Genomic DNA, 72,089 nt, shown 5'->3' on the forward strand with positions numbered 1-72,089 from the left:
TTCAGGTATTAGTGCATGATTATTCATGTACAGTTATTGCAAAGTGTTACTAATAAACTTTAAATAGGTTAATGGTGTTTTTATGGAAAATAATTTGGCTGAGATTGATTTAGTTTCATTCGCCTAGTAGCTCCAGTGCAAAATACTAAAAATTTTTAGAGGCCAATACTTGACTGATCGACAGTATTGGAGGTTAGTAGAAAATCATGTACATTTTAAAACATGTTGCACGGAACCATGTCACAAATCTTTTATTTGAGTATATTTCACGTATTACTCTTTAGACTCTTCCTCCATTAGAGAATATGAGTGTGAATGAGCATTATTGTAGCTTCCCAAACAAAAAAAACAACGACAAAAAAAATGGCCACAGGTGACATAATGATAAATGGCTCTGCAGAGTTATGAAGATATTGTCAAATAAAATTCTCATATATTAAATATTCATGCTCCTCCTTCAGTCATGAAGTTGTGATGTTAACATTGCCCTCGTGCTATGTTCATCATTTCTGCATCATAAGAATGGGCCTGTCTGGATTTGCTGCTTTGCACATTATTTGCATCTTGCATGCTCCATGAGGCTTAAGCATATAAAGCGAGAGATTCTTGTGCATTTGACTTGCACGTTAATGTCTCCAGCCTGTGCCAGGTTGATCGATTGCTTTGTTTGTCGCTCATAAAACCGTCTGTAATAAATTCGGCCCCCCCTCCAACCCTGTTCCATTTATTTAGGCATAATTATTTAGGCGTAATTATGCATTAATGGATGCATGGCTGGTTCTGATTGAATCAAGTGATCCATGCGTTTAGAGGGAGACGTACAGGGCGCAGCCCAGATGCTCACAATGGGGAGTGCTCTCATTAGTTCCTCGTGCCACAAAGGCCTCCGGTGACTCTCTTTTGTGTTTCTGTGGATGGGGGAGAAATGTTCACTCTTCTGGGAGCAACCTATCCTGAGGATGAAAGAAAAAAAAAAAAAGAAAAAAGAGTGCTCATGTTCATCCAGACAAATGCCTTTTATTGTCTGTATTTATTGAGCTCCCCTATCTTACGAATAATCCAGGCGTATTTATATGAAGAACAGAATCATTTGAGTAATGCTAATTACCTAGACTATTTAATGACTATTTCAGTCATTTTCAAAGCTTCAAACTCTGTCCGTGCATCATGTCGCTCCGAGGTGGTCAAAGTGTGCACGAGAGGGTCGTCTTTAGGCTCCTAAACCTTAAAAATGCAGTTTATTAAGTGCACACTCATTTAGTCGTCGATTATGCTTACAACTTCGAGAGGAGACTGCTGGCATAATTGAATGCTGTTTAAAAGAGCAGGAAGGAGCGGAGACGTGATGAGAAATGATACGCTCAAATGATATGCTCAAATGATACGCTCAACTTGCCCTAGGCCTCTATCGGAGATTGTCTGTCTTGTTTTTAATACAGGATGAGAGATTCTACCTCAGCCTTTTGTCTGAGCTTTAAACATGCATGTTCTATGAAGATTGCTTTAAAACTTAGTCACATACCACCCAAGTCTTATCAGATTATTTGGAAATACGGAAATACTCTGTATGCTTCTGGACCAGGATTATAAACCAGTGTGCACTCTGTGTGTGTGTGTGTGGACGGGGGGTGTTGGGGGAGATGCGGACAGCATGCAGGTAATAAAGTCATGATAAAGAAGTTGTTTTGATTAATACCAGAGTGATTCGTGGAGAGGGTGTTTGAGGATAACCTTTTGAATTATGTTTGTTTGTGGTTACACATTTTTTTTTTTTGATGTCTTGTCCCTCTGCTGCTTGACCTCTGAAATCTGTATGGACAAAACATAGACACAACAAACTAAGACTGATTGTGTGTGTGTGGGGGGGGGGGGGGGGGGGGGGGCTTTCACTCTGGTCCCTTGACTCCTTGCTTGTGTGAGCTTTAAACCCAGTGACCACAGCCACACATGGTCAATCTGCCACTGTCACTCTTTACAGCAGTCAGATGAATATTTGGGGCATGCTGGGAGTTCACACATGACTGGCCCTTTCCCAACAATCCCTGGGGCAAAGAAGAATCAAGATCTCGACTGATCCCTTAACGTATGACTTTTATTACACTTTAAACTGCAAAACGTTCGAATTCTTGATCCTGATTGGCCAGAAGGTGTTGATTCGTTTTCTATAGCACCAGCTCTGACAATAGTTCTAGCTGCAAGACAAATCACAGGTTTATATTAGTACGCTTATTCTAATACATTATCGTTTCTATAGTAACAAATTACACAGGGACTTGTATGGTGGATGCTATACATAAAGGGATTTTTTATATATGTTGATTTTTGATATGGTGACGTTTTCTGTGAGAATCATTTTTTGGAAGGAGTCTCCAGTGTCAGTGCTTTGTTACAGTCAGAGATAGAGCTGTTCCTTTAAGTTTTCCAAAACAGGAAAGTCTACAGGACAGAGGACTTCACATTTTGTTTTATAAATGGTAATGTTTTATAATACATACAAAAATTGTTAGCTTTGGCAAATTGCTGTGGTATAAGAGGAATGAAAGACTATGTGCTGTTGTTGGGAAATAAAAGAAAATGGGGTAGTAACAGTAACTTATTTTGTTATTGAAGAACATTTCATATATTTAATATGTTTATGTATTTAAAAACAGGTTAGTTTATGTTCTTACTATAAACAGTCATCCCACATCAGCCTGTCTTTTCTCTCTCTTGAAATAAATAAGACAAATTTACAGAGAAGGAGCAAAGTATGAAAAGACTTTCCTGAAATCTTACCTCTGACTGTTTCAAAGTGCTCACACCGGAGACTCCTTCCAAAAATGCTAAATAAAATATCTCACAGAAAACTTCACTGCATCTATTACACAGATTTTAAAATCTGTTTATGTGGAGCGTCCACCATAAAAGTCCCTGGTAATAAATTACCATAGACATGATAATGTATTAGAATGAGTGCATTAATATAAACCTTGTAGGTGGCGCTATTGTCAGAGCTTCTCTTATAGAAAATCAATCAACACCTTCTGAACAATCATAATGAAGAATTCAGCAGCACTGTGGTATCATTATTAATAATACATGCTACTAATATAATACATGCTAACAATAAAGTCCCGATAAGGTACATTTGTTTGTGTTAAAAAGATAATTGTTTGGCAAAAAAATGCAGAACATGTCTGTGTAAACATATAGATAAAAAGAACATAGCTGGATAGACGTAGATACACATACACAAACTGTCAGCGTGTTCACATCAATATTCAGGTGCTCTTGGGAAAGCTGCATTTTCAAGCATTTGGCAATTAGTTATATTGCGCAGCTTTTACAAATTCATGAGCAAATTTTATCGCATTAGTCGAGAGGTGCCAAGGACAGCATTTAAAGGATCCTTAATTATTAAAATGATGAACCGTTGTTGAGAGTCTCCTGCTTTTAAAAAATGCAGCATTAGGACGGGGAGTTCTTTAAAACCTTTTAACCACATCAACATGGATTATTTTTATATTAACAACTACTATGCTCAAACATTCAGTACTGTTGATCACTTATCCCCTTTGCTAATTCGAATGTCTCTAAATCACAGGCTTCAGAGTCCATTTGTATGGTTAATACTCTTTTGTGTTTGACCCAGGGGGATTTCTAAGCAGTGCTTTAGGGTTTGAGGGAAATTCATTTTGGCTGACATCATCATATTGCCTCGTCATGTCTTTCTTATCATTTCAAACGTGCTTTAAGAGATTTTCCTCCAAAATTCAGCAAACCAGATTCCCTTGCCAAATTGCATGCTTCATGCTTTTTTTTGGGCCAAAATGTCATAGAATTTTTTTTTTATTTTTTTTTTTAAGGTGCTTAAAGTAATTTTATTGACTGTCTTTCTTGTGTTATCAGAGCTGCACAGCCTGCCAGCTATCCTCCAAAAGCCTTGGGCTTTCGTGCAGATACACACAGGTACAATGGATACCCATCCAGACGGTCTCCAATCAAATAATTACGAGCCTTTGCCAAACCTAAGCGCCAGCTAATGAATGGAAATGAGCGATTTGTATGCGGCCTGCCCGAGAGGCTTTTTCAGTACTTACCTGATAAGTGCCGCAGTGCTGCCACTCCATGATGAACTTCATTCAGAGATGATGACATTGTTTGAATGGGTGACGCATGACTGGAATCCTTGTATTGGATTTCTGAATAGCTTCAACTGAAGGTGTTCATTAAGAGCACTTAGTGCTGATTTAATGGCTAAAAACATGTCGAACTTGTGCCACCAGGCATTAAATCGGACCTCCCTGCATGTCCTTAACTTTTTTGTCTGGTGTATCACTGTGAATTATAGTTATGCACATCTCGGGGATCATGAGTGTCTTCTTGGATGAATTTTGCTCTTGTTATTGAAGTATTCCATACACTGATGACCTTTTAATGCTACATTATGCACTGATTTCTTAGAAAACATCTAGGCATATCCACACTCAAAGCCTTGCAAGATCCTGCTTTGCATTGGACAACCTCTAAACCATGAAGTGTCATCGCCACCAATCTGACTAAAGCAGTACTTTATATAATAGGCATTAGCTCTCAGACTTGACCCTGATCAGACCGTGATTCAGGAAAAAAAGATCAGATAATAGTGGACAACAACAAGTTTACTGGATGTAGACTGGCACTACAATGTGTCCTTCAGTAGTCACTAAATACTTCTAGATACACAAACTATAAGCCTAAGAATTCTACATTAGTGTGTGTCTAAATTCAGTTCAGCTGCCTTTGAAAAGTTCAGGTGCCTTTTGTCTTAATTTATTGACTCAAAAGGCAAATTTCTGAGAGTTTTGGAGATAGCAGTGGGTTATTCCATCTCAAGTGGTCCAATAATTGCAAAGTTTTCATTTTTAATTAAGTGGTCCAATAATTGCATCTCAAGGGGTCCAATAATTGCAAATATTAAAAAAATAATAATTAAAAAAAAAAATTGTGTGTGTGTTTGATTACCTCTGTGCACTGGCATTGCAAAACCACCCTTTTTTTTTTTTTTTTTTTTTTCTGTTTGTTTGTTTGTTTGTTTTTCTTAATTGTGGCACACAACATATTTAGGTTATACAGCTGTTTATGAAAACCTCGATATCTTATCTCAGGATGGTCCTTGGAGTAAAAGCAGGCTTGGTGAGTAACGGAATACATGTAACAGTGTTACATAATCAGGATACAAAAAAAACTGGCAACTGTAATCCGTTACAGTGACGTAAAAAAAAAAAAACAGTAATCCAAATTATAGGTACATTTTGTAAAAATTGGGAATACTCTCAGAATTACATTTTTTTTCATTTAAAACCAAAGAAATGAATCTCTTCACATAACACAATATAGACAGCTGCTTCATTATAGTTCTGGTTCTCTCTTGCCAGTCGTGGCACGTAAGCAACCTCCTGGTGCATGCTCAAATAAGTTTTGCGCAAGGTAATTTTGTAGAAATTAACAAAGAATTTTCTCTGAAATGCTTTTGTTAGGGTAACCATACATCCTCTCTTTCCTGGACATGTCCACTTTTTCGGACCTTAAAAAAGCATCTGGCCAGGATTTCTAAATTTGAGAAAATTTCTGGGATTTGGCGTTCGGTTCATTATGATGTGCTTATGGTCTAATACTGCATCATGTGTGCACATATTTGCATTGCTTTAACCCATCTCTGTAATTCCTGCCTTTTTAAACACCAATTGGTCGATTATAAAAGTCTTACAGCAATTACTGTCCAAATTCCTGCCTCTCAATCATTAACCTACTTTCAGCGAACAAGTGAAGGTGAAGCGTTGTTGTGGATGGCATCAAACAGTTGCTTGACAATAGCAGCAAATGACAGCTGTCCTGAGTCGAAACAATGACTATGACCATATAAGGTAATTTTTAATTTCATGTTATCACGTTGCTTTGTATTTGAACGTATGGCCATTCACATGTATTTGAATGTATGGCCATTCAAATGTGTAAATGATGGCAGACGTTACACTCGTGGCATCTAATATTTTATTTTATTTCACAGATATTCAAAGAATGTAGGAAAAAAATTCAAATGGGTAGAGTTAAACAAATTTTATTTATATATGTTTATGTGATGCTAACAGTATATCTTTTTCAGTGTATTAAAGTCTGCATTCGTATTAACACTGTTTTAAACACTATTAAGAACCCCCCCCCCCCCCCCCCCCAAAAAAAATAATTAAATAAATAAATAAATAAATGGGTCCTCTTTTTTGGAAAACCAGATTATGGTCACCCTATCTTTTATTGACCACATCAGGAACAGTGATCTTTTATTTATTTGTTTGTTTGTTTACTTATAAATTTAATTAAAACAAATCAAAACAATGAACATGTTTTAAGCTCTAAATTAAGCTCTAAATAAAAGTATTTTAGACGATATTGCTTTTCTCTTGACTTTATTTACATATCTGACCTTGAAGTAATGCAAAAATAATCAGATTACATTAGTTTCATATTATGATACTTGGCTTACATTACTGATTACATTTTTTATAAAGTAATTTGTAACTGTAATGGAATAAATTTTTATAGTAACCCTCCCAACCCTGCATACGGTGTACATGAACATACAGTATATAAATATGTTTGCACATTCTTGTTCCTTAGACTTAGAATTTAGCTCCAGATGAAATGCTCAAGATTGCTCACAGTTCTACTTTTAGGGTAAAGAAAAAAGGGTTCAAGTCTCAGTCTTAATTATTAGGGGGTTCGTGAGTAAGTATAATGTGCAACCAGAACATTTCAGTTTTGAGACTTCTCTTATTTTATTTTTTTATTTTATTTATTTATTTATTTATTTTTGATGGGGACGAGAAAGTGCACTCCCCTCACTTTCAGGTTGAATATCTCTAATAGGGGACCAGATACCAACCTGAAATTTTCACAGAAATCAGTCCTCTATAGTAGCGTTCTTCTCTAAAAAAAAATTGTGAGTTTGAGGTTGGAGGTGAACTCTGCAGGAAAGCGGACCTCGAAGGCCAGATTTGAAGAACCAAACAGATCTATCATGTTGTTACAGGTGTACAGTTGGTATGCTTGAATAGATTTGATCCAAATATGGAATTACAGTGTTCAGTTTGATGTTTTACAAATGAACAGTGTCATAAACAGAGCTGTGGTGTTGTTTCTCCTGTGATAAAAGCAATAAGTGACTAGTGATCAGAAGTCACTTACTGCTTTTTTTATCACAGGAGAAACAACACCACAGCTCTCTTTATGACACTGTCATATGCAATGCCAATACACAGAGGTTATCACAAAAAACTAAAAACAGTCGAGCAACCTGCATTGGACCACTTGAGATGGAATTACCCCAGTAAACAACAGGTTTACAACCATATATTGCAACAGTACCAAGATACTGACAGCTGACTGCTACCTTGTAGAGTAATGTCTGCCTTGAAGCCTATAGGTAAAACTAAAAATTCCTACATCAAATATGATTAGAATTATTACAACTGTGGTTGAATCTGACTAAAAATACCATAATATTCACTATCGCTGTAGCTGAAAGTGCAAGGTGAGTGTATCACTTCTCATCACCCCTCCACTTCGTCCTGCTTCTTTATTCAACACTCAATTACACATTCAGTCTGCTCTCTAAGTTGAAAGCATTTTACTTAAAGAGTGTGCAATTGTATTGTTATATGGTTTTGGAGGCAATCCTCTCCTGCTTACTTTGACCAGCTCTGGGCTAAGTGAAGAACAATCGGGTTTTTTTTTTGTTTTGTTTTTTTTAACAGATTTTAGACATACCAATATTGCTTTCAGCTATTTGTGTTATAAAATCTTGGATAAAAACAACTACAAATAACTTTTGGACACAAACTGTTCTCTCTCATGCAATGCTTGTATTTTCAAAAGACTATTTATTCTCCTGATTGCCTGTTGCCCTGGAGCTGACACATGGGGATCATGGGATATGTAGGACAATGAAGGGTTATATTAATTTGAAAAAGATTCATTTCTGTTTGTTTTTTTTTTTTTTTTTTTTTTTTTAAATCCTCAATAAAGTTTCATATCCATGGATAGTAACCCTTGTTATAAAAGACCACAACGCTATGAAATTCTTGATTCTGACTGGTCAGAAGGTGTTGATTAGTTTTCTATAACAGCAAGTCTGACAGTAGTATTGGTGCTTAAAACCCATGCTGTTATTTAACAAAGAAAAATAGTTGATATGGTGAAGTTTTCTGTGCGGAGATAGTTAGTTAACATTTATGGAAGGTTCTCCAGTGTCAGCACTTTGTAACAGTAATTTGTTCACCTTCTGGTCATAGTAGTAAGAGAAGTCAGGTTTATCATCTGTGCCTAAGGCTGTGCAATATGGCAATGCGTAACATAGGATGACAGAAAAATGTCACAAAAGCCACTTTTCATCAGCTGATTTACGTCACTAAGGTCAAAGCTACGAGCAATGTGCTGTAACAAAAAAAAGAAAGAAAAGAAGAAGCATGGAGGAGTGTGACACACAGCAAACACCTGGCAACACTCTGACACAAAACAGGCATCAGCCCAAGTAAAAGCTGAGGAACTTGTACCTAAAAACCGAGGTTCTACTGTCGTTTGGATGTGGTTTGGGTATAACAAATTACACACTGACAGACAACAATCATTTGTAATGTATGTCGCAGAACAGTCATGAATGCATGCAGTTATTTTTTTTATAGATATATTGTGATTTATATTGTCTCAAGTTAGGAAATCATCCATATTGTGATATAAGATTTTGTCCAAATCACCCAGCCGTATCTGCACCTCATTAAAGTGGCTCACACTTTTCCCACAAATTTTCCAATTAGTTGTATGAGCAGTGTTAAAATGGTTGAGTTGCATTAAAATCCCAGGCCTGCACATGAGCCACTGCCAAGCCCTTTAAAAGGTGCATCGTTTATGAATCTGTTACTAAAGTTGTGTGTAAATTTTGAAGGCCAAACCAAACTAAAAATTCCTTCCAGATTTAAAAACGTTGTGACCTCCATGGATTGGACTCTTTGATTGGATTGAGATTTGGGGAATTTAGAGGCCAATCAAAACAACCTCAAAATAATTTTTGCAGTGAGGCAGGGCACATTATCCTGTTGAAATCCTGTTGAAATCCTGCCATTAGGGAACACTATTGCCATGAAGGGGTGTACTTGGTATGCAACAGTGTTTAGGTAGGTGGTGTGTGTCAAATAGCAGTGGACAGGGGTCATCATGGGCACTCTGACTGGTCTGCAGCACTGTAGCCCCATATGCAGCAAGCTGGGATGCACTGTGTGTTCTGACACCATTCTATCATAGCCAGCATTAACGTCTTCAGCAATTTGTGCTACTATAGCTCTTCTGTGGGCTCAGACCAGATGGGCTAGCCTTCACTCCTCACACACTTCAATGAACCTTGGGCACCCATGACTCTACCGCCAGTTCACCGGTTATCCTTCCTTAGATCTCTTTTGGTAGGTACTAACCACTGCACACCAGGAACACCCCTCAAGACCTGCTGTTTTAGAGATACTCTGACCCACTCTTCTAGCCATCACAATTTGGTCATAATCAAAGTCGCTCAGATCCTTACACTTGCCCATTTTTCCTGCTTCCAACACACCAACTTCGAGAACTGATTGTAATCACTTCACCTCTCAGTGGATTTAATATTATGTCTGATCGCTGTATGTAAATTTATACAAACTCAGGAGCTTGCATAGGGTACCAGTGATTTTTTTTTTTAAACTAACTGGATTGTCACAAATACCTAATTTCTTGTGTAAATGCTCCTGTGAATGGTTTACAAATAAATTCATTTATATTCACGTTGATAAATCAGGCCCAAGGTCTTTCATACTGAGTGGCTCAGTTCTAAGCTTGGATTGGATTCGGTCTGCTTTTGATTAGAAGAAAATGACTCATGCTTTGCATTTGTAACACACTTTTCAATATTCAACAGGCATTATTCAAATGAGAGGACTAATGAGACTTATAGGATACATTTCTGGGCAAAATAGTCTCCTGGAAATCAATGTGTACTACAGCCTGCCCTTCCATCACATGAATTATAATTCTAGTGCTAAAAAGAAGTTTAACAGCATGTCTGTTAATGTTGACTGAGTTGACATTCTCTTAGATTTCCTGCTCTCTCTGCGGTTTCATGTGCACGAGGAAGCTTGTGGTTCTTCTCTCACACTGTAGGCGCTATCTAAGTCACTTTCTGCATTTGTGTGTGTGTGTGTGTGTGCGTGTGTGTGTTTGGCACACTGGTCTGAACCATAGATGGGCAGTTAGATAAGTGCGGCGTGTTGACATGTGGATGAGCATCTCAAACACACACCCGGTTAGATAAGTCCCTCGTGTCAGCACTAAGTCACACATTTAACAGACAGAAACACACACACACACAGCTCAAGGCATGGGCATGATAATTTAACAACAAACAGACCAGCTGTTCTCTATGCTGAGGACAGACCAGGATGCACAGCAAGTTACGTTCATACCATCACCATCACGTTCATATCTATTTGCAATGTTCGCCTCACACCTCCAGGGTCGGGGGTTGATTCTCCCCGTGCTGCGGGGGTTTCCTCCGGGTACTCCGGTTTCCTCCGCCAGTCCAAAGACATGCATGGTAGGCGGATTGGCATGTCCAAGGTGTCCGAAGTGTATGAATGGGTGTGTGAATGCGTGTGCATGGAAGGAGTACCCCTGGCACACCCTGGGCACCCTTCAGTATCATACTGCTGAGCGGCTAATCCTTCCACCATGATGGTTCCTCTATGAAGTGGAACCTCGACCCGAAAAGAAGAAGAATACCCCTTGCGTTTACTTACACTGTGTGCACTAACGCTAAACTGGATCATAACAATATAAGTTTTAGATTACTGTGAATTAGCTTTTATTATAGAAACTGATTTTTTTTTTTTTTTTTTTAACACTGCAAACCTTTTTTAAGAGTCTATAAATTAAGTGTTAATTTACAAAAAAATAAAATAAAATTGCTGAATTAGCACATTAAAAAGTCAGTGAAGTTGAAGTCTCCCCTGGAAGAAGTAATGAAGACATGTGCTTTGAACAACAGCATGTCCACCTGAACATGGTGAAATTGTAATGCCTGCAAGGCTTCACCCAGATCTCTGAAGCCGTTAGTGCAACATTAAACTGCTGTCAGAGACTTTGTGGGGTGTGCAGTGGCATTTCTTTTTCTTTCTCGTCCTCTGTGACCTCCACTTCCCTTACATCTCTTACATCTGAGGAGCTGTCGACATCTGGAGAACATTTCCCCATCCTCAAGCCTTGTTAAACATAACTTGTGAGCCTTTTTTCATTCCTCCCATTTTTCAGTTTCCTCATGTACTTTTATCTGACAGACTGATGTCAAGGTAGAGCTTCTCTGAGCCTGTGTGACCCCGGGATACCCTTTTAACCGAAACACCTCACCATGCGCACACACACACACACACACCACACTGATGATACAGTTAGCAAAATCTGCCATTGCTTGAATCTGTCCCTAAGACAGGCCTTCACATGGTTGCTTCGATTTCATTGAGTTGGTTCAGAATGCATTTTCCTGAGTTGCTCCGAATGATTTAACCATTCTTACCTGCCAAGAATGCAACAGTAAAATGTGTGGAGAAATCTATATGTCATGGTTCACCTCATGAAGGTGTGCATACTTTCTCTCAAGTGCACTATTTTCCCCTCTCTGAGCTTTAAATCCTGAACAGAGTCAGTAAGTGTTCAGTTTACTGTCCCTCTCTGACCTCTTTTTTCTTCCTCCATCTCCTTGGAGACTGTTTTATGGCACCGGGTTACATTTGGACCCAAATGGGCCAGCTGTTGCGGCTATCATGGTTTTAATCTGCGCTGAAGTGGTTTTATTAAGCTTTCAATGTGAAGCTTGCGTGACTCTGTTGCTTATTTAACAGCCACTACCTTGAGATGTGCGCGTACATCACCCAGTGCATACACATGTGCACACACATTCACACACATGGTGTATGACTGTTAATAGTGCCTTAAGACATTTACAGATGAGGTTTGAGTGTTCTACAGCTACAGCTGCAGTGCAGTGTGTGTGTGTGTGTGTGTGTGCGCGTGTGTGTACTGTGCATCAGTCATCACATTTCAGCACAAAGTCGATTAAAGGAACCACTGAAGCTTGTGTTGGGGAATGAGGACGGCGTCTGAAGTTTCTCTGTTGGACCGGTTACATGTGTGCAGTGGTGAGTGCTGTAGTCTTGAAGAGAAACATTTCTTATTATACGGCTAGGGCAATCTTAACACAATACTACACACACCCTGTATGGTGGGCCGATTAAAAAACCAAAAAAATTCAACAGCAAAACAGGAAACACAAGAGCGAATTCAGAGGCATTCTGTAGCAATATTTTTTTTATTTATTTTTTTAAAGCAGTAACTAATTCAGAGACTTGACAGCAAGTCACAAAATGCGACAGCAAAATCAGAAAACACAAAAGCAAAACGTCTGGGTTACGCATGTAACCCTGTTCCCTGAGAACACTGTGGAACGCACCCTCACACGTGACAAGTCTGTGTGAAATCATGCCTGTTTATAGGGCTGCCATGGTCAGGTGACGTGGCAGTTTCGCGGGTCATGTGACTATAAAATGGCACCTGTGAACCACGTCATCAGCCTCTATTATCTGAAGCGAAGATGCAATTCACAGGCATACCCCAGTATGACAAAGCTAAGCAATGTCTCGTTCCCTTCTTAGGGAACAGGGTTACACCAGACGTTCCCTTTCAAAGGGAACTCAATGTTGCATGATCTTTATGCTGTGGGAACAAGAATACCCACTCCGTCATACTGAGGGTATGGCATATTCAAAAAGATCCGAGCTTGAGGGTCACTACAAGACACTCGAGCCCTGGGTGGAATGCATTTCCAAACTATAATATTGAATGAATGTGTGCGGCATAGACCACTTTGCCGCAGCACACACACTCTGTTAGGGTACGCCTTTGGATAAAAAGGAGGCAACCCCTCCAGAAATGAACTTTTATGCCCAGAACCGTAGAGAGACCGCGCACCCCATAAGTGATAGAGATTGCTTCCATTATCCCATTAGAGATGCGCTTCAACACAGCATCACCACTACTGTCGCTGCCAAAGCAGACCAGCAACTGCTCTGACTTACACCACTGGCCGGAGTGGTGGACGTAAGTACATAGAGCCATTACTGGAAATCAAAATTCAAGAGAAACGTCAGACACACAACAGCAAAAAAAAAAAAAAAAAACAACCAAAGCACATCCAAAAATTCAACAGAAAATTCAGCCTCAATCATGCAACAAAACCGAAAATGCAACAACATATCAGTAAATTAACAGCTAAACAAAAACTACACCAGCAAATTTGGAAACACATCAACCTAACCACAAAATTTAAATAGCTGGTCCTTACTGAATGTCTGGGTTACACATGTAAGCTTGTTCCCTGAGAAGGGAATGAGACGTTGCATGAGCTTCACGCTGTGGGAAGCGCCCTCGCTGCGCACCTGTATCTGCAGTCCATCTCATGTGCAATGGACCCAATGGCACGATGTTGGCTGCTGCTGCAATAAGCCCCATAACAATGTTCTTATATCTCTTCATAAATATGACCTAAAACAACATCAGATTCTCACACAAGTCCTAAAAGTAGATAAAGAGAACCCAATTGAACAAATGAGGCAAAATATTATAACTGGTCATTTATTTATTGAGGGAAATGATTCAATATTACATGTCTGTGAGTGGCAAAAGTATGTGAACATTTGCTTTCAGTATCTGGTGTGACCCACTTGTACAGCAATAACTCCAACTAAACATTTCCGGTAACTGTTGATCAGTCCTGCACATCGGCTTGGAGGAATTTTATCCCGTTCCTCAGTACAGAACAGCTTCAACTCTGGGATGTTGGTGGGTTTCCTCACATGAACTGCTCGCTTCAGGTCCTTCAGCAACATTTCTATTGGATTAAGATCAGGACTTTGACTTGGCCATTCCAAATCATTAACTTTATTCTTCTTTAACCGTTCTTTGATAGAACAACGTGTGTGATTCTTTTGTCTTAGATCATGGACAGATGTCCTGACATTTTCCTATAGAAATTGCTGGTATAATTCAGAATCCATTGTTCCATCAATGATGGTGAGTCGTCCTGGCCCAGATGCAGCAAAACAGGCCCACACCATGATACTACCACCACCATGTTTCACAGATGGGATAAGGTTCTTATGCTGGAATGCAATGTTTTCCTTTCTCCAAACATAACCCTTATGATTCAAAGCAAAAAGTTCTATTTTGGTCTTATCCACCCACAAAACATTTTTCCAGTTGCCTTCTGGATTGTCCATGTGATCTTTAGCAAACTGCAGATGGGTAGCAATGTTCTTTTTGGAGAGCAGTGACTTTCTCCTTGCAAACCTGGCATACTTTGATAGAATAGATCCCTGTTCTCTAAATTAAACAGGGCACTCACTCACACCTGATCGTCATCTCATTAATTGAAAACACCTGACTTGAATTTCACCTTCAATTTAACTGCTAATCCTACAGGTTCACATACTTTTCCCACTCACAGATATGTAATGTTGGATGATTTTCTTAATAAATACTTGACCAAGCATAATATGTTTGTCTCATTTGTTTAATTGAGTTCTCTTTGTCTACTTTTCGGACTTGTGTGAAAATCTGATCATGTTTTAGTTCATATTTATGCAGATATATAGAAAATTCTAAAGTGTTCACAAACTTTCAACACAGTATGTAAAATAACATCATATAAAGGCCCTTGATAGCAAACATAAGCATGAATCAAATGCATCAGTATATTCATTTAAACTCATATATTTTCTTACAGTCAGCATTTTAAAGCTCTCTGTTCTTTACATGATCTCTCAGATTGATGTGTGCTGCAGCCAATCAGCAACAAGCTTGTGATTGTCCATCCCCATTTTGAGTTAACATTGATGTGTTCTTGATTTCGCCATTGTCTTTTTACACTTTATGTGTTTGTTTGGTGTTGCTGTTGTGTTTCCGTATTTGCTGCTGTGTTTTTTTGTTTTTACTGTTGTGTTTTCTGCTTCCTTGTTGTGTGTTGTGTAATTTGCTGTTATGTTTCCAAATGTGTTGTTTTGTTGTTCGTTTTGCTGTTGCGTTTTCGGTCTTGTTCTTGCATTTTCTGATTTGCTGTTGTGCTTTTGGTCTGTTTGTGTCTTGCACTTGCAGACCACTGAAACACTGCCTTACTTAACCTGAGTGTTTCCTGTTGGATGCACCTGGATGAATCTGATTGTCTGTAGCTTTTTGCCACTAATCAGCACCCACTTGGTCAATTGGGCATGTTGAATCAGAAGTAGAGGCCAGAAAGAGTGTTCTCTGATTGGTTGGTCAGCTGAGCAAATGAGTGCAAATCAGAAATGAATTGGAGCGAATCGAACAAACAAAAACTGTCAGGAAAACACACATTTCTCAAATATTGCTCATCTGCTGGGTGGTATGGTGGCACAGCAGGTAGTGTTAAGGTTCGATCACGAGCACTGGTTACTGTCTGTGTAGAATCATATGTTCCTCTGGATTCTCCAGTTTCCTCCCGCCTCTCCAAAACATTCCAGTAAATGGACAGGTGACTCTCAATTGCCTTAGGTTTGAATGAGTGTGTTCATGGTGCTCTGCGATAGACTGGCATCCCAATTCAGGCTCCAAGTGTTCCTGGGATAGGCTCTGAATCCACTACAAAATTTGAAATACAGTTTGAACAATGAAATTCACTCAGACAGCCCTAAAACAGCAGCACATGACATCAAATGAATAGTTTGTACCAGAAGGCATTTTAGCACAGTCCTGGAAATTGTGTTAAATTTTCTCTCTTGGTCAGATCACACACTACTGGACAAATGATGGCAATAAAACAAATTGAATTTGACGAATTGTGCATGACTATGCCGGATTGTCCTGTTCGGACTCTGATATAGTCTTTAATGAGGGAGACAGAATGATGTGGGCTAGACTGCGGATATCCGAAATGGGTTGCGGCCAACCACGGCTCCACTCCAGAGACCTCATCAGCATGATCATTACCTTGAGAGCAGGCCTGTCTAACTGAAAATGACATGCCTAACCATTTTGCTTGATTACTAATACATTAAAAAAAACACAGTGTGTGTAATGACAGGTAGGTTTGTTAGACAAAACCATGGCAAAGTGGTGTAAAACAGCAATTAATGAATTAGCTCACATCTCTCTCACTCTTTCTTCAGAAACATACATGTACACTGACTATAACACACATATACCACCAAGCTTGTGTATCTCAAAACTTCTTTTTGTCTTCTCAGTAGACGGTACATGTAGAGCACTGATACCCAGTGAAACGATTAGTGAGGAGATAATAAACCTTCATGCATTTTTTTTTTTTTTTTTACTGAATTAGAATCTGAACACACTTTATTTACTTATACATTAAGAGCTCAGAGATGCACAGACATCTTTTGATATTTCTCTTGTCACTAGTCATTTATCATACAACATAAGTGTCACAGATTGACATACACACATTGAACAGTGCCAGAAATGAACATACAGATACAGATAAAGTTTACATTACAAGTGCATAGACCACACATACGTATACAGTATTTATAAGGTGCATAGTATGAACTGTGATCCTACAAGGTACATTTTTCGAGGTAGTGTGCAAATAGTATGTATTGTGTGCTCAGTGGGTTATTGTGGTCCTGAAAGGCCTGAACAAAGAAAACATCGATGGTCTTGTTTGATGAGGTTGATAGTTACTGTGGTGATGAGCTCTCTTTGTGTATATGGGTTGGTAGTGCCTACCCAGTGGTACCTTCTAAAACAGACGGGGTCATTAGGAATTTTCTGGCCCTATGTTGAGAGCTGGCATATTATGATCTTCTCAACAGTACAGATCAGTTCTTGTAATAGTGTCTTGGACTGAGATAGGATGAGGAGAACCATGCAATATATATATATATATATATATATATATATATATATATATATATATATATATATATATATATATATATATATATATATGAAATATTCACCACACATCAGTATTAACTCAAGAATATAAATATAAAGAAAAATATTTTTTCTTAAGCCCCGGATAATTCTCCACTTGGAGCGGTTCGTCACTACGTAACTGAACGTCAGTAAAAGACTACCGTCTGTAATTTTATATCTTCAGTGAACGGAGGTGAGACCAATTAGACAGGGTTTACAGGAAATTACGTGGAAACACTCGTGTATTATTGGCTGACGGCTCTCACTTCTGCCAAACGCTAGCTCACACAGTCAGTGTGAGGAAAAATGGAAATACGCAGATTTTTTAAACCAGTCAATGTGTTGAAACTGAAACAGTAACATCCTCTCACGCTGAGCAGGAAAACAAGGTGTGTAAATGTCTATACGAGTTCCAGTTTACATGAACATGATATGAGCAGAGCATAAGGAAAGATAATGTACTTTGCATGACACTGTAGCAGCTAAACCCATGCGATGATAGCTTAGCTGAGCGTCCCCTTGGCCCGTGACACGAAACTAGCCTAGTTAGAAAAGTTTTATATTTTATCAGTCCGGTAGTCGTACAAACAGTCACAACACCCGAGATAGTTTTTATAATAAATCCAACTTTTTCTGATCGTGTCATACATTGATGTGTGCTAAAATTACTGAGAACCCTGAGTTTTACTTTGTAGTGTATTTTTGTAGGTTTGATAGGTTTTGAAAGTAACATGAAAGTAAAGTAATTAGTAATCTGATTCCTTTTTACACGCAGTAATCAGTAATGTAATCACATTACAATTTTAAAGTAGTAATTTGTAATCTGTAGTGGATTACTTTTGAGTAATTTACCCAACACTGCTGATTATTCAGTTACTCATCTCCAAGCATATTATTCAGTAACTGTTATGGTTTTTTTTTGTTTGTTTGTTTGTTTGTTTTGTTTTGTTTTTTTGTTTGTTTGTTTTGGTTTTTTTTTTTGTTTTGTTTTTTTTCTAGTAACTACAGTGAAACTAAAAGAAAAGGTATGTAAGAAATGTTCAGTAGGTCTGGATCCACATACAGGTCCTGGTCCTGGGAGTTCAAGGGGTTAAATAAATCCCTCCATTTTTCATATAGTTCAAATGTCATAAGACCTTTATTCTCTGTAAGCAGTGTGGTCCACATCTAACACAGGCGTCATGACTCTTCACTTCTCTCCGCAGTCAACATGCTTTTAATGACATTTGACCTTTCCTATGCAGGTAATTTATTCCGCAGAGAGTTGCACTGTGTCAATTAAAGGCCAACAGAAAGACATGTTCACGTTCATGACTATATATATGTCCTATATATATATATATGAGCACAGCCTGTCTGCCTGCTTTAACAAACAGATGGTTTGAAGATTTTAGTGGCAGCCTTGTCAGAATGATATTAAAGATTTTAAAAAATGTGAAAGATGCAGTATCCACCAATTCACCCCTTCTCTTCAATAATATCATTGTTTCACTGCACAGCTTGGTGAAATTTTAACTCGGGACTATCAGAATCGTGCGACGTGAAAATATGTCCGAATTCCCTGAATGCTCTCGGGTAGTCATGAGTACAAGTAGTAAAATACTGGTTTACCTAAAATAAGGAACTACAAAAACCAGGCATATCTCATTTCATGCTAAAAATGTGTTTCCTCAGCACAAGACACAAGTGTTCCAGTGGTATACTTTTTCTGTGTAAATGCATGAGGGTGCACATACATTAATCTGTTGTGAATCTGAGTGCCAGCTTATCAGAAACTTAAATCTCATATCACTCTACACGATGCAGGTAGGTTTTTATAGCGTCATTATGTTGTGCCCTATGCAGGAAGTGAAGAGAGTAAATACGAAGCAATTTCTTGATTTGCAGGCAATACAATAAAACCAAATTCAAGACATTTGCTTGGCTGAAATACTGTAGAGACAAAATATGGGGCCATGGTTAATTTGCCAAGCCTAGTTACACTCTCCAGCAGGGAAATGTAATAATGGAGCTCGGGAGCAAAAGTGGCCCAGATAAAAAATATTATCACAATACTGTATATTAAAGTAATGTAAAGTTATACGTACCATAACATTATTGTACAAATTTACAACTGCCTTAGTAGCCAACTGGATAAAATGTGTAATGTAAAATGCACTGCTCTTAATGTATTTCTAATGTGCCTTCCAAATCAGTTTGGAAAAATCTTCCAATGGATTTCATGTCTAGTGATTTGGGGTAAAATAAAGAACCAAACCTTTAAACCCTTTGATATTTTCCTCACCAAACTGCCCTGGAGCTCATAATGTGTTGGTGTCCAACCTACGGTATATTAGATTTTCAATTTTATAGTCCCTAGTCTAAAAATGTGCACCTTAATATAATTTTACAGAAAGAGATTTTGAAAATAACAGGTACAACTGATGAGTCACGGCTATTCAGAGGTTTGTACAATGTGTTCATTTGCCAGCGAAACAGAACTAAACCTATTTCTGTCTTTTATTGTAAAAAAAAAAAAAAAAATGTCTAGCAGTATTAAGTCATAGGAAAGAGGTTGGAGTTCTGGTGTAACACTACTACATGGTTAACACTTAACTCTGCATCATACGTGTGACATAACCACATCATAAATGGTTATGGCATTAAGGGCATTCTTTCTGCACTCTATTCTCTCTGCATAAATTAATTGTTCCTTCATTTTCCTTATTTTTTGTTTAGTGAAGTGAAACCAAAGCATGGATACAAGACCAAGCCTACACCACCCTTATTCTTGTTGTCATGGTTACATTCCAACAAGGTTACAGGAATTGTGATTACATTTTTGACTAGTGGTCCGAAACTGCACCCTATTCACTATACGGTGTCCTGGGAATTTTGCAATTTGCAGCCATGTTTGAAAGCATAGTGGAACATATCAAGAGTACTTATGAAATCCCACAATGCACTGCAACGTGGTAAGTGTCCCTGTATGTACCCTGATGTTAATTTGATACTCAGGGCAGAAAAGACAAATACCAGATAGCTGCCATCTAAAAGGAAATTAATATTTTGGTCATTGTAGAATAAACCTTTTGTCATTCATGTACAGTTAAAGGCATATAGCTGTGGAATTTTTTTTTAAAAATGCGACCGGAACTCAAAGATTATAATACAAGAGTGAAATATTAGCTTAACATGAACACATTTTCTGAAATTTGTAAAAAGGTGAACAGTTTTACTTTAATATAGTTTCATCTACGTATAGACAAATTATACACCAATAATTGAATTACAATTATTTCGGTCATCTTATCATTTATGATGCTTTTAAAAGTATCAAGTCCTGTCATTAAAGCCTAACCAGAAACATCGAGCTGCAAATTTGTTCACTGTGTATATTGTATTGTTATCATGAAGTGCATATATACTAGGGATGTAACACAATGCTATTATCTGTATTTGTATCTGTTCAGTGTGCAGACTGTTCCTATCAGTTTCATGTTTAGATTTCAACTGGAAATGGGTGTGACCAATGCTGGATGTTTTTTTTTTTTTTTTTTTTTTTTTTTGGAGATGCCAGTCTTCAAGGGCGAAATGAATAAATGAAATAAATGAACGCATTGATATTGTTTGTACAGAAATATGGTATAAATATGTTTTGATTCTGGAACTCAGTGCAGCAGTGTTTATGTTGGGTTACTGGAGCAAACCACTGACAAAAACTAATAGTAAATCTCTGGTTTGTCTAATGTTAATGAACTTGATCTTCCATATGTAACATGAACAGAGTCTGATACCACTACTGTCTGATACTCTCTTCACTACTGTCTAATACTCTATGTACAACTGTCCAATACTCTATCTACTACTGTCTAATACTCTATCTACTACTGTCTAATGCTCTATCTACTACTGTCTAATACGCTATCTACTACTGTCTAATACTCTATCTACTACTGTCTAATACTCTATCTACTACTGTCTAATACTCTATCTACTACTGTCTAATACGCTATCTACTACTGTCTAATACGCTATCTACTACTGTCTAATACTCTATGTACAACTGTCTAATACTCTATCTACTACTGTCTAATACGCTATCTACTACTGTCTAATACGCTATCTACTACTGTCTAATACTCTATGTACAACTGTCTAATACTCTATCTACTACTGTCTAATACTCTATCTACTACTGTCTAATACGCTATCTACTACTGTCTAATACGCTATCTACTACTGTCTAATACTCTATCTACTACTGTCTAATACGCTATCTACTACTGTCTAATACTCTATGTACAACTGTCTAATACTCTATCTACTACTGTCTAATACTCTATCTACTACTGTCTAATACTCTATCTACTACTGTCTAATACGCTATCTACTACTGTCTAATACGCTATCTACTACTGTCTAATGCTCTATCTACTACTGTCTAATACTCTATCTACTACTGTCTAATACTCTATCTACTACTGTCTAATGCTCTATCTACTACTGTCTAATACGCTATCTACTACTGTCTAATACGCTATCTACTACTGTCTAATACGCTATCTACTACTGTCTAATGCTCTATCTACTACTGTCTAATACTCTATCTACTACTGTCTAATACTCTATCTACTACTGTCTAATACGCTATCTACTACTGTCTAATACTCTATCTACTACTGTCTAATACTCTATGTACAACTGTCCAATGCTACTCTCTAATACTCTATGTATCATCTGTTCAATTCAATGTTAACTTAAGTACACTTGGCACAAACTAGCATGCGCCAGGAGCTGTTCCAAATGATTTGACAGCTGTCATGCCAATTATGGATAATATTATTATGACACACTTACATCACTGGATGTAAAATGTCATGGCAGCATATGACATCTTCCATAACAATTTTATGAATTCCTTATATTGGTACCATTTCACAGTCCTGATATCTATCAGTGATTTTTTTTTTTTTTTACAAATACAGACATGACATGATATTGTGTGACATTACAATACACGACCACAGAAAGGACTGTCGCTATTAAGCATCTATTCAGCGTACTAGAATACCCTATGCTGAAAATTCCTTTTTTGTCAGGCCTGACATGGAGGAGTGAAGCACTGATGGGACATGATATAAGATCCCTTTAAATGTTGAAGGAAGAATAATGTGCCCCTTTGATATATATATATTTTTTAAAAATGCTCCATGGTGGTTGTATGCCACAATGCCTTATTCTCGCTAAAGGACTGTAGTGCAGGAAGTCCAGCTGAAAGGAGCCTTGCCGTCTTCAGAAATCCTGTAAGCATGTATTGTGTGTATGATAAATGTAGTATACGTGATCCTCCACCCGACCATCCAATACACCCCCCCCCAACCCCACCCCAACCCTCCCATGTAGACTTCGGTGTGTTCCATGTTTGCTGTATGAACATTTCTGAGTGACCTTCAGTGTGCCGAGCCAGCAGAAAATATGCATTTAAAACGAATTGCTGAAATAAATATCCAGGCATGCACGGAGATCGTTTCCTTTGTACTGAGCAAGGCACACACATGCATCACTGTCTTCATGTGTGTGCTGCATTCCTCTGGCCGTTTCATTTGCAAGGAAATTAACCATGTTCAGCACATGAGCAAACGCAGTTGGCGCAAACACAGCGACGCTCACAGCTGCTGAAACGACTTAGTCATGTCGTTAGCCAGCTTTTGTTCTGAAGGAGGCAAAAATGCAATAAATGAATAAATAAACAACAAAAAAAAACCCAACAACAAATAGTATTAATAGAAAATCAACACATATATGATGCATAAAAACTTTCATTTATTTATTTTTATTTATTCATTCATGTGTACATATACACACAAATATAAATAAATAAATGTCCACAAGCTTGCCATCAGTCATGGTGTCTGTCTTTGGCCTCTTATTGAGCTGATTCCAAGCGTTCACCCTTTCCTAATAGGCTTTGGGAATTGGGCTCGGCTACCTGATATAGATGAGACTGTTTATTTTTTTGGAGGAAAATGTAATAATGTCTGCCATTTTTATTGGCCACCGATCCCACCAGGGCTGAAATTGAGCACTTCAGGCTCTGCTCTGTAAGCCTTTTGCTTCATCCGGATTTCATTTTGCAGATGGGACATGTTTGCGATAATGAAATGCATGTTCGAGACAAAGACATCAGACCGAATATCAGACCTATGTGAGTACTGAGTGCTGTCTTGCATCTCTGGTCTACCTGTCATCGTTGCGTTTTGTCCTCTGCGTGCTTCACATGCTCTCATATCCATTTAATAATGGAGGAAACTCTTCCTCAATGTCAGACTAGTGACAACACTAGTGGTGGGTAGTATTCCTCCTGCGATTCGTCGGTGTACATGTGCCAGAAACAGGATTAATAACGTCATCAGTGGTGTGGTTTATAGTGAACCAGTGCATCATTGATCTTTAATGGGGCTTGCATGTCATCAGTGTAAACCTTAGTGATGTGTTTAGATATCCTGAGCTCCCACACCATGCATCAAATCAGGTTTTTTTGCATTTACTTAATTCCTGCTAGACCACACTGATAAATTGTCCCTTCTGCATGACATCCCATAATAAACAAGGCGTGTGCTTTCTCATTAATAAGTGGCATGCAGTGTATATAACACGTAGAGGAACATAAGAGTGTGTAAGAGTGCAGAGTGCTCAAACTTTTTTTCTTTCTTTCTTTCTTATTTTTTTTTTCCACCAGCGTAAACACCCGTTCCGCCACGCTGAACAGACAGGTGTGCAGCACTTGCTTGTTCAACACATTTCCTGTTTGGCGCGATCACACACTTTGATGAACATCACAGAGTCTCGCAATTTAAACACGGTTTACCAGCTTTGTGTGCGGGTTGATGGGTTCATGCGTGCATGTGGGTGTGACTGCACATGTGCATGCTGTTGGGTTTTGTTTTTTTTTTTCTTTCTCTCTCTCTCTCTTTTTTTTTCTCTTCTCACTGCTCTCTTTTCTGCAGGCTCATTTGCTTCTGTAGCCTAAGGGAATAGTCTGACTCCTGGGACTCTTGCCCATGCTGAATTTACAGTATGTACACCACTAGGACGTATATTATAGCTCTTCTCCGAAACCTTCATAACTCCATACGTTGCACTTAGGGCATCAATCTTAAGTTATACACGCAGCACTGTGGATCAACCTCTCTCAGGGGTGTTGATGATAATAATAAACATCCCTGTGTCAAACTGAGACAAACACAAATGCACATAGTCATCTAACATGATGAATCATATCAGTAACTTATATGTAAGTTGTATTTATTTTATTCTTGAGCGTACTGACTTTACTTATGTCCTTCTGTCAGATAAATCTTGAATAATAGTAAGGACACGTGGATAAATGCGCGTATGAATTGTCCTTGATCTGTGAAATTAGATGTTGTTTACGAGTCCTCAGGTCTCTAGTGTGTATAGCAGGATGTAAACAGCTGATTCTATTACAATTAAAGAGCTGTTTTTATTGCACTGTTAAAATCCTCTTTCTTGAACCATTTCTTACTAATAGAAGAACATGTACAGGACTATACTAAGTAACTTGACATCTGGCTGTAATCATTTAATCAGTGTGTTTTATTCCTCTTTTACCCCATACATTTTCAAAAAAAAAAAAATTACAGTTGTTTAATAATTAAAGAACTTTTCATTTATTTATCGTTACATTCAGTGTCGTGAAAAGTCCGAATTAGTTCCAGCAATCGATTATTTGTGTAATGATGTGTTAACAATATATATTTAAAATGTAATCCTTGGGCGTTTGCTCTGTTTTGAGAGGAATAAAACATTTTCGGATATGCGGCTATTGAAAAATAATCAATTTCGAGGTGGTCATAGTAACTCCTCTTCACGCTTGACTATAATACACCACCTTCTCGTTGACGACTTTCCTTTAACGGCACGCCTCCAAGGGTTTTATTCCTTACATGAAGCACTTTTGCTCATTGTACGTTGCTGTTAAAGGTTCTATGGAAAAACAGCTTTCATACACTATATGAGCAAACATTTGCACTTGTAATGAGCATGTGTGGTTTAACACAAGCATGCACCTAAGCACATCTGAGCACATGCGTGCGCGCACACACACACACACACACACACACACACACACACACACATACACACAGATGTTCAAGCTGCAGTAGAAAAAAAACAGCCTTGGGGCCTGTGAAAAGTGGTATTACTGTGAATCATTATAGTACACACACATACACAGTGATACACACACAGAGAGAACGGGGGTTGGGGGGGGGGCATGATAATAGTACAATGGTGTATTTATTCCTTATTAGAGGGTGTGGTCATATGAGGGACGAAAAGGCAGGTGTAAAGCAGAGTGTATGTATGTGTGTGTGTGTGTGTGTGTGTGTGTGTGTGTGTGTGTGTGTGTGTGTGTTGGGGGGGGGGGGTGTTTATTGGTGGCACTCCCACACACTCCTCTCACACACTGATAGCTGTGAATCAGAGAGCATTATACTATGTGTCCTCATTCCATCAGGAACACGGGAAAACAAAAAAAGATTTTAAAGAAACAAAAAGTGCATCTAGGGAAAAAAAAATTATATATCTGCCCCAGTATATTATACTTTACATTTTTAAATGCTTTGGAATACCAAGTAAAAGCTTTCTTTGCTCACCCAGTGTGTGTTTCTCTGTTAGAATGTATGAGTGTTCTTACACTTGGCCCAAATGCTCGAGTCCTCATTTGGGACTTGAATTTTTATCCTGTAACTGTTACATTGTGTCTCGCAATTGTGAGTCAGTGCGACTCTGTGCTTATGCTAATTAGTCTATCGTCTATTGTCTACCTCGAACCAAACACGGCAGTCAGACTATTCCTGCAGTATTTCCTGCTGAAAAGAATACTTCACGTAGGTTGCATTCCTTGTTTACACACTGCTTGCACATATGCGTGTATTGGTGTGACTCGATTATTGGACGTCAAGAGAGTCTGAAAGTAATAATAATAATAATAATAATTCCTTACATTTATATAGCGCTTTTTTCTAGACAATCAAAGTGCTTTACATAGTACAGGGGAGGGAATCTCATCAACCAGCACTAGTGTGTAGCATCCACCTGGATGATGCGACGGCAGCCATATTGCACCAGAACGCCCACCAAACACCAGCTATTAGTGGAGAGGAGAGAGTGATGTAGCCAATTCAGAGATGGGGATTATTAGGGGGCATGATAGATAAGGGCCAATGGGGGAATTTCGCCAGGACACCGGTGTTACACCCCTATAGTGTAATGACCTTTGAGTTATGAGTTCTGAAAGTAACGAGTTCTGACCTGAGAAAGTACTTCATGGTTATGAGGTAAAAAAAAAAATTAAAAGCAATTGTGTGATATTAACTCGTTAACTACTAGTTTTGACAAAGAAAAGTAGCAGTTATATGAAAATAATTTGTATTTACAGTCCCCTCCGACATTTTTGGAACAGCAAGACCAATTCACTTTTTTTTTTTTTTTTTTACACCAAAGACGTTTGTGTTCGAGATCAAAAGATGGATATGAGGCGAGAGTTAATGATTTCAGCTTTTATTTCCTGGTATTTACATCTACATCTGTTAAACACCACAAAACACAGAACCTTTTGTATCAGACCACCCAATTTTTAGGCAAGCAAAAGTATAGGAACAGATATGTCTTTAAGTAAATTAAAGTAAATATTTGGTTGCATATCCCTTGTTTGCAATAACTACATCAAGCCTGTGACTCACTGACATCACCAAATTGTTGATTCCTTCTTTTGTGATGCTTTTCCAGGCTTTTAATGCAGCCTCTTTCAGTTTTTGTTTGTTTCAGGGGGTTTCTCCCTTCAGTCTCCTCTACAGGAGGTAAAACGCGTGCTCAATTGGATTAAGATCAGGACCTTCCACTTTTCCCCCCTTGATAAAGTCCTTTGTTGAGTTGGCAGTGTGTTTTGGATCATTGTCTTGCTGCATGATGAAGTTCCTCCTGATTAATTTGGATGCATTTCTCTGTAAAATATCAGACAAAATGTTCCTGTAAACTTCTGAATTCATTCTGCTGCTTCCATCATGAGTTACATCATCAATAAAGATTAGTGAACCTGTTCCAGAAGCAGACATGCAAGCCCAAACCACTACCTCCATCATGCTTGTATGTTTTGGATCATGAGCAGATCCTTTCTTTCTCCACATTTTGGACTTTCTATCACTTTGGTAGAGGTTCATCTTGGTTCCAGAACTTTTGTGGCTCATATCTGTATTATTTATTTATTTATTTATTTATTTATTTATTTTTGCAAATTCCAATCTGACTCTCATTTATACTTCTGATGAGTGGTTTCCATCTTGTGATTGTGAAGGTTTTGGTGATGTCACCGACTGTTGTTTTGGGGGTTTTCTTCACAGTTCTCACAGTGTTTCTGTTATCAGCTATTGTTGTTTTCCTTGGCCGACCCATTCGGTGTCTGTTTCTCAGTACACCAGTGGTTTCTTTCATTTTCAGGACATTCCAACAAATTTATTGTTGTGTTGGCTATTGTGTAATGCCTCTTTTCTCAGCTTCAAAACGGCTTGCTTTTCTCCCATATACAGCTCTTTGATCTTCATGTTGGCTTATCCTTTTTAACAACAAATTCAGTCTTTACAGGTAAAACTGAAGGCTAAAACCCATAGTAGATGTTCAGAGCTATTTATTGTTTAAACAATCAATCTAACAGGACACACCTGGCTAACAAAAAACACCTGTTAGTCACATTTTCCAATATTGGGTGGTCTGATACAAATTGTGCTATGTTCCATGTCATTTAACACATCTACATATGAAATACCAGCAAATCAAAGCTGAATCAATATCTGAAATATCTGAATATCTGAAATGGCTTTGCCGTTCCAATAGTTTTGGAGGGGACTGTATGAGAATTTTTTAAAAGTCTCTATTGTGTGATATTACTTGAAATTGCAAATTTAAAAAAAAAAAATAATAATAATAAAAAAAGACATTTCTGACATATTGATTTGCACTTGTGAGGAAAAAAGTCACAGTTGCATGAAAATAATTCATAATAATAATATGAGAAATAAAAAGTAATAATACTACAACATATAGTGCAAATTATTAACTTGCAATTGAGAGAATAAAAATCACACAATTGCAGGATAGTAAACTGTGTGATTAAAAAAGTAGCAGTTCCATGAAAAATCTCGCAATTAAGAGATAAAAAGTCTCAACTGTGAATATTAACTGGCAATTCCAAAAAAAAAAAAAAAAGTCACAATTGTGAGATAAATCTGTGTAGTATTTTCTCAGGCAGGCAGAAGCGATCTTCCTTAGAGATGAGTGTATACTTAGAAGAAATAAAACATGCTGAGATGAAAAGGGTATAATGACAGATGGGGAAGAAGGCTTAAAAAAGGCTTAAAAAAGGCCTAAAAAATGTTTGTAGTAGATAGCAACCCAGTGAGCTTTCTCACCTCTTGCGCTCACCTCGGCCGCTCTCTGTGAAGCAAATCCAGCGTGTATTAGCCAGCAGGAAGTGCAATGCGCATGCATGTGTTTAACTGTGAATGTGGATGTGTGTTCCCATCCATGCTTGTTAGCCAGTGCAGACTCCACTCCCCTGTGCCTCTGTGTCTGACCGGGGAGGATTATCAAAAATTCACACTCTTATGTAGATTCATACTGTCTCCTTCAGACCGGTGGAGAGGCAGAGGAAAAGATGAGAGAGGCACAGGAGCGATGGAGGAGAGGCACAGGAGCTTGCCTGGAGCTGCACCCAAACATCAAGAGAGTCTGAAAGTAATGACCTGAGTTCTGTTCATCATCTCTCTCACTTTCTTTCTGTCTCTCTGCTCCCACAGCCGGCAGACCCTGCAGCCTTATGATGGACCCTCAGGCTATTCAACTCACACACACAAACACACACACACACATATATATATATACACTCACCGATCAGCCATAATATTAAAACCACCTACCTAATATTGTGTAGGTCCCCTTGTGCTGCCAAAACAGCTCTGACCCATCGAGGCATGGATTCCACAAGACCTCTGAAGGTATGCTGTGGTATCTGGCACTAAGATGTTAGCAGCAGATCCTTTAAGTCCTGTAAGTTGCAAGGTGGTGCCTCCATGGATCAGACTTGTTTGTCCAGCACAGGATTCAGTATTCATCAGACCAGGACATCTTTTTCCATTGCTCCATACTCCAGTTCTGATGCTCACGTGCCCATTGTAGGTGCTTTCAGTGGTGGACAGGGGTCAGCATGGGCACTCTGACCGGTCTGCGGCTTCACAGCCCCATACTCAGCAAGCTGGGATGCACTGTGTGTTCTGACACCTTTCTATCATAGCCAGCATTAACGTTTTCAGCAATTTGTGCTACTGTAGCTCTTCTGTGGGCTCGAACCAGATGGGCTAGCCTTCACTCCCAATGTGTATCAATGAGCCTTTGGCATTGGTTCACTGGTTGTCCTTCCTTGGACCACTTTTGGTGGGTATTAACCACTGTATACCGGGAACACCTCACAAGATCTTTTTGGAGATGCTCTGACCCAGTCGTCTAGCTATAACAATTTGGCCCTTGTCAAAGTCGCTCAGATCCTTACGCTTGCCCATTTTTCCTGCTTTCAACACATCAACTTCGAGAACTGACTGTTCACTTGCTGCCTAATATATCCCACCCACTTCAACTGTCAGCTGTCTATCTATCTATCTATCTATCTATCTATCTATATATATATATATATATATATATATATATATATATATATATATATATATATATATATATATATATATATATATATATGGACCATTCTAAGAATTAGCGCAAAACCATAAAACGCTTTTAAAAAGCATTTAAGTATTCAAATCTTAGATGTTTACTAAGATCCTTCTAATATCTATTGAAACCGACAATAAGATTTAATATATATATATATATATATATATATATATATATATATATATATATATATATATATATATATATATATATCATCATTATTGGGTACTTTCAATTGGAAGGTGGCTGTCCTGAACACTAACCCCTAAATTTCAACTTATGAAAATGATATTGAAATAATTTTTGCATTTTATTCTTTTGTTGGTTTTAAAAATATCTTTTTTTTTTTTTTTTTTTTTTTTGTTAAAGGTAAGTTCAAATAAAAATTATTTAATATTTTCTTTGTAAATCATGAAACTTTATTGAAAAAAATGTGTCCCGCATTTTCATGTCACTACCGAAACATGTATGCTTTAGTCCATTGGCTGAGACTGATTTGAAGCACACACCTACATTTTTTTATCAGGAAATATTCCTGTGTCCTTCTCTCTCATAGCTACATGGTGAGTAGATGAGGTCCCATCATTTTGAGGTAAATGTGTTCAAAAGTCTGAAAATCTGTGTGTAACTTTAAGGAACGTCACTACCAAACACTTTTTTTTTTTTTTTCTGCAATTAAGCAAACTTTTTTGGGGTGTTATTCTATTAAATGTAGTTTTTATGCATGTACAACTGTTCAGAACTGTGCTAGCTAACCATGTGCTGATTAGCATCTTTGAGCTAGGCTCAAAAGTATCTAACATTGTCACTACCAAAACAGTCACGACCAAAACATGTGTTGAAGTCTCAGCCAATGGACTAAAACATACACTGTTTCGGTAAAGACATGAAAATGAGGGACACATTGGACAGAAGTTTACACCAATTCTGTGGAATGGCCAATATATATATATATATATATATATGCAACAGTGAATTATACCAGGCAAAACATGGTATATGTTAAACTGGAAGCCCCCAGTTTTAAAAAGTCTAATCTGAATGCTTCCAGTCTTCTGGCTAGTTTTCCATGATGAGATGGAAAGTTGCAGTGCAGTCTAGCACACATGCCCTTCATCATGTTTGGCACAGGTGCAGAGGGACCTTTTATCATCTGTGTGTGTGTATATACGTACAGTAAAAGTGGATGTCAAGTGTAATTGAAATTCCACAGCGGGCCTCTGCTGTCCTTCCTAATAGCGGCATATTTAAGATAACAGTGGCCTCTCAGATTCCACAATCTGCATGAACTCTGCCTGTCTGCATTCTCCCTCTCTCTCTCTCTGTAAGGTTTCGTTTAAACAAATTCTCCAGGATTTTTCAGCCTAATCTATTTTCACCACATCTGTAGTGTACACACAGTTTCCAAGTATGTACTGAGAAAAGAACTGAAAACCTGTTTACTCAAAAGTCCCTTATAATGGAAGTTCCATCAGTGGGCCCTTTTCACATATCTAAAATTCATGCTGCTGGAACTAGCCTTTTGAACACTAATAGTCAAGTCTAACGCTGTTTCTGAGACGTGTTAAATGAAAAACTGCAAACTGCAGTAGAATCAAAGAAACAACTGGAACTGGCCTTACAAATATTCTTTTAGTCGTATATGTACTACATTTTTTGAGGCTTTGATGCACTGTAAAACCGGATAGTTCATTTAACGCCAAAAATTTGAGGAAACTAATTACCTCAAATTTTTGGAGTTAAATGAACTTATCCGGTTTTACAGTGCATCAAAGCCTCAAAAAATGTAGTACATATACGACTAAAAGAATATTTGTAAGGCTTATAACGAGTCTACTTGTGTTTCGTAGTTACTTTACAATCACAAGGCTTCTCTAGAATATTTATGAAATATCTCCCATCAACAGGTCATGCTGTTTTGTGTTTTTTTTCCCCACTGGGTCCGCTCTGGCCAATCAGATAGTGAGAGACGTTTTTGCTAATGCCCAAGTTACTCCAACCACTTACAGCAAATATCCACTCAACCAATCAAAAAGTGTTTTGAAGATCCTGACTTGTCTTTTAATTGCTTATGAATGATTTTTTTCTGGGACCAGACTGCATTATCACATATAACTACATACCTAGCCACTTATCAAGTGTGCTAACATCAGTTAATGTTGTCTTGCCCTGAGAGTTGTGAATGAATTCTGAACACATATCTGAAGATTTGTCTCAGCAACATTGACAAAGATGAGGTGAAAAAACTTTCCACTGCATGTGAAGTTGATTATAAGACTGTATATCCCTGTGGTAAATAATTGGGTACTGGAAATTTTTACCTGCATCTGCTGTACATACTTCTGTTTTTTTTTTTTGTTGTTTTGTTTTGTTTTTTGTGAAGAGGGCACATAATTGTGTAATATATGTGATGATCAAACAACAATTAAAAACTACACCTCTAACAATAAAGGTCACAGAATGAGACACACATGACAAGTCTTTCCAAAGCTGTTATTATGGCTTTGTATACAAAAAGCAGCTCTGGGTACTCACACTTTCCTGAAGGTTTTGTGGTATCCAAGCAACACCAGACCCATACAACTACAATGGTAACACATAACCACAAATTCTAATTATACAGACCTTGTGTGATAACAATCCACAACAATATGAATTTCACATCATTTGTACTGATGTAATTAGCATGGCTCAATGTCCCTTTCCAGAAGCTTCACATTGACCGTCCCTCAGTGGTGGAATGAACTTCCAACCTCAATCCGGACCGCCGAATCTGTCACTATCTTCAAAAAACAGCTAAAGACCTAACTCTTCCGTGAACACCTAACCAACCCATAAAATGCCAACCCCACATTATCCATAAAAATAAAAAATACAATTAAAAACTTACTCTGGCTCTTACACCTCGACTCTGCGCACTTTTCTTTTCTAGAACTCAATTATAAATCTTGTATAGTAGCACGACTTGTATTGTTCTCCACTTGATATATCGCTTTGCTTGTATTTCCTCATTTGTAAGTCGCTTTGGATAAAAGCGTCTGCTAAATGAATAAATGTAAATGTAATTAAGCAGTTGCCCTTGGACTTCCATTATTAGTGAGTTTTAGAGGAACAGCTTTTCAGTTTTTTATTAGTACAGGGATTAGCATGTAGTTTTATTTATACCAAGGTGCTGTTGAATTCTTGATATTCTGATTAGTCAGAAGGTATTGATTTATTTTCGGTAACAGCAACTCGGACCGCACTTCTGGCTACAAGGCAAATCCTAGTGCTATATTAATTCGCTTGTTCTAATGTGTTATGCTATCATTTCTATAGTCACAACTTACACAGAGATTTGTATGGTAGATGCCAACTTATTTAACATTTTTGGAAGTAGTCCTTAGTGTCAGCATTTTGTAATACTCAGTAAAGTAGTTGCTTTGATTTTCCGACAAGACTGAAGGCGTTGCAGTTTCTACATCACAAGGGGAGGGAAAGGGGACCGGATAATATTTATAGCTGCTATAATGTGGCTGCTCTAATGTATTACGTCTTTCACGGATGTTCCAAAACATTAAACATAACTATAAATGGATAGAAATATGAAGTCGTTCCTGGTTTTTTTTTTCCCCCTCTTTCAGCTGCTCACATTACGGATCACCACAGTGGATCACCCGTCCACATATTTTGATTCTGGCACCAGTTTTATGCCACATGCCCTGCTGAAACAGTCCTCCGCATTTTCCAGGCTCGGACCGGCACTGAGAGTGCACTGACACGTGCAACCCTCCAGTGGGTGGGGCTGGTTCCCTGACGAGGCCATGGTGGTGAGAGCACTGCATGCTAGCCACTAGTCCACCAGGGAATCACATATGATGTCGTTCTTTAATAAATTGTCACATATTGTTGTGGTATAAGAGGAATACAACACTTCAGAATGTGCAGCTAGTGGGAAATGATCAACTTCAGGGTGGTAACAGTGTCACACCAACGTTGGCGGTTCGATTCCCAGCCCACATGACTCCACATGCTGCAGTGTCCTTTGGCAAGACGCTGAACCCCGAGTTGCTCCTGATGGCAAGCTAGCACCTTGCATGGCAGCTCTGCTACCATTAGTGTATGAGTGTGTGTGTGTTTGAATGGGTGAATGAGAAACAGTGTAAAGCACTTTGTAGAAGGTTGAAAAAGGTTTAAAAAGCGCTATATTATTGCAGACCATATACCATTATTAAGCAATTACAAGGTAATGCTAGCAATTATATGTAAATGTACTGATTCATATACACACTAAAAACATGCACCAGTAGGAAATATGAAGTCATCCTCCTGCCTCTTTCTCTCATCATGTTCTTTTCTTTTCATCACTATCCTCTTTCCTTGTCTCTGGCCACAAGTGGTCCTCTGGATCAATATGCCTATCCAGGTTGTGAATGGCCTGTGAATTGAAACTGCTTTCATGCCTTCACACCTTACTCTGTGTGTGTGTGTGTGTGTGTGTGTGAGAGAGAGCGAGCGAGAGAGAGAGAGAGAGAGAGAGAGAGAGAGATCGGTGTCTAATGACTCTGTCTCCACTGCAGAGGCAGAGAGAGAGCTGTGATGTCATTTGATTCGATGTCATCAAGTGGATGGTGCTAAGTCTCCCAGGTGTTTTCAGCGTCCTCTCTGCGGTGCAGGCTGACAGGTTCGTTCCACCAGCAACTTATTCAACACACTCGTCACTCAGAGCTGCTGTTCACACACAAACAGACTGGGTGCTGAGAAAAAGCTCTCGGCTCGAGCGCTGCCAGCATCCTGAAATCAGGCTTAAACATCATGTTCCGTTCACTAGTTAGCGATGAATGTCCCGTCGACCCAGGCCATCTGCTACTAGCAAAAACACCAGGTATACACTATGTACAGCCCAATTATTAGCAATATAAACAACACTGGATAGGTAGTTAGCAGTTTATCTAATTGCGTGTGTGTGTGTGTGTGTGTGTGTCCAGACAGTAAGTAAGAAATATAGCCAATGTGAGTTCTTCATTAAGATTTAACACTTCTAATTCATCAGCTCAACACTATCACTGTAATATACATATTATTATTATTATTATTATTATTATTATTATTATTATTAGATTAAACAACTTAACAGGTAAGAGCCGTGTTCTTGAGACTACAATGCATAACCCCTACTTATATCCATAATGACAATTGACATTCATCACACATTTATAAAGGCTTGTTCCTTTACACTTTTGTCAATTTTGATGTCAAGTTAACATAACAAGTCATAGATTTTAGCTGATGTAAGTTTGGGTAATGACACTGTCTAGGCATGACATTGCGTGGATCATCATAATAACTGACACTGAGTCACATAATGCTGTAAATCTGAAATAGCTTGGAAATATATCACACTCTTAAAATCCTGCAAAAACATACGCTTAAGAAAGAAATAAAATAACAAATAACAAATAACAAAATGTTCCTGTGCTCAATTGGTTTAAGATCAGGACCTTCCACTTTTCCCCCCTTGATAAAGTCCTTTGTTGAGTTGGCAGTGTGTTTTGGATCATTGTCTTGCTGCATGATAAAGTTCTCCTAATTAATTTGGATGCATTTCTCTGTAAATTATCAGACAAAATGTTTCTGTAAACTTCTGAATTCATTCTGCTGCACCATCATGAGTTACATCATCAATAAAGATTAGCGAGCCTGTACCAGAAGCAGCCATGCAAGCCCAAGCCAGGACACTACCTCCACCATGCTTCACTGATGAGCTTGTATGTTTTGGATCATGAGCAGATCCTTTCTTCCCCCACGCTTTGGCCTTTCCATCACTTTGGTAGAGGTTCATCTTAGTTCCAGAACGTTTGAACCTCATCTCTGTATTTCTTTACGAATTCCAATCTGGCTTTCCGATTCTTACTGCTGATGAGTGGTTTGCATCTTGTGGTATGGCCTCTATATTTCTGCTCTCAGTCATCTTCAAATGGTGGATTGTGATACCTTCACCCCTGTCCTGTGGAGGTTTTTGATGTCACTGACTGTTGTTTTTGGGTTTTTCGTCACAGCTCTCAGTCAGCTGTTGTTGTTTTCCTTGGACAGTCCATTCAGTGGTTGTTGCTCAGTACACCAGTGGTTTCTTTCTTTTTCAGGACATTGTAAATTGCTTTATTGGCTATGCCCAATGTTTGTGCAATGCCTCTGATTGATTTTTCCCTCTTTTCTCAGCTTCAAAATGGCTTGCTTTTCTCCCATATGCAGCTCTCTGATCTTCATGTTGGCTTATCCTTTTAAACAACAAATGCAGAAGTCACAGGTGAAACTGGAGGCTAAATCCAAAAGTACATTTTCAGAGCTATTTAGTGTTTCAACAAACAATCTAACAGGACACACCTGTCTAACAAGAAATACCTGTCAGTCACATGTTCCAGTAGTTTTTTTTTTATTTATTTTTTGTGTCATGCAGCGCTATCAACAATGCCTTTGTACTGTATACTGTAGATAATGGGAGAAGGCAAATTAACACAGTTATTTTAGTCACTAATTAAGGAACGGAACACTTGATGGTGTGCTTGTATTGAAAAGTAATCAACAACATGACGGCTTTACTCTTCTTAAACTGATTTGCCAGCAATTATTTATTAAAGAATGACACATCATATTTTTATTTACTTACAGTTATGTTTAATGTTGTAGAATTATCCGTGAAACAAAAAAAAGAATGCTGCATGTTATATTACCGAAAAACTGCAAAGACTTTATCTCCTCACAAAAAAATATATTCTTTCATTCAACCACTTTATCCCAGTTAGGGTTGCAGGCAGTGCTTAATATTTAAATCTGCAGGTCCCAGTACACTAAGAAGATAGCGATAGTGTTTCTAGAATCTCACTTAGCTAATGGTATTGAATTCTGGTCCAGTAGGTAGGCCTATGTAATTGATCAGACTGGTACAGCAACGTAATGTGTTTATCACAGTGAGTATTCTCAGTACAAAGGGAAACATTTAAGGATTTCCCATTCTATCAGCTTATCAAAACAGAACTGGAGGCCTACTGTGCTTTCACCTCAATTAGCTACAGTACAAAACACATTTCCCCAAAGTACTTTGAAAACAAAGCAACGTTTCATACAGTGGGTCTACTTACAGTAAACGAACATTAACTGAACAACATAATCAAGCATCTTACCTAACACCAAATATTCCACGAAGCTGTGATGTCAGCGTCTTTCTCCTCTTCCCTGTGTCGTGTTTTGCTTTAAGTGTCTGTGGTGGTCCTGCGTCCCTTACGTATCCATGAGCGCACAAATGGCTCGGGATTGAACTTTGTAAGCGGTGGGCCACGATGTTCAAAATCATCAGAGACGAGATGGAGGAAGCCCGTTCGCGCGCCACTCGAGATTGGTATGGTATTCAGAGTAGCCATTAACTGCCTCAGTCCTTCTGGAACTTTTTGTGTATTTGAGTCCCTGTATTCCCTAAAAGCCTGAATGACTGTACATGGGCTGTTAACTCTATTTAATTCTTGGCAGTCAATCTCACTTTCAAAGTCATGCTTTACTTCACTAGCATCTTCTTCCACAGCGTTATCAGGCTAGCATTATCACCAGACCGCTTCATCAGTAACCTGCTTCCGCTCGCTCTCTTGGACTCGTTCCTTTTTAAAAATTCTGCTCCGTTTTCACATTACCGTTGTTTGTGCTCTTTGTAAAAATACTGTTAATGATAACTGCTTTCTTTTTGCCATGACACACTGCCATGACTTGAATTTGAAATGATTACGTTATGGGAAAGAGGCTATTGATCAGCTATTAGCAATGGTTAAGCAGCGGTAATATAAGATTAGCATTTTTATTGCAGTTTTTGTTGTTGTTCTATTTTACTTTTGGTGAACTGTTTGGTTTGATAATATTGCTGCGTGAGACTTTGAACATTCAACTGCAGAGGTGGTCGATCCACTTGAAAAGGTGTGCTATATTTTAGAGATGTCCCTGCATTATACCCAGTGTTGCTGGGATGGGATCAAATTAAGCTCTTTTTGCAGGGGATCCGGAGCCCATTCCCAGCAACACTGGGTATAATGCAGGGACATATCATGGACTTAATACCAGACCATCGCAAGGCATGTCACTCACCCACCTTGGGGAAATTTAGAGTATGAAATTGACCATGATTTTGGGAGGTGGGAGGCGACCAGACAATTTGGAGGATGTGGACACAGGAAGTACGTGAACCTCTGCACATGTATATGATTACTAATGTTGCTAGTTCTTTTGCCTTTCACTTTGTATTTGTTTGACATTGGTACATGTAAACAAGTTATGATCATCTAACTGAAACTGAAAAAGTGTGTGTGTGTGTGTGTGTGTGTGTGAGAGAGAGAGAGAGAGAGAGAGAGAGATAGAAAGGGAGAGAGAGTGGGGGTTATAAGAGATTCATTTGCTTTGTGCTGAATGTCTTCGAAATTCAAAATTAATGGCCAGAAGCTCCCACATCCTGCTGTTTCTGTTCTGACTCTTGGTTTGTTTTGGCCCTCAGGAATGTTGCCAATTTATTCCAAGTTGTAAAAGATTTACGCCTGGAGAAGTCAGTGGTCTGCATGGGTCGGTTTAAGGCCTCCACACACAGCACTGCACCTACACGCGTACACACACTGGAGAATTCGATTTTTGAAATGTGTTTCTTAATGTAGTGCATAATCTATTCAGAAGAAAAGTGTTGCATCGTGATACAATGCGTGAATTAAAATACATCCATTTGCGTGTCTTGGTTGTTGTGGAGTTGTGCTTGGGAATTGTGTGTAGCCTGAAGTGAAGGGTTTTGAAATAATCCAGAAAATATTTCTGTACACGTTGACCTTCAAAGTCTGCAGTGATACTGGTCAATACTTGTGTGTGTGCGTGTGTGTGTGTGTGTGTGTGTGTGTGTGACTATATACTGAGATCTGGACTTTATAGAGCTTCGAGCTATTGTCTGAAATCAGTCAAGTTGGACGATGTTCTCAGTTTTCAGTTTCCAGGGGCAAAGCTCATACAACCAGAGAAATGCTAAACAGACTGGATAAATCAATCTTGCCCTTGTGTGTAAACTTTGAAAAGTCATTCTCTTAATTGACTCTGAATGCTGCTCGTATCGATAAAAGTAAAAACGTTAAGGGATACAGAAGAACCGGGTTCTGTTTCTACACAAAGATTGATGTGTGTCAGAAAGGATCAACTCTGTGTCCTCCATCAGGAACAAAGCCCATGTAAAAGCACTGTTTAATGATTCAGACATTTATTACAGCCATTCAGGTCCGTCACTTGCCTTTGACCCCGATGTCACTCATAAGGAAGGATGAGGGTCTTTCCATTCTGTTCTGTTCTTTTCTCATTCTGTCTGTCATTCTGTCATGAGCACTCTGATGCCAGGCTCGATGCTGCTGCTAATGGAGCATGATGCTAGCCTATGTTGTCTTGTATTACTGTAGTACTCTTACGAATGCGCATTGCTGAAAGGTTTGCGTTCGTGTCAAATATTTTGGTGCATTTTGACTTCCATGCATCCTTAAAACGTCCTCATTTGTCTGAAATGACATTTTACACATGATTTCTTGTGTTACTGAAAATCTGTGAATATTGAAAATTGAATTCACGCAGCGTTAAAACTATATGAATTCTCAAGACTAACAGCCAACATTGATTGGATGACTAATTAGCATATACTACATGATGACATTAAATAGAGTAGTTTCCTTATACCACAGCGCTGTTGAATTCTTGAATCTGATTGGTCAGAAGGTGTTATATATTTTTTTTATATATATATTACAGTAGCACTGACAGCTATAGTTATATAAGCAATAGCTTCAGCTACAAGACAAATCACAGGCTTATATTTGTTTTGATATGTTATCATTTCGTGTGAGTGTGTGTGATCAGTTCGTACCATGTCCAGGGTATCCCCCGCCTTGTGCCTCGAGTCCCCTGGGATAGGCTCCAGGATCCAGACCCTGTGTAAAATGAGAGGTACAGAAAATGTATGTATGGACATTATTATTTCTTATCCAATGTAATCTTTCCAGGAAGATAAAGCTTAGCCTAGCCATGATTAAAATATATATTTCCATTTCCAGCAAGTATTCTCACAACTGTGTGTATATATATATATATATATATATATATATATATATATATATATATATATATATATATATATTCTCATGTAATACTTTTTGAGCTTAGTTGAATCTGTCAATTCTTCTCCCTTCCAGTTTAAAACAATGCTTGTGGACAGCTTTGGTTATTGGGTAACGTGCTCATGCGCAGTGAAACATTGTACAAACTCTGTGTTAGGCTATATAGTTTATACAGAGAGTAGAAAAGTATTCATTTTGCAAGAGAGACGATGAGGAGGAAAATGACTGCCGACATTTAGAGTTGAAGTGAGAGTGCGTCAAGGTGACAGAAGAAATCTCGCTGATTTGAGAGAGGCAGAGAGAGAGCGAGTGAGAGGGACCTGTCTTTAATGACAGCATTGAGATTCCTTCCTATCCAATAAAGTGCATTCCTGCCCGCCAATTGGATGTAACTGCCCTGAAATGTGATTGCGCCTCTGAAAGGTGATATTGTTTCTCTCCACGGCACCTGTGACCCTCCGTAATTGTTCAGCTGATAAACCAGACGAGTGATGCAGGAGGGGAAAAAAGGGTGTCCCTTAGTCAGGTCTGCATTACAGCAATCTAAATCCTACTCATGATTTATGAGAGTGAAAAGGAGGATGAAAGCATGGAGTAGTGGTGCTGTGTTCTGCATAAAGAGAAAACACACAGAGACAGAGAGAGATTAGGACTGAATTTCTCGGCTCAGCGGGGTTATCGTGATGTCTGCACCGGGCCCAAAGCTTTTATTAGATTTATTAGAGGCACCAGAGCTTATTAACTTCCCATCATTTGAGCAGCTCATAGAGATTGGACATTAGTCATCACACAGTACTTTATAACTGAAGCCAACTTATGGTAAAACCATTATACATGTTCATGCTGCAAGTATGGGGAAACTTAATATGTGTGTATGATCATTTTAGATCAATACATATATCCAGTTTGGGGTCAGAGGACACCACTTCATTAGGAACACCTATATACTTGCTCATTCATGCAGTTAACCAATTATCAGTCAGTGGTGTGGTGTCATGTGCATTGTATAAAATCATGCAGATAGTGGTCAATAGCTTTAGGTAATGTTCACATCAAATGTCAGAACTGGGATTTCAGTGATTTTGGCCTAGGCGGGGTTGTTAGTGCCTGACAGGCTGGTTTGAGTAGAAATCAGAAATCTCCTGGGATTTTCATAAATAACAATCTCTAGAATTCACAAAGAATGGTGTGAAAAGCAAAAAAAACACCCACGGAGCGGCAGTTCTGTGTGCAGAGATGTTTTTTGTTTTTTTGTTTTTTTGATGAGAGGAGAATGGCTAGACTGGTTCAAGCTGACATAATTACTGTAAAAAATACTGTTCATTTTTATTATTTGTTATGCTTATATTGCAGTGCATTTGTCGATTTCTAATTTCTGAATAAGTTAGAATTTTCCCCAGATTTTTACTAGACCTAGCTCTGAAACCAGTGGAATCTCAAAACCCAATTTTTAAAAGCAGAACGCTACTATAGAGGACTTATTTCTGTGAAAATTTCAGGTTTGTATGTGGTTCCCCACCAGAGATATTCAACCTGAAAGTGAGGGGAATGTATTCTTTTAATGTCCCCATTAAAAAAAACACATAATAATAAAAAGAGAAGTCTCAAACCTGAAATGTTCTGCATGCCCGCTATACTTACCCAGATACCCCCTGAAAAAATTAAGACTGAGACTCGAATCCTTCCCATTATAAATTGACACTAACAGTGGAACTGTGAGCAATCTCGAGGATTACATTTAGACTTAAGTTCTAAGTCTAAGGAACATGAATGTGCAAAATGTTTCTATAGGTACCTGCACCTGTAATGTGCTCTAGAGATCAGTTTTTGTTCCAAGGAGCTAGGCCCACCCTGAGCCGAGATACCGAGGTTCTTATAACCAGCTGTGTAACCAAAATTTGTTGTGTGCTAAGACACAAAGATAGTGCAGTTAAACCAAGTAAAATTTTTTTTTTTTAAAATGGTGGTTTTGCAATGCTAATACATAGTACATGTAATCGCTTTTAAAAAAATTAGTAAATTTAAAACCGGTCAAGCAACCAAATTTTACAATTATTGGAGCACTTGAGATGGAGTGACCAGAATAGCGTCTCAGAATGCACAACACGTTAAAACTACAAAACTATGAGCTACAACATCAGATTCCACTCCTCTCATCCAAGAAAAGGAATCTGAGGCTTCACTGGCCACAGACTCACCCAAACTAGATAGATGAAGATTGGAAAAAATGTCGCCTGGTTTCAGGAACACTGGATGCACCCCGGGTGCATTGAAGGGCATCTCACACACACACACATAAACACACACACACACACACACTGTGGAGCAATTTAGAGTAGTCTATTCACCTGCCTCTAGGATTTTGTGAGGTGAGAAGGAACTCTGTGACATTGAGAACATGTGAAACTCTGCACAGACAGTAACTGGAGCTCAGGACTGAACCCTGTATCCTGGAGCTGTGAGGCACGAACACTACCTGCTGCACCACCAGGTCACCCGCCATATAACTACATACTGTACCTTTTCCTCTTACCTTCACTTTAGTTCCAGCATCATAAGCCAGCAGTTTTTAAGGGTTTAAACACTATTAGGGGAATTAAATGGAAATGCAGAGTGGCAGTCAGTATTTAGATTATTTCTTTATTTTTGTCACCATCTCTTTCTCTCCGTCTGCTTCTCTTTCTTACTCACTGACCTTATCTCTGTAACTCTAATGACTGTGCAAATGGCATTTTGCCCGCAGGAATGCCTGAGAAAAATCCAGTTCCCTGGTCTGGCCAGCTTGGTGGTCTAGATATCTCTACCTATGCTTCACACACACACACACACACACACACACACACACACACTGATGGAAATCTTTTTCCGTAATTCAGATCATTTGGCTGACCAAAAAATAGCTCCGAATGCCTCTGCATTTTTGATTTCTAAACGTTGCAATATTATGACCCAGTAATTGTTCTTCTTCTTTAACTATGACTATTTGTTTTATGTGATCTTTACTCTTTACTTGAAATGAAAATATCCTTACTTCACATTGCAGTTTATAAACTCCATATTTTTTTTTTTTTTTTTTTTTTTTTTTTACCGTCGCACTATTGAACTGAATTCTCTGATCTGATTTGTGTTGATGTAAATTTCTACAACAGCAGCTATACAATACTCCTGGCTGCAAAGTTTATAATAATTTCCTCATATGAATATGTCGAGGTTTCTCTGTTAACAACTAATTCGCAGGGCGAACGCTTCACATAAACAAATATTAATGATAAACAGATTAAATAAAAATGTGCTGCTCTTTGTGTAATCATTGATCTGGTGGGGATCCGATTCTGTAAGGAGATGTTTATTTAACGTTTATAGAAAGAGCACTTTGTAGAAGTTTTCCACCATGGGGACGTCTTCAGGACCGAGGAGGTCCTGGTTTCTTGATAACACAAAGTGAAATGTAACTATAAATGCATAAAAATAAAGGCTATGACATTAAATAATTCATAAAGTATGTGAAGTATGACATAAATTCATAAGTAATAAATAAAGAATTGTAATTGTAATAGCATAGAGCTCGTGGTAAGAGGATTTAAAAAAAAAAAAGCCTTCAGAGTTGTAAGATTAACTCCGCTTCATATCGGGCCACATCACACCACCCGCCATTGATTATTTTCCCAAAACAGCATGCCTGCATATGTTTTATTCCTTATTAAATAATTATTATATCAGCAGTACTGTACAGTAAGCCTCCCTGCGTTCATTTTATCGTGTGTTGCCCTGTGTTTCGTTAAGAAAAATTTATTTTCATTGATCCCGATGATTCATCACCTCCTCACTAAATGTGGCTACATGCACCACTGATACAAACAAACAGCTCAAGTGTTGAAAAGAGATTTCAGGAGAAGCGCTTTGATTGAATTACACCAAACGGCATTGTCTACAACTCCGAAAAAGAAAAATAAGAAGAAAAGAAAAGCTCGTATACTGGTATGTGAGCCGATGATCAATTTTCACCTAAAAGTCTCTTTTATGAGAATCACTAACACACACACACACACACACACACACACACACACACCTATTTCTGAAAGAAAATGACTCTCTCGCTCCTAACGAGTTCCTCTACTACACTTCAGCACAAATTAAACACCTTAATTCTGTTTAATTCATTCTCAATAGTTGGGAAACAAATTTCACACCTAGTTGTTGTGCTACATATTTAATATAATCGCAGTACTTGTTGAATTATTAGAAGACCATTAAAAGGTTTGTTGAGTAAAGCCGAACAGTGATGTCAGTCTGCCATCTCTAGGTAATTTGAAACACTTCCGTTCCCTGCAATACTGCATTTTTTATGTCGTAGAAATGAGATCATATACAAAAATTCTCCATGGTGTCTGTACATGTGTGTCGAGTGGGCTGGCTGAACCTGTGATTTACACCGATCATCAGTGTGAGAGAGTTTTTCACACCTTTTGAGTTGAAATGAAAATTTTACACATAAAAAATTAGCCAGGAAACGGTCGGTCTTCCAGAACATCATCGCCATCATCGCTGAAGTAATTACAGATCAGACAAGACGAGGAGAAGTATCTCATTTTTTAAAAAAAAAAAATAATGCACATTGAAATGAGGATATGAGCTCTCTTTATGGCACCCATGAATCAGTCTTTATCCAGCTGTTCAGTCAGTAATCCCGGGCCACGATGGGCCGCGTGTGATGTTTAATTTAGCGAGCCACCAGGAAATAGATTCCAGATCCGAGATATCCCTCATTATCTTTGATAAAGTGAGAAGTTCTTTGCTTGAACGGCTCTTCTTCGCGACTTTACAGGCACGTGCGGGATGAGGGATGCCCTTATCGCCTGTTTTCATTAGTTAATTAAACTCAGCTGTGTTAATTGATTAATTAATTAAGCAATCGCTGCTCTTTATCCTAAAGCACCATTATTTCCTGCTGTTGTTCTCTCTGCTGTTAATGACGTTTATGCTGATGCTAATGATATAGCCCGAGAGCAGGAAATTGGCCACAATGGCCTGAGAAGAAACCCCGCAGTTTTAGGACCGTGACCTCTGACCTGTCGGTTAATAATTTAGGTGATCGCAGGGCTGGTTTCCATTTGCCTGTTCATTAGCGTGTTGTATCTGAAGCAGAAGCACCTCATCTGATACGTGTGTGTGATTCATGACCCCATTGACACGACTCTCCCTGGCATTTGTGCTTGTCTTTAAAGTGGATGGATAACAGCATATCGATTGTACTAGTCTGGTGCTGCTGTGAGTGTATACACTGCTGCATAGAACTATAAATGAGCTTTGCTGTGCTGGGCGTTCTCGGCATCGTCCTCAATACATTACCATGGCAAAGGTCACGGCTACAAGCCCGCGGAGTCCCTTCTGATCACTTTTTTTTTTTTAACCACATCAGCCTCCAATAGTGGCTGACCTTCTTGTGCACTACTGCGTTTCTTTCATCATTACCCTTTCTCTATGTCCCCCAATGCACGTATCATTATCCGGTACAGAACTATGTGCTGTGTTTGTACTTTCTGCCGTGGCAGGGCAAAAAGGTTAAGCATTGTGTATTATATTGTGCATATCCATGCACAAAACTACAAATTCCAGGGCGGATTTAATAGCGATTGATTAAATTGCTTTGACTGAAGCCTCCCTGCCTTATTTTAGAGCCTGAATCTGACCGAATTCTCAAGCATATTTCATATTTTGTCAGCACTCCTCCATAATGCATACCCCATGCTGGCTTCTCAGCGAGTATGACCTTGTGCATGAGTCAGACTGTGCATCTCTAACACACTTATTCGCTCACTCCTCGGTGGAGTCTTCATCCTGGGCCTCTCTGATGACATCTGACACATCAATGATAGGATTTGGCCCCATATGCTGGATTAGGCTCATTTGGTTAGCATCGCATTATTGCATTATTGGTCCTGGGAGTCGGCCAGCTGATGCTGTGTCTGTCCCAGAGCCTGAATAGAAACGGACAAAGGAATACATCAGTAGCTTGAGATGGATGCTCAGCAGTCTGAGCACATCATGGAAGTTATGGGATTTTAGGCTTCCAGTGAGAATCAAACTCTTGCACTCATCTGTAATGTATTTACAACCCAACAAAAGCCCCCCACCCCCTGCAACTAAGAAACAATATCTTATTTGTCCTATATTTTATTTCCTATAACTAGTGTTAGTTTTCAGAGATGTTATGACTATCAAACTTAACAATAATAAAAAAAAAGTCACAGTACATAAATAAAAAAAGCACAATTTTTGTTTCTGAATGTGAAATACAGTGTGTAAGGAATTAAATAATATAGGAACATAATCAACAATAGGGAGGTGTGCGTGATATGCAAAGTGTTTTATTCCTCTTATACCACAGCGATTTTGCTTGTAGAAGTTTTTTTGTTTTTTTTTACCTTTGACAATTTTCCATTAATAAACAGTGACATGTCGTACCTTTTATAAATTTATAGGCAAATTTAATGTTCTGGAACGTTCATGGAGTTAGTTCCTGTTAGCACTTATAAACTTATAAACTGTCTTTCCTTCATCAGTCTCTTTTTTTTCTCTCTCTTCTGAAGGTAAATATAAACGCAGCTTGTCATGGTACTGAGGTGGAAAACAGTTACAATGTGCTGACCCAGGAGACACCTTCCAAAAATGTTAAATAAACATCTCCTTACAGAAAACTTCACCAAGTGAACAATCATACACCTTTACTATAGAAACCGTGACATATTAAAACGATTGCATTACTATGAATCTGTGATTAGAATTCCAACCAGAAATACAGTCAGAGCTGCTGTTATAGAAAACTAATCGACACCTTCGGACCAGATCTGATCAGAATAGGGCGGTTGTGGCTCAGGTGGTAGAGCGGGTTGTCCACTAATCGTAGGGTTGCCGGTTTGATTCCTGGCCCACGTGACTCCACGTGCCGAAGTGTCCTTGGGCAAGACACTGAACCCCAAGTTGCTCCCGATGGCAAGTTAGCGCCTTGCATGGCAGCTCTGCTACCATTGGTGTGTGTGAGTGTGGGTGTGAATGGGTGAGTGAGAACCAGTGTAAAGTGCTATGGGTAAAAAAGCTTTGTATAATTAATTTACCATTTACCATAGAATCAAGAATTTAACAACACTGTCATTCAACAGATGTAAAAGTAGCTACAGTGACCAACTATAAATCTGCATTACTATAAACAAATAATACCCAGAAAACCCAGACACAGCAAAAACACTGTTTATGCATCAGTCTTCAAGTCTATATGCTATCCACACCTGCACATTTACACAAAAACACATAAATCTCAGTACTGTCAGTGTGAGAGAGTTGTTCGGGCAGCAGCTGGAGTCAGTCGCTAGAGCGAGTACACCACCATACACCACAACCACACACACACACACAGTACTGATACACATCACATCATCCCAGTCCATTCTTTGTGATTTGTGAGTTCTGTTACAGATATATAAAACATGACATTAAATAATGCAAATGTCACGGGATGATACACCTGAACTCTGTAGGAAAGTTTGGCCTAAGAGCACAGTGTGGTGCCATCTCGTATTCCACTACGATCACAACAACCGATATGCAACAAGCAGCCTCGCTGTGATCCATATTTCATTTTGTTTGCATGTCCGATGTTTTGGGGCAACGCACTGTGAAATATTTAGTGCTGATTTAGAAGAAAAGATGGCAGAACTGGCACATCCTATCCCTCAGGACGAGGAGCAGACAAACCCAAACTGTTTCATTAGGATAGTTTACATGGCTTTAGGAACCATGTTTTTGTCATGAGAGGGCAGTGTGTGTGTGTGTTTGTGTGTGCGGGAAGGCCTCAGCGGACAAAGCTGCTCGAGCATTTATTACAGAGTGAGCATGGTTCAGCATTCATACAGCGAAGGTCTTCTGTTTCACGCTTCTCAGGGAGCAAAGGCCAGCATCAGTTATCGATTTTCACATCCTAATGATTACAAAGCTAAAAACAAAGCAGGAACTGATGCTGGATCAGCTCTATTGAGCTTAATTTCTCCTTCGGGAAAGAAAGCGCAGAATGTCATCTGACAGTTACAGGCCTTTTAAACATTCATGGTTTGGTGACTACGTGTGCGACTTCCACGGGGCTTTGTTTGCTGTTGCATTTTTGCATTAGGACAGCAAATCTAGACAAAATTGATTTATTGCACGAACCAAAGAATTCAGCCATATAAGAAACATCTGGTGCATGCATTAGCACTAATCAGTTGTGGTTACATAACATCATATAAGGTGTATATTGGATACGCTGATGCCCTAATAATTACCTTAACACACACACACACACACACACACACATGCACAAAACAATCTGGCTTGTGATTCAGTACTGTAATTGGCTTTCTGTTATAGGTAATGGAGTCAGCGGTTGTGTTGAGATTACGCAGCTGTGAGCAACACTACTGAGGTCATTATGATACATTATAGGCGTATTATATTTATCACACACATATGTGTAAAATTATTCCGCAATAGGTACAAGAAATAGTCATGTAATCATAATGTATGGCAGCATTCCCAGAGAGGTTTCTTTGCTATGATAGATGAGGACACAATAGATTTATTAGCTCTCCTAAAAAATAAAAACATAGCCACTAGTATTAAGTAATAATGATATGCATTAGTATTTAATATCCTTATTGTTCTATAACATAACAGAAAATGTTGTTGGCATTAAGGGAACAGTCCTCTCCTGGCTCAGGTCTTATCTGACCGATCGTTATCAGTTCGTAGATGTAAATGAAGACTTCTCCACGCATACTGAGGTTACCTTTGGAGTACCACAGGGTTCTGTTTTAGGCCCACTGCTTTTTACTTTATATATGCTAACCCAATAAGCTAACCCTATATGCTAGGACAAATTATTCGTAAGCATGGAATTAGCTTCCACTGTTATGCTGATGATACACAGTTGTATGTTTCAGCGAAGCCAGAGGACAGACAGAAGCTTAGTAAAGTTGAGGATTGTGTAAAGGACATTAGACGTTGGATGTTAACTAACTTCCTTTTACTTAATTCTGATAAAACAGAAATACTATTATTGGGATCGCGTGTAGATAGAAATAATCTTTCTGATCACATGGTTACTCTGGATGGACTTTCTGTTTCATCGTGTACAGCAGTTAAAGACCTTGGAGTGATTATTGACTCCAGCCTATCATTTGATGCTCATGTAGATAATATTACTAGGATAGCCTTCTTTCATCTCAGAAATATTGCTAAGATAAGAAATATATTGTCACTACATGATGCAGAAATACTAGTTCATGCATTCGTCACCTCTAGGAATATAAAGAAACTCCAGTTAGTCCAGAATGCAGCTGCTAGAGTCCTAACTAGAACTAGAAGATACGACCATATCACACCGATATTATCAATACTGCACTGGCTCCCAGTAAAATCTCGCATTAACTATTAAATACTTTTATTAGCCTATAAAGCACTAAACGGTCCCGTGCCACAATATCTAAGCGACCTTTTGGTTTTCTACGATCTGCCACGCCTACTTAGATCAAAAGATGCAGACTATTTGACGGTACCTCAAATAGTGACGGCTACAGCAGGGGGAAGAGCCTTCGCTTATAGAGCCCCACAGTTATGGAACAGTCTTCCTATTAGTGTTCGGGACTCAGACACAGTCTCAGTGTTTAAGTCTAGGCTTAAAATGTATTTGTTTACTCAAGCCTATCCTGATTAGACTTTCTATTATACTAATTCCAGTCCTAATAATCTTTTCTCTCCCTCTCTCCTTCAGCTGAGCCACACACGATTTTATGGAGATACTAGAGATCCAGATCCTTTCTGCCTCTGGATGGAGCTCAAATCTTCTCCAATTCCAGACTGCTGGGACTACGGCTGCTCCTAAGGCCATACAGACTTCATATAAGTCAATAATGAACTTTTTCACATTATCTGTTGTTACCCAGATGAGGATGGGTTCCCTTCTGAGTCGGGTTCCTCTCAAGGTTTCTTCCTCTTAAAACATCTTAGGGAGTTTTTCCTTGCCACCGTCGCCACTCAGTGGCTTGCTCAGTTGGGATAAATTCACACCTTTAATATGTGTATACCGTGTTGATATTTCTGTAAAGCTGCTTTGAGACAATGTCTATTGTAAAAAGCGCTATACAAATAAAATTGAATTGAATTGAATTGAAGAATAAGTATTAGGGATTGCATAGACTTGGGGGTCAGGGAAAATAAACAGTGGGGCAGACAGTAAAGAAAGTTTTTTTTTGTTGTTTTTTTCTTGAGGAATCCCATCCTCTCTGTCATTTGTGTACATGCTTTAGACATGTTATCCTTTATCCAAGAAAGAACTGTCATTGAGCTATAAGGAAAGAAGTGTTGAGGGACATGAGCTACAATTCTGCGCACTCTCAGTTCCAAAATGAATTATTTCAGCTGAGTGCATAAAAGTATCGGTACATACGTTAATAGTTTAACATTATACACGTTGATTTATTATGCTGCACATTACACTGATTTTTTTTTTTTTTTCTATATTAACAGTGCAGCATGAAGTGCATTGAAGCTGGAAATATCATTTATATGTCTGTGTATGCCTGTTAATTGAAGCACGGCTTGTCCTGTTCTTTTCTCTGCTTTATCAGCCTTTGACGACTTTAACAAAATAAAAGCGTCCTGAATCGTTTTCTGATTTATCTATGGAAAAGACAAGTTGACTACTTTTATTTTATTTTATTACTGACCTGCAAGGGAAAATGAATAGTGGTGTAACGAAGAATAAGCATATTAGAAAGTGTTTGAGTAGCAAATTTCTGAACTGATATTTCAAATAGTGACTAAAGATTTATAAGCTAATAGCAGTTGAATAAATAATTACTGCTTCAGGTTTGCTACTGTAAGCTATTATAGCTTATAGTTCTAAATAAATAAGTCAGTGGTATTTAGCAGAGGTGGGTAGTAACACACTATATGTACTTCATTACATTTACTTGAGTAACTTTTTGAGACTTTTAAGAGTATTTTTAACTGGTCATACTTATACTCTTACTCAAGCTCGTTTTTAATCACAGAAATGTACTTTTACCTCCGTTACTGTTAAATGTTAATGAATATAGTTTTAGTAATTAGTTGATGTCATTATTCATAATGAGGTTGTGAGTCTCGCGATACGCTGCAGTGGTCTGAATGCGGACGCACCAGCCGCTCAGTCCTGGAAGTTAATGGCTGAAGAGCGGGAAGAAGTGGGCGTGTTGACAGAGGCAGGACACCCACACATGCTAACACACAAACACTCACTCTCTCTCTACACACACTTTCTCTTCTGTTCTGTTCCATTGTCTGCTCTTTTGTTCTGCTGTCTTCTTTAAATGCAGATGCTGACAAGTTTGTGTTGTTAACATGTTATTAAATAAAGTAAGTCAACTATTAGAAAAATTTTAGGGTTTTTTTTTGGGGGGGGGGGGTGTGTGTGTGAGATTAAGTGTTGAAAATGACAAAAGTGTGTTGGTATAGTGCTATAGAGTTATGATCGTCACTGTTCAAATCTTACAGCGGTATTGTCACTGTGAAACGCTTATAACACTAATTTTGTTTGTTTTGTTCAGGTTCAGGAGACATAGCAGAGCTTCTTATGCTCATGTTTGTTCGATTTTTCAAATTTAAACCCACACTTAGCAATCACATCATCATCGATCTATAAAATCAAATTTTTTTCAATCGAAAGCTATTCTGAGCTTAATCAGCAAGTAAATGTTGATGCTGCGATTTAAATCAGCCCAAAAAGTATCAGCACACAACATTAAAAGTGCTAGCATTAAAATTGCTGCAAACAGTCTTAATGTCAATGAAACGTTTAGAAAAGTCGGTGGTGGTTTAGAGCATGTCAGTTGTCGTAAGGTGCTTATGTAGGTGTTTTGTAGCACTGTGAAGATCACCGTTATTAGAAATCAGAATGCAGTGAATCTAATGTTGTGCAGTAGGTAGCACTGAATCCTCACAGGTCCAAGATCCCATGTATCAGACTGGGTTTTTCCCAATTTCTCCAGTTTCCTCCCACTTCCTAAAAGAAATGCTGGTACAGTAGTTGGATGGGCTGCAATAAATTACTCCTAGATGTGTGGTGCCCTGGTATTGTAGCACTGGATTGGGTATATTCCCACCTCACACACACCATCCAGTATGGGATCCGGATTCACTCTGACCTTCACCGGGAATAACTGGTTATTGAAGATGGATGAATGAATCAGTCTGACTGTCTGCACTGTGTCAGTTGTCCATCTCTTTGACACTTCCATTTGGCATGTTCAGTTGTTATTTATTTATTTGATTTGATTTTTTTTTTTTTTTTTTTTTACAGTTTTAGATTTAGATTTTTTTCTGAGCCTGTGAGGCACGGGCATTTCTTTCATACTCAGAGAAAAGGCATCTCTCTTCACTAAGATTTCTCTCGTAACTCAATTCATTTCACTTCTATTAACACGTAATCCAATTATCGATTGGTCTGCCATGATTAAAAGCAGCTGCTTACACACTGCTGCTTGTGTCTGTGTGCTCTGTGTGTATATTTAAATATAGAGTAATAGTTTGTTTTTGGCCTTATGTTCTTCAAATGTTGAACCTCTTTGAGTAGCCCTTTCTCTTTCTTTCTTTCTCACTTTCTCTCTCATGTTTGATAGCCTAGCCACTAAAGAAGGTGAGACCTGCTCCCATAAATCCCTGGTCACCTGATAAATTCCTGTTTTATGAACAGCACCGGGGCAACACACATGCTAATGTATGTTCAGGTCTGGCTGAAGCACTTCCTGACCGCTCCCTTCATGTAATTAATGAGGGGACTGTGATGTGAAATGAGAGGCCTGTTTTTCTCTGCACAAGACCCAGAAAACTTCAGAGTTTATTAGTTGTGACTGTTCTCTTAATGATCTAATATGCTTAGAAGTTATTTTGAATTTTGCAAGTGTCCTTTTTCATCATTTCGAATGAGTAAGTTTTAAGAAAAGACACAAAGGTTTGTGCTCATTTGCTGTGGACTGATGCGAGTTCTGATGAGTAAGCATTCATTCCTTCCAGAGGCTTCCAGGACATTTCTGTATAAAGTAATTTCAGTAACACTTTACTTAAGGGTGATTGTTAATAGAGATACATGACTTTTACATAAGTACTTCGTAACATCTAATATACACCTACGTTGACATTTACATAGGCAACATCTGTCTTTAAAGGCTGCTGTTGTCAGGGTTGATGTCAATGAAAAACCACCAGAGGCAAGCTGACATAGTACGAGAGTCAAGAGACATAGCAACAAAGTCAATTTGACATAGCAACAGCGTCACGTTTATATACCACTAGTCAAGTTCACACAGTGCCATAGTTAAGTTGACATAACCCCAGAGGCAGGTTGACATAACACCAGAGTCAAGTGACATATAGCAACAGAGTCAAGTGACATAACTGTAGAGGCAAGTTGACATAATACTAATAACAGATTTCGATGACACGTTTGTAACACTAATAACACTTCTTTTTATTGCACAATGGATTATTCATTACACAATTATAAACATTGCATGGATCGTTCATAAATAATGTTTCAAGGTTTATATCAGAAATTGTTAGGTGACTTTAATGCAAAGACGGTCACGTACTACATAAAGCCTCTAATATTAAGCTAACATAACACCAAAGCCAAGTGACATACCATCAGAGACAAATAGCACAAGAGTCAAGCTGACATAACACACAGTCAAGTGACACTGAACCAGAGTCAGGTAGATATAACACTAGAGTCAAGTGGCAGAGCACATTTGATATAACACGCTGGACAAGTTACTTAGAACTAGAGTCAAGTTAACATAATATATGCGTGAAGATGATATAACACCGGTAACAGATTTCAGTAACACTGTATTTAAACAATACTTAAATGGTTTCTTCATAATACACTAGCAAACATTGCATGAATCTGTTATAAAGTGTTGTTGGAGAATTTATGTAAGGCATACTGTACATGTCAAAAACTTCTGAGGTGCCAATTAAAGACAGTCCTACACTATGTACAATGACATAAAGACAGCCATATACTACCTCTAATCTCCACTCACAAGGTGATATATATACGTCCTTCCTAAATGATCCAGCATTAATTGATTAAAATTAATAATAAAAAGATCAATATTCATGAATGTTACACTTAAGGGTTTATTTTAATTAACATTTATACCACAACATTGTTGAACTGAATTCTCAGTTCTGATTGGTCAGAAAGTGTTTGTGACAGCAGCTCTGACAGTATTTCCCGGTATGCACTCGTTTTGATAAATAATCATTTCTACAGTAATAACTCATTCACAGAGACTTAAACAAGGGATTAGTAACTTGTTGTGATATAAAAAGGAATACATATTTTAGGATGTGCTGTTATAGGAAAATGGTCAAGTTGCTTCATCACACCAGTCTTTCACTGATAACACATTGTGTTTTACTCCTTATTTAACATTTGGTTAATGCTGTTATGGAAAATACGCGCAATAAACACAAAAATACACAATTATGGAACTGAACAGTATTTATTAGAGATGCACCGATGTATCGGCCTATCATCGTATCAGCCGATAAAGCCAATTTTTTAATTGAAAAGTTTAAAAACATCCGATGATCAGGGCCGATTATGTCCTGTCAATCAAAAGAGAGCGGGAAAACCCATGGATTTCATGCTGTGTGTAAACATGATGTCTCGTGTGTGGAATGACGACAAAACTGCAGTTTGTAATCTCTGTAATCTCTGCACCGCTAAAATTTTACACCGGAAGTGAGCAGCAGTGAAGCGGGAGTTTCGGCTTCGAGTCAATTTTTTTTTTTTTGCCGCACTGCTCGTGCTGAATTAAAGGGCCAGTACACCGTTGAAATATTTAAATGTAGATGAGTTGGCAAAAAAGTATATATCAGACAGAAAATTATATTTGTAGAGTAGTGTATTTCATATCCAGTTAATGTTAATATATATTAAAGTTGATATTATATATTACCAGTTTGATGTCAGTGATGACATAGAAATGCTTTTGTCTGTGGTGAGTGAATGTGAGCTTGTTGAAATGGAGAGAATAAAGTTTTTATTTGTGTTTCTTTCAGAATTGTGGAATTAATTATTATTAATTTAAAAGAAGGTATAAAAGGCAGAACTATCGGTATCGGTTATCGGTATCGGCCGATGTCACTCTGAATAATCTGCTATTGGTATCGGCTGAGAAATTTAGTATCGGTGCATCTCTAGTATTTATAGTTTGGAGCTCCTGCCTGGAGTGACATGCCATTTACCTTTTCAATGAGCTGATATGAAAATGCGAAAAAAAAAGTTCCTTTCGAAAAAATAAAAATAAAGCGCCAGCATGTGTAGAAGATCTGCACTTGTCTCATGGAGAGAGAGGAGTTACATACTAAAATTCCAGAAATGTCCCTGACACCATTGTATGTATACATTCACATACATTCATCTTGCGTTTATATTGATTTCGAATCCATAAATCTCTCTCAGTAGCCCTCGGGACTTTTGGTTGTCTCGTATTTGAACCTCTTTTAAGAAAATGAAAAATGACAGTGTGAGCCCACATTGATTGAGACGTCCAGTACTGAATATCCTCAGTGTGTTTCTCTGATGAACTACTGTTCATTGTTCATTCTTAATAGTCTCTGCCTTTTGTCCTCTGCCACATGATGCCCTGCCTTACGTCTTAATCACTTCAGCCCATGAGCAGCGCCTCCTGTTCTCCTCGCGACAATGACCCATGCCATCTCATTTCATACAGCATGACTGAAGCATATTTGTAAAAATATATTATTATTATTATTATTATTATTATTATTATTAATAGTAGTTGGGGGGGGGCTTTATTGTATAATTTTTTTTTCTCACTATTTTGACTAAAACCTACACCTTGGCCCATTTTAATGTTTTATTCATATCTATCATAGGCCTTAATGGGTGGATAAGCCATTATAGCTAATTTGTTTCGACACTGAGAGAAAGGATTATGCATCAAGATGAGCCATTATGTCCATCTGTGTCAGAACGTGATTTAATATTCTACCCTGATGATCTTTGCCCTCTGCAATGGAATCTATGCCTGGCTTGTTTTCTGTCATCCAATCTCTCTGTCCAGTCATTTTATATGTATTTTGGTTGTAAAGTGATAATGTTTTTTCATAGTCAGTACATGAAGCTATTTTATGACTATGGAATGTCACAACTCCTTTTAAACATGATTTACCTCACGTTATCAAGGACGGGAACTCAATCTACAGTAAAAGTGCTCAAGGAGAAAAAAGAGTCAGGAGGAGGAAGTGACAATCCCTGATGACTATATCAACAAGAAATGTAAAAGTAAAATGATTCCATGTATGTGCTTCAATTGTGATAATAATGATGTGAAATTTTTTAGAACGTTATATTCATATGGGTTTCAACACATTTGGACTTGGACTTGAGCATGGCTGTTAAAAAAGCAATTTGAGGTTTTATGGGCAGGGGGTGTCATGTGCTAGTATGGTTTGTATAGATGTTTAGAGATATTTCGGGTGTGGTGTATGTGACCAATAGATATGACTAATATTAGAAATAACATAGACTATTTTATTTTATTATCTCATCACCTGCATCAGCTGAGCTGTAATAGTGTCTGCCTCCTCAACCCCAGACCACTCAGTAATCTCTAACTCAACTCCACCTGTCAGTTAGACTCCTAAAACTAACCACAGCAAACAAAAAATCTTGATTATTTCTTTATTTATTCCGATGGAAGCCCCGAACCGCAAGTAAACTAAAAATTTATTTATTTTCATAACTTGTGGTTAAAGGTTAATTTAGATTATACCATTTTTTTAAAAATCATATTATTAATGTTTTGTTCCAGTGACAGTCTGCTTAGATATTATTTATTTGTTTGTTTGTTTACAGAAAAAACACAATAATAGTTAATAGTATAGCCCATATTATCTTCTACTGTACAGGCATGGATTAATTAGAATACTAAATGTAATAATAATCATAATATAATAAACATAATAATAAATGTAATATAATAATAACAATAACAACAACAACAACAACAATAATAATAATAATAATAATAACAATTATTATTATTATTATTATTATTATTATTGTTGTTGTTATTATTATTATTATTATTATTATTATTATTATTATTATTATTATTATTATGTTTATAGTTACATTTCGTGAATTACCAATCATTAGACATACAGTATCTGTACCAACAGAATTCCACTAAATCAACCTATGGTTTACTTGCTACAGTATACAGAATAATAATTAACATAATAATACATAATAATAATAATAACATAATAATAGCTAACATTCAATACATTAAGTCAAAAAAGAAGATAATATGTCAAAATAACAAGTGAAGTTGAAATAAGTTATTAAGTCAAAATAATGAACATCTTGAATTAACAACTAATAATAAAAAGTATTATAATGAGTTATTAAGACAAATTATTGAGGTAATATTTCAAAATAACAACATAATCTCTTGAAATAACTTTTACTTAGCAACTTTTTCATAACTTCAGGTCTACCGGTTCAGGTTTTCTATGATAAATGAGCATAAAAGTAATTCTGAGTTAGTATTGGAGTTACTATTTCTGCATTCACTTTGAATAAAGACTTTTTGGACTTTTGAATTTCTAAGGTTAATTGCATGTTTCATCAAAATTCATTAAACACAAGATGCTCCAAACCATTCTTGGACATATGACTAATCCCAATGGTCATATTTTTAGAAATAGTTTAATCTTGCCCAAAAATAGCAGAGCAAAGGCGGAGCTGCTTTTCTATAGATGTATAAATGCTTAGTCATGAGTAAAATTTTTTAACTGTGTTTTCATCTCCTGATAAACAGGAAAGCAAGTTATGCATGTCTGAGCTTCAATTCACTAGTGCAGTTTAGTTATACTGTGTATAGTTTGAGGCAGCTGAAAGAGCTTTCATAATGTCACCACATTTCACAGGCAATAAGAAACCGATATCGATTTAATTAATGCTGTTGTTTGCATTCTGCCACTTGAAAATCTGAGAAGTGAGTGGTGCTTTCAATAAATACGACCCAGCTTGGGAAAATAGTTTGCATTTATTTTTAAGCACTGGTTCAGCAGATCAGATTATGTTACTGTTTTAGATGTAGCATTACTCTGAATTTGCACAATTTGGTGGCTAGAAGTCACACTCATAGGGTAATTAACACATTAATGAGTCTTTATTGGTCATATGCAAGTGAGATTCTTTTCTTCACATACCCAGCATGTCAGGAGGTTGGGGTCAGAGTGCAGGGTCAGCCATGATACAGCGCCCCTGGAGCAGAGAGGGTTAAGGGCCTTGTTCAACAGAGGCAGCTATGCAGTGCTGGGGCTTGAACCCCCGACCTTCCAATCAGTAACCCAGAGCATTAACCGCCAAGCCCCCTGAAATGAGAATGTTTTCCCAGGTCTGTCTGGTTCTTCTTTCTTAAATTTTGCTGCTTTTCCCATCTCCACATTCTCTGCATTCATTGTCACCACCTCGTAATTCTCAGAATGGATTAATAAAATAAATGTAATTTTACTAGCAGGAAATATACTTTGGCACTGCATCAGATGTGTAGGAAATGTTGCTATAGTATATGCATCATGGAGGTCTAACCGATATAATCAATTAAACAACGAGTTTGTATTTTCCCTTCAACACAAAACTCATTTACTTTATAAAACCTTTAATGCATTCTTGTGAATTCTAGAATAAGCTCATAAAAGCTCAAGATTTACTTTTTTAAAACGCTGTTCAGTACTTATCCATGTACTGTGGTGTTTTTATTTATGTAAATAGCCTTCCCATGAAATGGCTTGTTGGCTGTGATTTGATTTTGTGCATTGATGTACTTCCTTCTGAAAAACAGGAAGTCGGAGTGACATCATCTTGAAGTGCTTGACTGACACAACAAAACAGCCAATAATATTCAAGATGTGCCACACCCACACAGAATCTAAGCAAACCAGACAGTAGCTTAGCTCGCTAAAAATGGAGACCAGCGATGATTCTAACAAGAGTCTTTTATTTACTCTAACTGATTGAGAATCCCTGACGGTTCTTGCTCGGTCTGAGGAAGCGACTTATTTCAGCTCTAAAGATCCCCAGAGTTTGTAAAACACCTCCGAAATGTCCTTGGCACATAACTCTGAACTTTAAAATTGCTTTAAAAACTTAACCCTAAAAATGGATGGGAAGGGATGGGAAGGGATGCTTGGAAAAAGGAATAGTGTGTGGAAAGACAATGCCAAAAACACAACAAAGAACCATGTTTGCTGCTAATTTACTGCTACTGTAGAGCAAGACTTTCATTTTCCCCAGAAGTGACAAACTATTAAATTAAAACGAGAATATCCACAAATTTATTTTTGGTATATTAAAAAAAATTCTAGATATAGAGGAGACAATAAAAAGGGGAACTCTAGACTCTACCATCTAGAGAATATCCCCTTTTTTGTATTTGGTTGTTTTTTTCAAATATGATATCATCATCAGTGTCCAACAGACAGGTAAAAAATCTCTGAAACACCAATTTTGATTTCAGAGACACTCTAAAATAACGTGTGATGAATAATATTGTGGCAAAAACGTTGGCAGTTTACAGTGAAGGTGCTGCTACTTGCAATGATTGTAGTGATTTGCTGGTTTCTGTGATAGTGTAATCTGTCATGGCCACAGACAAAAACAAGCACGTTTTGCCCAAAACACATTTGTACCCCCAGCACTGTCCTCATCTCTATTTTAGTTTTACTCCAGTACTCACTACAGTTATGGAACTCTGTAGTATGTTTACCCATCGCTCTTGTCCTGAGGCCACAATGTGCAATAATGACAGACAATAGGAGACAGTGTGTTCTTGTAAAGGATCCTATTCACTCAACACGGCTGTGTGACTCCCTTTTACTACATGACCTCAAACGTCACAGTCCAAAACATTAGTGGGGGATGGAAAATCGCCACGCACTGGGATGCGTGACCCCCACGAACCCTACACACACTGGGAGCTTCGTGTCTTTTCAAAGGGCCTCTGTTAGCCTCTTGCATGGTGTGTGTAAGCGCCGCACAGATCCGATTTGTTCCTCTTGTAAATTTTGGTCTTTGGACGGGCTGTAAACAAGGCGAGGAGAAGGCAAGGCTAATAAAGGGAAGGGAGAAAAAAAAAAGGCTGGACTATGATTCTGTGTCTTTGTGTGAACTTGTGCAATCATGTGACTCGGACAACACTGGCGCCTTGCTTCAGCTCCACACAGTCCCTGATCATCATAAGAGGAAAATGAGATTAAACCAGGCATACTGGAGCACTTATTTTCATTTCCTTGCATCATATGATGAACTCTGCTCCCGACTGGAGGCCAGAGGGGGGACAAAATATGTCTCTTAATCTAACATTGTTGGACTATAGCATCTACATATCTTTCAATTGTGTATATCTGTATCTTTTTTGTACTGTGATTTTTCTAGGTCTGGAAGGCTTTATGATAACTCAATAACCCAATCTCGAAAAACCTCCTCCTAACCTCACCAGTCCCCTAATCCCTGTCCCTGCTTCATCGTTTAGTGCACCTAAATGTTCTCATTTGCCTGTAAATAATAAACACATTTACCCCATTTTTAAACATATTGAGCATAGCCTATTTCATGTACAATGCAGTGCTTTTCAAGACATATACACTGCATAGTCAAAAGTTTTGGGACACCCGAACATCACACCCGTATGTGGTCCATCCCCAAACTGTTGCCACAGACGAAAGACGAAAGGAAACGATGGCCATTTGACAACAGCATTTATATCAAATACTATTTCATATGGTCATTTTGTGACTCTTTTGGATTTTCTTGCCATGTGCTCAAGAAGGTATCTAGATGACTCTTATGGTGGTTAGGTGCATAGAGATAGAGCATGATGTGAAACTTGCTAATATTTATTCCCATTTTGTCTTTAGCATTAAATAAAATTAAAAAAAAAAAAAAAAAAACACAGAAATACAGCGTTCTCTGATTTTTAACATGAAGTAGGTGAGCATACTTTTAAAAACAATAATAATGCTAACAATGATAATAATGTTTTAAGCCTAAAACTATTTTCCCCATTAAATTATTCATAGCATTAGGTAACATTAACAAATGGTAATAAGCCATATGTAAATTTAACAGGTAATTAACACGTCAACATTAATTGATGTTTTTTGAATTTTAACTAAATAGGGACCAGCTGTATTTAACCATTGTTTATTCCACCTACACCCAAAAATAAGCCTACATGAAGTAACGTAAATGACTTTGATAATTAGTTGATAATTAACTCAGGGAGCTGCATGTACATACCAGTGAATAGAAACTTCAACCTCTTTTATGTATGAGAATAGTTAATGAAATTGTTAACAAAAGTTATGATTTACTAATGCTGAAGTTTATAGTTTGCCCATGTTAACTGTTTCCAAAAATACTGTTCGTTATTGTAAGGGAACATTAATCTATGATTGTTTGTGTTCTCACCCTGAAAAACATTCATACATTGACTGGTGGTGCAGTCTGACATTGATCATGACATAGCCTCAAACAAAATTAAGTCAGGAGGCTATCATGAGAGGCTTATGCTACAGGCTACTATCTAGTGAAGTTTTAGAGTAACCTCTTAAAAGGCAGTTGAGAGTTACCATCATCCAGCAACACTCCAGCAGCTCATTTTGAGTGGTCTTAGATGTACTTTTCTTCAACTGCTTTCAATACAGCGGGTGTGTTTCCCATTATCATTGTCACAGTGTGAAAAGTGTCATATCATTAAGCAGGGTTGCCAGGTTTCAGCTCTGCTGTATCTGCAAAACCACACAATGACCTGAAATTCAGGCACTGGAAAAGTCCATCCATCCATCCATCCATTTTCCATACTCCTTATCCTACACAGAGTCGCAGGGAAGCCTGGAGCTATCCCAGGGAACTCAGGGTACAAGGCGGGGGACAGGCGGGAACCAAACCATCGCAGGGAACAATCGCACACATTCACACACTAACGGACAATTTGGAAATGTCATTCAGCCTACAACACATGTCTTTGGACTGGAGGAGGAAACCAGAGTACCCAGAAGAAACCCCCAAAGCATGGGGAGAACATGCAAACACCGCACACACAGGGTGGAGGTGGGATTCAAACACCCTACTCCGGAGGTGCAAGGCAAACGTTCCTTTCCCTCTCCAAATCTTAGCAGTGTATCTTACATAGAGAAATGGTTCTGCACATTATAGACACACTGTGGCTTTGTTTTGGGGAAATGTATTAGATTTAAATCTGATTATTTGCTATAAAACAAGATCTTAGTGACCATAGACTATTTTCAATAAAAACAGCAACCCTGGCAACCTTGTTATTAACTGTCCTGTTTGCTGCTCCTCCCTTGAGTATGGGGCAGTATGTTTCCTTCCCCAGTGGGCCTCTATTAGCACTTATTGCAAATCCAATTTTTAGGTGAAATAATAACTCTATGAAGCTAAATGGAGCGGTGAGCATGTGAGCATGTTTGCATAAGCCATTCAATGGAACATTTAAATGGAATGTTCAATACATCTTTTTTTTAATTGGTTACTCAAAAGACGTAATCAGAATTTCAGAGGAATTTAAAATGTATGTATTTATGCTTATCCCTTTATGTTGTTAGAATCTCTATTGGCATCTGCGCCAAATCCTTGTGCATCTTGTATTTCCAAATAAAGATTCTGATTCAGAAATTGATATTTTTGAGCTCCTGATGCTTTATGTATATATTTAAAAGAGTAAGTCTGTGTGCAGTGAAGTGTGTGTACCTGAAGGGTGTTTCCTTAGTAGCTGGCTAGCTCTGTTCTGTTCACTTTTCTTTGTTCTGACTTACACTTCGGGGTGTCTGAGGACTAGCACTGCTTTAAAACAAGATTTCTACTGGGCTCCAATTAAGACTGGGAGAAACATTAATGAACAAGTTCTCGGTGTCTGGCCCAGCTCGCCGCTGCTCTATTTATTCGAGTGCTTAAGGGGACACATGGTCTCGATTCAGACGCACAATTTCTTCCTTTATCAAATTAAATATGTGCAATTTATGTTTTTATAAACATTGGTGACCTTGCTGTGGGCGATAGATGTCACAGACGTTTGAATCGGTTTCTTTCTGCACACTGTCTGCGCCTCCTTTTTTTTCTCCGTTCTTCTTTACGTAGGGTTTCATTTACTCCGTTTGCCCAGAAGCCACATTTAGAAGTTTCTTGGCTGACTGGAAAAGAAGAAAGAAGTGTCCGAGGGATGCTGAGAGATATGCTTCCCTCCATAGAGGCGCACATGCTTCAAAGTGTTGGTCAGAGGATAAAAGGATGATCGGTGTAGCAGGGCTTTCTCTCTTTCTCTTTTTGTTCTTCTGTATCACACTAATTCCTTTATTCCCTTTGAGTTTTAATATGAAACCCAACTGTGATTATGATTTATGCCTTCAGAGTGGCTGTTTCTAAAAGGAATGAAAAGCATAGGCTTGCATTCCTGGGAAGAAAGCTCTTGCCAAGTTACCTTGTAAAAACAAGCTCGCAAAAACATGATGTAAAAGATTCCTGGAAGAATCTGACAGCTGCTGTGTACTTTCGTTCAATGCTAGCAGGTAGTGCAGGAATATTTACTGCTACCTAAATATGTTAGCTAACTGGAGACCTCTATTGAAAATAGTCAGAGCAAACTTACATAATGCCAGTGTTTATAGTACCAGTGATTTTTTTTTTTTTTTTCTTCTTCTTCTTGAGTTTGTAAGTTGTCATGGTTTCTCTTCTGGAAAAAATTCTAAAGATATATGTTTGTGTATAAATATTCGCACTTGCTGCCATCTATTTACTGGAAAAAAATTAAAATAAACAGCAAGGTTAGGTGACCAAATCTACCAAAGTTACTGGTACACTGTGTGACAGGGGCTACTTTATATCAAGTAAGTTGGCTGGCTAGTTACATTAGCTACATCTGATAACCTTAGCTACAGTGGGTGTCTATAGCTAAGCTAAACAAAGCATTTCTCTCTGACAGATGTGTACAGGTTTTATATTTAATAACGTGATCGTGCTGTTTACTTACCTGGCCATAGATGACGTAAGATTTTTGTTGTCAAGTGCCAGAGCATCACTTCTTCAACCCATCCAGCAACAGAGTATTGGTATGCTTTGGTAATATCTGCACTGACTTCAGGTCGAGTGATCTCCAGATCCAAAACCAGTGATCAGTGTAGTTTGTAGGTATTGTTTCATGGATGATTTTGAATTTTCTTCTTCATTGCTTTCCTGCTAATGGTGGCTAAAAAGGGCTCAGTAGCCACCATCAGCTAAAGCTGATTTGTGACTTAATTACCAGTAAAATGGTGTTGCTGGTAACTATACTAACCATTCCATAGAATATATATTATATCCATATGGTAACCTTAAATTATTGTAAGCAGGTCATAACATTCCGACGCAACATATATACACCTAGAAAAAAAAAAAATACTTAAGGGTCCTTTGTTAACCCTCTCTGAAAAGGAAATTGTTTGTATTGTGGCCTACATAAAAGCTTGAAAGATTCCTCGAATAGGAACTTAACAGTGCTAGATGTAATGTTTTTCTACAAGTACAGCTATAAGTCACCTTGTCTCGCTATAGCTGTGCACTTGCAATGAATTATGAGCTTGTTATTAAGTCACTAATCAATGCATTCCTTGTATTTGGGGTGAACCATGGTTTCTTTTGTGTTCTTCAGTATTATAATTGAACTCACGCAGTGGAAGACGATATCAAGCGAGCCCACGAACAAACAGGAACACATAGTGAGAAACACTCTTTGAAATTGAGATAGAGAGCACATAAAAAGCAGAAGATAACACTAACAGAAGTCAGATTTATGTGTATGTGTATGTGTGTGTTCAGAGCCATCCCTTGTTAAAACCGAGTTTTTGATCCTGCATGTTTATGGAGCCTCAGCACTTGAGAAAAAAAAAAAAAATTGCGACTCATTACCATGACAAATCGGTTTGCTGGAAAAAACAACAGCAGGTTTTATTCTACCTCTAGCTACTTTTTTCTCCCTCACCCGAGTGGAAATGCTAAAGCAACTCTGATATATGGGCTGCGTCTCAAACCTTGTGTAGGTAATGCCACGTCGACCAACTTATAGCTGTCCTTCTGTGGGTACGCATTACTCAAAGTCACTCTCTACTATGACTGTCTCTTCATCTTTGAAGAAATCCAGTTCTCATCAGTTCTAATAAACATGTCATGATATGAATAAAGCCCTGTGTACTTTATACTGGATATAACAAAGGATCGTAAAATGCATTCCCAATTCAGTTGAGAATCGCTGATGAGTACAGATCCCCGAGTCGGCTTTAAACCCATATATTGTTCTCCCGAGAGGGTAAGTAAATGTGAATAACCTTCTCTCCTAATGCGAGCGTCTCGGTTAGAGATAGTCGGCCATTTTTGAAAAATGTGCAGCGTCGTCTTTAGCCATTTTTCACACCTTTCCAGGAGGAAGTGTCGCCTCTTGTGCATGACTTCAGCCTTAAGTGCGCACTCTGTCACTTAAATTAATATTATTTATTTCAACCTGTCCTGTCTCTTTTCCATACACCCCCTATGAGGTGCCTTCTCTTTGTGTTTCTGTATTTCCGTCTTTCTCGTTTGAATGCACCTGCAGCCAGGAAACAGGGGTTTGGGCGAGCATAGTTATCCCAGCAGCCACACCAATCACGGCTGTTTGTGTCAAGCTGTCAGACTCCTCAGCGAGCCAGAAGGAGATGAGCAAAGAGAAAAAGAAATGATTTCTCGCTGAGCAGGAAAAGAAGGCATTTCTTTTCTTTCTTTTTTTTTTATTTCTCCCCATGGTTGATCACTGCAGTCACTCTTTCTTTACAAGGCTGTCAGCGCACCATCAGCAGCGGATCCCTAATATTCTGATTTCATTACCTCCCGGTGAAGATGTGCTGCTCGATATTGGCAGACAAAGCTCGCATTCAGGAGGTGTGTTTGTGTGTGTTTGTGTATTGGGATGGGGAGTGTTTTTACTGAAGCAAAATAATAATAAAAAAAAAATAAAAGATGCCCATTTTACAAGGTCCATATCTCAGGCAGAAATGAAGTAATGCCTGGTCAGAAAGGCTAGGCAGTTGATTAAAACACATTTCTTCTTTCACTCGCTTTCTGGTGTGTTCAATGCCTCTATCTCTAGAGCACAGACACAGGTACAAAAGAATCACAAATTGTTTTTGGCCTTGGCTCAATAAGCCAGTCACTGTCTAAGCAGAGTGACCTCATTCCTATTAAGGGCATTTGTTCCGTTCAAAATCCAATATCTGGACTGTCAGTAATAATGCAATTGCAGGCGCAGTGGTGAGGTTCGAGGGGGGAAGGATTACGGATCGTGTAGTGTGAGGTAGTGAATAACCACAGGAAGCCGTGACTCAAGGCCTGATTTATGCAAAGTAAGCATTTCGGCTAATAGATGCTCCATCATTCCTCCTCGTAATCTCTCTCTCTCTCTGTCTCGGGCTCCTTTCTCTCCCCATCCAATTCCGTCTGATTATTTAAGATCAGTGTTGGGTTCATTTGCATTTCTACACCCGTGTTTTATTTGGGGTTTTCCATATGGTAAAAAGATGACGTTTAGACCATGGCCGAGAAAAGTCCTAGTTTCAGGCTGGCAGATGTGTATGAAATTTATTTTATCCTGCAGCACAGTTGAATTCTCTAATCAGAAGGTGTTGATTGCTTTTCTATAACAGTAGTTCTGATAGTATTTCTAGCTGTAAAATATATGTTCGGTTTATACAGTATTAATGCACTTGTTCTAATACATTATTGTTTTTAATAGTAACAGCTCATTCACAGGTTTTTAACCCTCTACGGCATGAATTATTACATTTACTTAAAAAAAAAAAAAAAAACAACAATTTATTAATATAAATTAAGAAAAATGTTTAAAACATTTGAAAAAAAAAAAATTAGAGGTGGTTGGTGGTATTTCATTTGAAGATCTAAAACTATTTAGTACGAGATATACACAGAAGCAGTACTGTAAGTGATAACTGGAACTAACTGGATCTCGTGCACGTTCCACATCATTAAATGTACTATAAAGTGCAGTGTGGCATTCACTAATTAATGAAAAATTGTCATCATTAGCAAATTGCTGTGGTATGAGTGGAATCACCTACTCTGAGCCACGCTGTTACACAAAAATACTCAACACTGTGGCGGTATTAGAGCACGTCTCATCGTGCTATTCTTTCCAAATCAGGAAACCTCTACGAAGATCTGGACAGAAATTCACTCACAGCTATTAATTTATTCTCCTATACTGCAATGACAATTAGCATAAATACTGTAACATCTTAGGTCCAGCCTATGTTTATGGTTTGCTCTAATGTCATTAAGCAAACAATAAGAAAAATGAATGGCATGAATACACTGATTCATTCATGAAGCACTGATTCATTAAGCACTTCGTTCTGGTCAGGGTTGGGGTGAATCCGGAGCCTATCCCAGGAACATTGGGAGAGGAGGTCATTTGATTTGTTTGGTGATTATTTGAACACAGTGATGCTGTGAATATGGTAGGTGCAACGACCCCATTTATAATGCTAACTTTTACCTTTATATCTTTTCACATGACTTCTATGAATGGGCAGATATGAGATCATGTTGATCCTGAAGGGTAATCGATACCCACCACATTATGGTCCATCTGCAGAAAAAGAGACACCCTGCTGGCTAAAATATAAACAGCACATTCTGCCTATTTCACTTATAGATAAACATGTTCTTATTGGTGACCTGCTCACAGCTCTCTGATCTATCTGTTGCTCCCTGCACAAGCAACAATGAAAATATATATCATAAGTGTGTTATGTTTAATTCGTTTATATCAGTGCTTCTCAGATGGGCATATGTATACCTTCAGGGGTACTTGGAAGTACTAGCGGTAGTGTATTTTTTTTTAATTAGCTTTTTCTTTTTAATTTAACTTCTGATATGATTAAAACTAATTTATAAACCGCAGCAATGTTTAATTCTTGATGTGGATTTGCAAGCCCAAGCCATGACACTGCCTCCACCATGTTTCACAGATGAGCGTGTATGTTTTGGATCATGAGCAGATCCTTTCTTTCTCCACACTTTGACCTTTCCATCACTTTGGTAGAGGTTAATGTTGGTTCTAAAACCTTTGTGGATGTATTTTTTGGGGAATTCCAAACTGGCCTTACGATTCTTACTGCTGATGAGTGGTTTGCTTCTTGTGGTATGGCTTCTATATTTCTGCTCTCATAGTCTCCTTTGAATGGTGGATTATAATACCTTCACCCCTGTCCTGTGGAGGTTGTTAGGTATGTCTCTTACTGTTGTTTTTGGGGGGGGTTTTCACAGCTCTCACAATGTTTCTATCATCAGCTGTTGTTGTTTTCCTTGGCCGACCCATTCGGTGTCTGTAAGCTCAGTACACCAGTGGTTTCTTACTTTTTCAGGACATTCCAAATTGCTGTATTGGCTATGCTCAGTGTTTGTGCAATGCCTCTGATTGATTTTCCCTCTTTTCTCAGCTTCAAAATGGCTTGTTTTTCTCCCATAGCTCTCTGATCTTCATGCTTTTAACAACAAATGCAGTCTTCACAGGTGAAACTGAAGACTAAAACCAAGAGAAGTTGTTCAGAGCTATGTCACCTGTCAGTCACATGTTCCAATATTTTTGCTCACCTACAAATTGCGTGGTCTGATACAAAATGTGCTATGTTCTATGGCATTTAACACATCTACATATTAAATACCAGGAAATAAAAGCTGAAATTCTAAACTCTCTTTAAATGCCTTCAGTCTACATCAAAAATGAATTTGCCTTGCCGGTCCTATAGTTTGGAGGGGGGACTGTAAATGTAACCAGATGATGTTTCTCCATTCATATGTTGTCAAATTTTGGTGAGTCTGCGCCAACTGTAGCCTCAGATTCTTGTTGTGAAAATCCCAGGAGCTCAGCAGTTTCTGAAATGCTCAAACCAGCACATCTGGCACCAACAACCATGCAATGGTCAAGGTCACCGAGATCACATTTTTCCCCATTCTGATGTTTAATGTGAACATGAACTGAAGCTCTTGACCTGTATCTAGATTTAATGCATTGCTGCTACATGATTTCAGAAGCACAGCAAACAAAACTTCATGTCAGGTTTGAGTGCATGTGGCAAAATAATGTTTTTTTGTTTGTTTGTTTTGCTAGGAGCATAAGTACATGTCATTGACTAAATAATGTTTCAAATTTTACATCTCTCTCTCTCTCTCTCTCGCTCACTCAATCTCTCACTTCTTCTTCTATTGCCAGTTAGATATACAGCTTTCGCAAGCGGTAAGCTTTAATGCAGCTCTATATTTCTGTCTATTAGGCACACACATGCACATTATTGCTCCCTGTGCAGATCTGAACCCCATAGTGTGCTGTTAATTGTGGACGTTTGGCTCATATATGTGTGTACATGTCTGATCAATAATGATTTCCCAAAGGTCCTGGTAAATTATAGCCCTGGTCATAGGTACACAAGTGCATGTAAAGAGATACAGCAGCTACTAAGCATAAACATGACAGGTATGAGTTATTTCTTTAAGTGCCTGTCGGCTCTGATGTTTTGGGGGGTTTTTTTCATTTATGAATTAGTGCTTTTGCCATGACTTTGGTTTATTTTTTTTGTTTTTTTGTTTTTTGCAGAAGTGCATCAGCATCCAATTCTAATTACTACCTTTTGATTAGCTGTCTTTTTGTTTGTTTTTTCTCTTTCAAAAAAAAAAAAAACGCTTAAGGAGCATTTTATTTGCTATGTTAAAGTCCTATGCATACACTATTTTAAGACTTCTCTCATTGCTTTTTAAGAAGGGTGATTCCTATGATTTCAGCGGAAAGAGCGTTTTATTCTTCACTTATAAAACGCTCATAATTGGTGGAAGTGTCCAAAATACCAAAAGAAGGGATCATCAAAGCCACTGATGCAGGATAAAGTCTTTATAGCTGTTTTCAATAGAAGGAGGCTTTGCCTAAAAACCTCACGGTCATCTCGTATGAATTAGGGGTCTCGTGTTGATTTATCGCCTGCCACAGTGTACCACTCTTCTCTGACTTTCAGATTCTAATTAGCACTAGCCCGCTCCTCCAGAGCATCACCTCAACGGATGGCGCTTCATCTTGGGCAGAAAAGAAGTCATCACGAAAAAGAAGGTCTTAAATTACACCTGTCACTTTAAACAGCGGGTCGTCTGGGGGGCCCGCAGCATGCTGAGATACCTGTAGGAGGTCTTTCTTTGTCTGAGGGGAAGGTTGGATGCAACAAACAGCGTGCTGGCTGCTTTGAAACGTCTATCTCGCAAGCTTCCCTCCTGATGCGGCGTGAAGCTCAGCATGGTCAGAAGTAATTCAGGCTCCCACTGGCTCACTGCAATCCACAGATGCATAAATGTCTATAATGGAAGAGATGATAATAGAGAGAGAGAGCGAGAGGGAGAAAAAGAGAGAGAGAACATAAAATGAAGGCAGATAGATAAAATGGTAAAGCAGTCATGAGGCTCAGCGTGGGCCTTGCTCAAACAGGAAGCGAACCGCTGCCTGAGGAGAAGAAGAAAAGTCAAAGGAGAGAGGAAAGTAGAGAGAGATGGAGTAGAGTGGTCTGTTTTTTTTTTTTAACAGACTGCCCTGGTCCATCCAGCAGTTCATAAAATATTGTGCATACTGGAGCCAGATTCGGACACTCTTGGCTTTTGGCGGATGTCCGTGCATACTGTACTAGTTCTGTGGAATCTAAAACATAGCCTATAGAATGAAGTGGTCATCTAACAATTTATTTTAGCTAGCTAAAATATAAGAAAGGGTTGCTTCACACAGTGCAATCTCACAGGGCAATTCCTGAAGCTACACAGAGCTTTGGGAGTAAGCTAGCCTGCTACCTTTAGCAAACTAGCTAAAATAAGGTGTAAAGAACAAACGATCACATCGCTAAAAGACACATATCTGTGGATGAAATACACATACTGAGAAAAAAAACAAAAACACAACACAGTACAACTAGCTATCCACTAGCCTGTTTTCGTTATCTCTTTAACTAAAATGACTTTGCAACTGGGTAAAGATACAAACTCTACAGCAAGGATATATTGGATGGCCACTGTTTGCTAACTTTCCACCAAATTAAATGTCTTACCTGTTCAGCAGGGGGGAAAAAAAAGTTAAAACTCCACCACTTTAGAATTCTTTTCCCTATTATAATGGTATTACCTTACCTTCTATTTCCTGGTATTTAATATGCTGATGTGTTAAATGACATAGAACATAGCATATTTTGTATCAGACCACCCGATTTGTAGGCGAGCAATAATACTGGAACATGTGACTGACAGGTGTTCCTTGTTACCCAGGTGTGTCCTGTTAGATTGATTGTTTAAATAATAATTAACGCTGAACATCTACTCTTGGTTTTAGCCTTCAGTTTTTACCTGTGAAGACTGCATTTGTTTTTAAAAAAGGATAAGCCAACATGAAGATCAGAGAGCTGTCTATGGGAGGAAAACAAGCCATTTTGAAGCTGAGAAAAGAGGGAAAATGAATCAGAGACATTGCACAAGCATTGGGCATAGCCAATACAACAATTTTGAATGTCCTGAAAAAGAATGAAACCACTGGTGTTGAGTGCTGAGCAACAGACACCGTATGGGTCAGCAAAGGAAAACAATAACAGCTGATGATAGAAACATTATGAGAGCTTTGAAGAAAAACCCCAAAATAAGAGTCAGTTACATTACCTTAAGTTCTCTATCTCTCTCACCCTGATTGACTGCCAGTTCTTGCCTGTCTCCAATATAGGTGGACTTCTTTCATGCCTAAAGTTGGAGTATGATGGCACTGGACATTTGACCACTGATACATCACACAAACAATTTACACACTGTAACTTTAATTATCTGGAGAGTGCAAAGCCACAATCAGCAAATTATGATTAATATTGATGTTAAAGTGAACTCAG

This window comes from Ictalurus furcatus, chromosome 12, assembly GCF_023375685.1.
Source record: "Ictalurus furcatus strain D&B chromosome 12, Billie_1.0, whole genome shotgun sequence".
In the NCBI taxonomy this organism is placed as follows: domain Eukaryota; kingdom Metazoa; phylum Chordata; class Actinopteri; order Siluriformes; family Ictaluridae; genus Ictalurus; species Ictalurus furcatus.